This window comes from Odocoileus virginianus, chromosome 9, assembly GCF_023699985.2.
Source record: "Odocoileus virginianus isolate 20LAN1187 ecotype Illinois chromosome 9, Ovbor_1.2, whole genome shotgun sequence".
Lineage (NCBI taxonomy): Eukaryota > Metazoa > Chordata > Mammalia > Artiodactyla > Cervidae > Odocoileus > Odocoileus virginianus.
Window position 1 is genome coordinate 37,533,693 of NC_069682.1, and position 71,105 is coordinate 37,604,797.

The 71,105-nt window shown below is 49.1% G+C and overlaps 1 protein-coding gene and 1 long non-coding RNA gene across 3 annotated transcripts; one reads left to right on the top strand and one right to left on the bottom strand.

Moving 5' to 3' along the window:
• Positions 1–1,838: 1,838 nt before the first annotated feature.
• Positions 1,839–6,203, top strand: LOC110127937 (uncharacterized). The gene is made up of 3 exons (XR_002310999.2): positions 1,839–2,167; positions 2,941–3,037; positions 5,755–6,203. It is a non-coding gene; the product is annotated as an uncharacterized lncRNA (long non-coding RNA).
• An 11,635-nt stretch (positions 6,204–17,838) lies between these two features.
• On the bottom strand, positions 17,839–29,230 carry NKX2-2 (NK2 homeobox 2). 2 transcript variants are annotated; one of them, XM_020878330.2, is made up of 3 exons: positions 29,128–29,230; positions 20,190–20,873; positions 17,839–19,312 (listed from the first exon to the last, which is right to left on the bottom strand). In XM_020878330.2, the coding sequence occupies exons 2-3, from the start codon at positions 20,446–20,448 to the stop codon at positions 18,750–18,752; spliced, it is 822 nt and encodes a 273-aa protein (XP_020733989.1). In that variant the 5' UTR covers positions 20,449–20,873; positions 29,128–29,230; the 3' UTR covers positions 17,839–18,749. The 2 variants fall into 2 exon arrangements, with proteins under 2 accessions (XP_020733989.1, XP_070328339.1); XM_070472238.1 differs by lacking the exon at positions 29,128–29,230 and adding an exon at positions 28,358–28,484.
• Between the last annotated feature and the right edge of the window lie 41,875 nt (positions 29,231–71,105).

Sequence of the window (71,105 nt, forward strand, 5' to 3'; positions counted from 1 at the left end):
CACTCCAGTATTCTTGCCTGGGAAATCCCATGGACAGAGGAGCCTGGCGGGCTACAGTCCATGAGGTTGCAAAAGAGTCCGACACAACTTAGTGACTAAACAGCAACAACGACAATACATTTTAAGGTACTCCCCATCAAAATTTTAGTTTCTGGCCATCACCATGCGATTGACCCCCTTTATTCATTTTACCCTTCCCCACGTCTACCCCCCCCCCACCCTGGGAACCACTGCTCTATAGTCTGTACCTACATATTTGTTTTGTTTGGCTTGGTTTGTTTTGTTACTTTGCATTCATTTGCTTTAAAATATTTGTTTATTTATTTGGCTATGCCGAGTCTTAGTTGTGGCATGTAGGATTTAGTTCCCTGACCAGGGATTGAACCTAGGTCCCTTGCATTCAGAGCATGGAGTCTTAGCCACTGGGCCACCAGGGAAGTCCCTGTTTGTTATTTATAGTCCACATAGAGTGAAATCTGGGCTGATAGGGTGGAAAGAAGCCTGTGAAGAGAAGTAGGAACTCAGGGGCTGGGGTGCCAGCCTACGGCAGGGTCTTGAGAGAGCAGGGGTCCTCTCAGTGGTGGATGTTATGTCCATGATAAGAATTAATTCAATGATACTGCTTTCCTCCTGACACTCCGAGCTGCTACTCTGGGGGAAATAAAACATTTTAGAGGACAACGAGTGGAAATCTAGTTGATGTTTGTCGGACCCTGTGAAGGAGGTGGCAGGCAACCTCTCCCCCCACCTGCTTTCCTCCTCTATCTGCCTCTCCTTTGTCATTTGCCTCCTGCCTCATCCTCTAGGACACTGAGTCCCAGACTTCCATGTCTTGCAAACTCCAGCGTTTCCTTCTTCAGCAGGGGTTTGTGGGGTTTTCCCTGCCTGGTCTCTGCTGATCCAGAGAGTGAGGGCCCCTCACGTGGTGGTCCCAGGGCTGGGAGCCTGCCTTGGACACGGCCCCTCCCATTCTGACTCCCTGACAGCAATGCTGCAGCTGCTCTCCAGGATTTACCTGCAGGAAAACCCACTTAGCCACAGCCAGGGCTGATTAAATTCCTCCCAGAGACTCCAGACTCATGTAAAGAATGCATGTTCCTTCTGGTAGCATCACTTTGCTGCTGCTGCTAAGTTTCTTCAGTGGTGTCCGACTCTGTGCGACCCTATAGATGGCAGCTCGCCAGGCTCCCCCATCCCTGGGATTCTCCAGGCAAGAATACTGGAGTGGGTTGCTATTTCCTTCTCCAATGCGTGAAAGTGAAAAGTGAAAGTGAAGTCGCTCAGTCGTGTACGACTCTTAGCGACCCCATGGACCGTAGCCTACCAAGCTCCTCCATCCATGGGATCTTCCAGGCAAGAGTACTGGAGTGGGGTGCCATTGCCTTCTCCAGCATCACTTTAACCCACCATTATTCACAACTAGCCTCCAGAATAATTGCCTTAAAAGAAATTTTGCCTGCTTTGAAGCTTGCTTTCATTAGAAGGGCCCTTGTGTTAGCTTAGATTGGTATTGTCTGGAGTCAATCAGAACACTGAGCTGCTGATGACAGATGGATCCTTTCTGGTCCCCACGCCCCCTCCTCCATGGAAGGTGGTGGTGGTGGGGCAGATGGAGTCGTGTTTCAGGTAAGCTGGCACGAAGGTATGAAATGCACATTTGCTTCGTGTGGCCCAGAGGAGCTGTCCACCAAGAGGTGTGAAAAGTGATAGTGTTAGTTGCTCAGTCATGTCCGACTCTTTGTGACCTCATGGACTGTAGCCCACCAGTCTCCTCTGTCCATGGAATTCTCCAGGTAAGAATACTGGAGTGGGTTGCCATGTCCTTCTCCAAGGGGATCTTCCTTACTCAGGGATTGAACCCAGGTCTCCCTTGTTGCAGGCAGATTCTTTACCGTCTGAGGCACCAGGGAAGCCCACCAAGAGGCATGCGTGATGTTCATGTGATACAGTTGTAACAACTTAGGTTGGACTTTTGATTGATAGACGGTGCTGGTGGTGGGTTTTTCTGAGCATCCCTCTGTGACACTTCACATTATAAAACATAATATTTACCTTTTATTTGATACGACCTGATGAGCCACTTCTTTTGTGGCTAGTAGAGCAGGAAGACTAAGATACCAGCTCTTAGGTTTGAAACCAACATCTGCCATTTACTATGCAATTTCAGGTGAGTACTTTAAACATTCTCATGATATGGCTTTCCCATCTGTAAACTGGGCGCACTAAGTGGTACCAGCCACATAGGGATGTACATGTGTGTGTGCTATGTCGCTTCAGTCGTGTCCGAGTCTTTGAGACCCTATGGACTGTATTCTGCCAGGTTCCTCTGTCCATGGGATTCTCCGGGCAAGAATACTGGAGTGGGTTGCCATGCCCTCCTCCCAGGGGTCTTTCTGACCCCCGGATCGAACCTGCATCTCTTCTGCATTAGCAGGCAGGTTCTTTAACACTAGCACCACCTGGGAAGCCCACATACGGATGTAGGAAGGAGTAAATGAGTTAATACCTATTAACCACTTGGAACAGTGTCTGAACATAGGAAATACTAAACAAATGTGCAGTGCGATTATTAAAATTCTTTTTTTTTTCAAAGAATGATGAACAGTTGTCATCTAAAATTGACTCGTGACCTCACCACCCTTCTTTACAAACACAGTAAAAGACAGCCCCCTGCACAATGTAGAAGCTTAAATCAGCACCCATATCACTTCTTTTCTTCATCAAGAACTCACCTTGCCAAGGTGAGGATCCCTCTGAAACAACAGGATACTTCAAAATCAGGTCTTTGGATTTCAGCTGACCTGGGCAGATCATGTTGTGAATTTTGTCTCAATCTGCTTCATTTCCAAATAACAGCTCATGATGATCAAAATCACCTTTACTCTCCCTGTGGGTTTTGAGTAACTTGGATTCTTTCTTATAAAGTTTTGTTATTTCCAGGTGGAAGCTTACTTATCCCCTGTGTCCCAAGAAATTACCCTCACCCCTTGGCCACATTTCTGCTGGGAAACCGGAGACTAAAGTCTTCTCCTTGAACGTGAGTATTTGGAGCCATCCTGGAACCTGGGCAGAGTAGAAGTCAGTGGCCACCTTTGGCACATTCTTAGCTGTTTTGAGGACCAGCTGCTATATCCTTTGAAATAAATTTCCAGTCAGTAAACACAAAGATAAACACCCACAAATGAAGATACAAACAGCATATTTTAAATTTATCTATCTCATCTCATTCGTGTCCCAAAAACATTTAAAAGCTAGGGGAGAAGGGATGAGCATTCTGGGGTTGACCCAGCACCCAGCTTTCTGCTTCCTTCCAGCCCCTCTCACCACCATCACATCACTCTTGTAGCCTTTCATCTTTAGGGTAGCCTTTAATGTTTGGTTTTCAAGACCAAACTGCCACCGTGAGAGATCACAGGTGAGAGGAGGGGAAGGGATACCCAGAGCCGACGCTGGAGGTAATTTTGGAGATCACCCCAAACTCAGTCTCCAAGTGCATGAACTCTGTTCTGAGATCTCTGCATATCCATGCAAAGGGGTCCAGGGTGAATGAGAGAAATACAAAATCACCACTAGGCCAGCATCGCAGTAAAAATCTTCATAGGCAAGATCCTTCACTGGATGACAAAATCTGCTGGCAAAAGCTTGAGGAGGATATCTGCAATATTTACATACCCCTCTCCCAATAAGATGCTTGTTCATTACAAATGGAAAGATGGTAACCTGGCCATGGAGACACCAGGAGGACCCCACTTCACCCAGATGGTCATCATCAGTGATGAGACATATCGACTCCATGTCCCCCTGACCTGACATGCTGAACTGAGGGGAACCCAGCTCTGCTTCTGCTTCCCAAAGGGCACAAGTTCAGTCTCAGGAGAAGACATCAGATAAACCCAAACTGGAAGACACTCATAGGCAAATGACAAGTACTCTCTTTTTTTTAAATTAAATTCTCTAGCAGTGGCATGCAGGCTCAGTTGCCCTGTGACGTGTGGGATCTTAGTTCCTTGATGCTTCCCGGTGGCTCAGATGGTAAAGAATCTATCTACAATGCGGGAGACCCAGATTTGATACCTGGGTTGGGAAGATCCCCTGGAGAAGGAAGTGGCAACACACTCCAGTACTCTTGCCTGGGAAATCCCATGGACAGAGGAGCCTGACAGGCTACAGTCCACGGGGCCGCAAAGAGTCTGACACGACTGAGTGAGTAAGACTAACACAAAGGGCTCAAACCCACAAGCCCTGCATAACAAAGCAGATTCTTAACCAGGGACCAGCGAAGTCCCTGACCAGTACTCTTAATTAAAGTTTCAAAGTCATGAAAGACAGAGGCTGAGCAGCTGCTCAGATTGGAGATGTGACACCTACATGGAAAGTGGGATCCTGGAGTGGGTCTGGGGCCAGAAAAAGGACGTTAGTGGGAAAAGTGGCGAAATCCAAGCAAAGTCTGCAGTTGGGCGTCTGGTTCCGACGTTCATCTCCTGGTGGTGCTGCTCACGCTGTGGTCATGGGATAGGTTCGCCTCGGGGGAATCTGGGTCGGGCGCAAATAGAAACACTCCCAAACTCTCCCTGAAAGTAAGGCCTTTCCTGATGACAAAATGTGTCATCGTTTGATTGGTGGACGAATCACAGATGAGCGTATTGTCAAGTGCATCACAGCAGTGCAGGAAAGAACTTTGTATTTGACAGACGTCTTGTCACAGAATATCCCAAACCTCGACTTTGGAAAGCATTGTGGGGAACCCAGCAGTGTTTTCTTCCATTAAAGCTGTCTTCACTCGGGAAAACAAGATGAGCAAAGGCTCATCCCCAGCTTGAACACCCACTGGGGTACTGAGCTGGAGGGACACGGGCAAACGTGTGCATTTTTACTTATTGGAGTATAGTTGCTTTACAGTGCTGTGTTAGTTTCTGCTGTATAACTCCATGAATCAGCTGTAAGGATACGTGTATCCCCTCGCTCTCGAGCGTCCCTCCCATCTCGCCCCTTTGAGGTCGTCACAGAGTACTGAGCTGAGCTCCCCGTGCTATAAATATGGCAGCTTCCCATGAGCGATCTACTTCATGCATGGCAGTGTATTTATGTCAATGCTACTCTCTCAGTTTGTTCCACCCTCTCCTTGCCCTCCATGTCCACGGCCCTTTTTCTACCTCTGCATCCCTATTCCTACCCTCTAAACAGGCTCCTCTGTACCACTTTTCTATTAATAGATTGCACATATATGTGTTAATGTATGATATTTCTTTTTCTCTCTCTGACTCACTTAATTCCATATGACAGACTCTAGTTCCATCCACATCTCTACAGATGACTCAATTTTGTTCCTTTTAACGGTTGAGTAATATTCCATGGTATACATGTACCACATCTTCTTTATTCATTTATCTGTCCAGGGACATTGAGGCTGCTTCCATGAAACTATTTTGTTTTTTACAAAGTTGGTCCAGAGATTTTTGTAAGATCGCACTCTTCACCCCTAGTGATTCCTGTAGGAGAGCTGAGCACAGTCTCTTCCTCAGGTTCATAGAAAAACCAGAGCTCTCACAGACACGTGAGACCCGTTAGGTGACAAAACCAATGTAGGAAGAAGTCCGGGTCACCCGCAAGAATCCTGGATTCATTGTCAACATATCTCAGAGTTCTTTCATCAAGACAATGGCTAAAGATCTGTGTTAAGAGTGACATTAAATGAACACCTTCAATTCCCATACTGCTGCGTGGGTTTCACAACACTTTCTCATTTTATTTCAGCAGCAGCTGGAGACTGTGAAGGGCCTTTGGGACCCTGGCTCCTGCCTGGGGTTACCACCACCCTGGCTGAAGGTGGGATGAGAGCAAAGAAACCTGAAATATCCTGGTCCTACTCCTCAAAGCTGCCACTTTTGACCCTCTCTGATTTTGGTTCCACATCAAAACTCTTTATTTCCGTAGAAAGGGTACATATTGTGAAGCTTAAAAAAAAAAGTTGAATTGTGTACAAATGACATGGCATATTGTATTGTTTTACTAAGCGTAATTGACCCATCATAGCTTTTAGGATCAGACTTTATCAAAATTGCAGCAGAATGCTCTACAACGTGGATATTTAGGGTAAAAGTAGGTTTTTAGCACCTGACCCAACCATGAACAGCTTCATCCCGACCATTGCTAAACAGACATTAAAGTATTCATGTAAATTCTATTTGAATAACTTTCATGCCTTGTAAAATCTGAAGAACCTTTGAAATTGATGTGGTGTTAGAATGTTTAAAGAAATAAATTTAAGACCAGCTTTATCAGAATCCATGAAGGTTATACTGTGGCATCAATGTGCACAGTATAAATGCTGGGGGAACAAAAAGGAAAAAAACCCCAAAGAATGGAAAAATTCCTGTTGGATGTCACGTTCCCTGTTTATTATTCTGGGATCATCACGAAAGCAGCATTAGCACTGCCGCCTCCTGCTGCTCAGTCTCAGGGTTGAACTCCGCCAGGATCTCTTCCTCCAACTCAGGTCATTAGGAGTAAGGATTCCCAGGAGAAAGGTTGCCTTGTGTATTTTGCATCCTCTGCTTCTGACACTTTAGGTTACTGTTGCAGATGAATGTTTATCCCGTTTCCTCACTGGATTCATTAACCCAGCTTCCGCCTTGGTTTGAGCAACCCACCCGCATTGACCAAGTCTCCATTAGAGCTTTCACTTCCACTGGCCAGGCTGGGGGCACTTCACAACAGTGTTCATAATCTAATTGCCTGGGATCAGGGTGGTAAACTTTGCAAGGATGTTTGCATCAGGAGTGCTCTTTCAGGTTGCCTTGTTATTCCCTCCTGTGGCTGATCTCATACCTCATTTCAGCACACGACATCATGTCCCCTGAGGGAGTGACCTGGAGTCGGGAGGGGCTGACAAGTGAGCCCCGTCTGCAGCCCGTCCCCAAGCCCCTCACCCTCCCACACGTCCATCCTGCCAGGGACTGGGCTGTCCCTCACTGTCACCAGATGCACCGTCCAGGGAAGAAGGCAAGTCCTGACTAGTCTTGTCCTGGTTCCCCTGAGGTGATGAAGGGGGCAGCTGGTAGGAGAGAAGGGGTGGCTAAGAAAAGGGCTTAAATTAAGGTGCTCTTCATTTGCAGTTCCTCGTCCCTGAGACGTAGAACTGTATTCCAATCTAATTTCCTTTACAATCTAAATTCATTCTTCTGAGAAGGGTTCTACAGGATTCTGAAGCCTGTCCAAAGGGCCTTTGGTCCACACGAGGTCAGGAACCTGTGGGCGGGGGCTCCAGCCCACCCTCCAGCCAAGCAAGAATGGGGGCTTATGAGTGCCCTGTCCTGTCTCACCCCACCCCACCCCACCCCACCCCACCCCACCCAGGTATGTAGTCAGGAATCAACCAAGACTGTCCTAGTATATATCTATTTAAAACTTCTATTTTCTTTAATGGAATTTTACCTAGCCTGTAGCATTTGTGACTGAGGGCAGAAAGTATGTGAAAGGATAAACACACATCCTCACTCCCACTCCATGCCCACCCCTTCCTCACCCCTTCCCCAACCCTTGCTGCCATGGCCATTCATTTCAGAGCAAGCGGAAGGTTTCAGGAGAGCAGAGGTGTTAATTAGCATTTTATCGAGGGGTATATGTTTTTTCTCTGTACAGCTCCCTCCTAACAGAAGATCGGTGTGGTTCAGATATTCCCGGTCCTGTACGGAGCCTCTGGCCACATGTGATTAAACTTAAATTAGTAAAAATTAAATAAAATGGAAAACTCAGTTCCGCAGACTCACTAGCTTCACTCCCAGGGCTTGCCAGCCAACATTTGGCTGGTGATGACCACACTGGAGGGCCAGATGAGGGGGCACTGCCCTCGCTGCCCACGTAGGCCCCCGGACAGAGGGCCTGAATCTTCCCTGCTCACTGCCCATCCGGAGCCCAGCCCAGGTCTGTCCGTCCATTTCGTCCTCTTCTCTCCAAACTCCTTGGTCCTCCTCTGCATGTTTGGCCTTCCCCTCCTGCACCTCGCTGAAGTCCTTTGCATGAAGAGCTGTGTGCGATGGTTCCCACAGGGTGTCCAGTTCCATCGTTTTCAAATGACATGACCCTCACGGCCTCCTTGTGATGCCCTTTGGATTCAGAAGGGCAGGTCAGCCGTAATCAGGGGGGAAACAGGCCCGAGAGAATAACCAATATGTCCGAAGTTGCATGCAGACACCGCCATCTCCTGATTTTGGGTCCAGGCTCCTCACAGTCTGTATGCATCACAGTCACACAGTCCTGGTTTGAAAGACAGGGAGCCCCCCGAGGGCCGTGTGGATACAGGTGGGAAGTGTGTGGGCACCGCCCCCGGGCTGTGTGACAGGCGCAGACTGCTTCCCTCCTTGGGCCTTGGCTTCTCATCTGGAAACTCCAGGGAGGAAATTGCTACGAAATGAGGCTAAGATTTCTTCCACTCGGCCCACAGAAACTTTGGATTAACTTTTTACTCATGGATTACTTTTTACTCTTCTCTCAAATGATTCAAAGACTATTTTAAGATTTCCTGCCCTCGTATTTGGGGTGGCCCCCCATCCAGTGGGCACCATATTGATAATGGAATAATTGGATGATGGATAATAAATGGATAATGGATAATTGATAGGGGCTTTGGGCTTTCCTGATAGCTCAGTTGGTAAAGAATCTGCCTGCAATGCGGGAGACCTGGGTTCGATCCCTGGGTTGGAAAGATCCCCTGGAGAAAGGAAAGGCTACCCACTCCAGTATTCTGGCCTGGAGAATTCTATGGACTGTATAGTCCATGGGGTCACAAAGAATCGGACATGACTGAGCGACTTTTTCACTTTTCACCTGGTCACACACTTGGACTTGTCATCTAGGCCTCCCATCCAGGACTTCCTAGAGCAGCAGCTGGTCTCCCTCCCCCCAGAGCCTGCCCACCCGCCCAGTCAGAAGCTGCATTTCTCCAGTCTCAGGGGATTGGTTTTCTCAAAGTCTGCAGAACTCTCATCCACGCCTGGGATAAGGACAAATGCAGCTCAACAGAAACCTGTCTCCAGGGGACCAAGCGGACACAGGGAGCTTGTCAAACCCTCCCAGTTCCCCTCTGGGGAGGGGGTCGGGGGCTCCCTTGGGGTCTGAGTCCATCCCTGTACAGGAGTCCACGCCATCCTACATCCACATCCTACATCATCCAGCCCCAAAACGTGAGCACTTGTACAGACAGCACTTGGGGCTCTGGGATCCACTCCTGACAATCTCATTTTCAAAATGCTCTCTTTAAGACCCAGTCTCTAAGGAGTCATGCTCTGAGGCCCTGGGGGTTGTGACCACGACAAGTGAATCTGGGGACACTATCTGGTCCATGACACGCCGTCTGCACAGCCTCTTGTGAATCATGAGTGGCTTCTGCCACACGTGGACGTCCTGTGTCCTGCGCTCCTGGACCAAGAGTCACCATGAAGGCTGGAAGCCAACTGCCTCTAGGGTGTTTTGGCCCCAGAACCTGCCCCGGGGTGCCCTGCACAGCACAGGGCACCTCCCTGACCCCTCTCAGGGGGGCAGAAATGTGGGTTGAGCTCAGAGATGCTGGGAGTCAGGCTTTCTGATGGGTGAGACCAAGTCGCTGGTCTTGAGGATGGGTCCTGAGGGGGACAAGCGCCGTTGTTCTGCTCAGCTGCCCTGGGCTTGGCCTTGAGGATCCAGAGTGACTGGGCAGCTGGTATCTAGTCTCTAGGTCCCTCATTACACAGTGGACTGGCTCACAGTTTTCTTGCCATCCCAAGCTCTAGGGGTGGCACCCTAACATCTAGTTAGGATGGAAAGATGCACGAGTGGCGGTCACCCCGAGGAAGAGGCCACTGGGGTGAGTCAGAGGTCAAGGGTAGTCCCCAGAGGCCAATGCCAGTTCCAGGATGAAGGTACCCTGAGAGCTCAAGGAAGTGCAGTGCAGTGTGAAAGTGAAAGTGAAGTTGCTCAGTCATGTCTGACTCTTTGTGACCCCATGGACTATAGCCTACCAGGCTTCTCCGTCCATGGGATTTTCCAGGCAAGAGTACCAGAGTGGGTTTCCATTTCCTTCTCCAGGGGATCTTCCTGACCCAGGAACTGAACCCAGGTCTCCCAAATTGCAGGCAGATGCTTTACCCTCTGAGCAGGGTAGCGCAGTGTGGGGTCCCCTAAATTAGACCCTGAGACAAAGATTCATGTGCAAATAGTTAATAAGGGAGAGGGCCCTGGGAGGACCATCAGGAAGTGGCAGGGGAGATGGAAGGGAAGAAACCAGTTGAGCTGGTTTCTTGAGTAGACCACCACCGCGGGCAGCTGGTGACCCCAGGCCTGGCCTGCATCCCGGGCTCTAGCATCCTCCTGCTCCTCCTGCCATGTGACCTGCGGTGCTGGCACCTGCAGCAGTCCCTGGAGTCACTCCCTCCATCCAGACCCACCCGAGTGGGACCTTCAACTGTGGCATTTCAGGCTGGAAGGAGCTGGCTGTATGTACTGCTGGAGAAGGGCCGGCCATTTCTGAAAGGTGCTTTCACTGTCAGATTATCCGGTGTCTGAGACAAAAATCCGATTCCTTGGAGTTTGCCTTGTATATCTCCCCCATCCTCCCAACTTTTTAATGTTGGTATATGCCAAGGCCATTCCTTTATGTTGCAGCTTGCAGAGCTAAAGAAACATGGAGAAGTCTGGAAGTAAACACTTAAGTAAAATGCCTTTAACAGTTCTTGTAAATTTCTCAGGTTAAGGAGACCAGCGCCAGCACCAACAGAACATAACTTATTTTCTGTTTCTCACACATCAGGTAGAAGATGGATAATCATTTAAAGATACAAATATGAAAGTGAAAGTTGCTCAGTCCTGCCTGACTCTTTGTAACCACATGGACTATACAGTCCATGGAATTCTCCAGGCCAGAATACTGGAGTGGGTAGCTATTCTCTTCTCAGGGGATCTTCCCAACCCAGGGATGGAACCCAGGTCTCCCACATTGCAGGCGGATTCTTTACCAGCTGAGCCACAAGGGAAGCCCAAGAATACTGGAGTGGGGAGCCTGTCCCTTCTCCAGCGTCTTCCTGACCCAGGAATCAAACCGGGGTCTCCTGCATTACAGGCGGATTCTTTACCAACTGGGCTATCAGGCAAACCCAAAGAGAAGATCCTTCAGCAATTGAAAATCAATTTGTACCCTTCATCATTCTGGGGGGGGGGGGGGGGGCGTGTGCAGAGGGGAGCTGTGTCACCAGAACTGGGGAGATGGCAGGCCACAGGCCTGAAGCGGAGGACAGACTCAGAGGGAAGACCCCCAGCCTGTTCTTCCTCAGTTCTTGAGGCGCACTTGCTGGCCCAGGATGGCCCCAGGGAGGGAGCTGCAGTGCTGGCTTCTCTGAGGGAGTCAAGGGGCTGGGACCTGAGTGCTGGCTGCCGGCTGGAAACCCCAAACTGCTCTGTGGAGGAGCCTGCCAACCAGCTGTCTTCTGCAGAACAGGAGGGAGCCTCCGGGCGCCTCCACCTCGCCCCTTCTCTCCTGAAGTAGCACAGAGCACCTGCTAAACCTCCTTCCACCCTCTGGACCGCTTCTTTGCCAGGACACTGCCTGGTTCCTAGGGGTAGGTACTTCTTGGAGACCTAGTTTCCTCATCTCCAGGAGCACAGGTTAGGGGTGATGATCAGATAAGATGATGTAGGAAGAGCAGCGTAAGAAGCATAAGATGACGTAGGCAGCAGCGGATACTCAGTAAACGGTGGTTGCCACCACCTGCTGGTATGGGGCTGAGGGCAGAGAACTGGGTTTCCCACCGCTCCCCCTACATGGTGAAACAGCAGCAAAGGAAGGGGCAGTGCTTGCTTTCACCTAAGTCTTTCAAGAAACATCCCAGCAGGAGGGAACACTTTGGGGGTGAGGGAAATGTTCTGCGTCCTGATTGTGGGGTGGCGGTGACACCGGGATGGCGTCAGCAGCCCGGAGGAGGGAAAAAGTGCTTGGGCTGGGTGGATATATCGTTAGACTCTTCTATCATAGCTCCAGGCGCCGAGTTCAAGGGCAGAGAGTTTTAACTTCTCTGGAATCAAGGGCAGAAAGTTTTGAAGTTTCTGGAATTAAGGCTGAGCAATCTTTCCTGCCTTCTCTCAAATAAGTGGACACACCCACCCGCACGCCCCAGCCCTGGCGTAAAGGACCCCTCACCCACCCAGCTCCTGTCCACGGGTGTCCGAGCGCCACTGCCCGGACAGTCTGGACGGCGCCCGCCGCCGGTCTTTTCTTATCCAATCGCGCCACCCCGCGGACACCCTGGGCACTGCCGCCTCCCCGACTTGCCATCCCCCGCCCCCCCCCGCTGCGGGTGTGGAAGGCGGGGGGTTTCAGAAAGTAAAGGCACGCACGTATGGGAGACTCGCGCGCCTAGGACGGGAGACAGTTTCACGTCGGGCATTCCCGGGACAATCAACCAAACGCGCTGCAGCTGCGGGCCCTGAGCTCGGCGGGCGGACGTGGCCGCATTGAACCCGTCCAGCCCCCAGCCCGCTGCCCCCCGCACCCACCTTCTCAGGAGGCACCCACGGGCCGGCGTCCTTCCTACTCTCAGAGAATCTGGAGCTCCCACGGGGCCTCAGCGCCGGGGCGGGGGGGGGGGGGCTCTGAACCGGGGTGGGGGGCGCCGTCCTGCCTCCCTCGCTCGGACCCCAGCGTCCGGCGTCGGCGCGGAGTCTCCCTCTGGTGGCCGGACGGCGCGGCTGCATCGCCCACCTTGCGTCCCCCGGAGCGGCCAGCGGCTCGGAGGGCTCACAGCCCACCGTGCGCCCCCCGGAGCGGCCTGCCGCACCTAAACCGGATTGGGATCGAGGACCAGCGGCAGTGGCTGCAGCCCCCGACTCGGTGGTGAGCGACAGGTGAGGGTTTCTCCTTCCTAGGACACCATCCGCGCCCCCCCCCGCCCAGCCCCGCTCTCCAGTCCTCCATCCAAATCGGAATTCCCTTTCAGCATCGCTCTTTTATTCCCTGAACCACTTGGAGCCACCATTCGCCCGCCCTTACAGGGACCGACACGTGCGAGGGGTCGTCTCCGGGTGGTGGACCCCACTCCCTGAGACCCGTCGTGGAGCCCTCCCCGTGGCCAGCGCGCGCCTGGACCGCAGGACGGCTTTGCTGTTTATGCCCAAATATAATGCAGACTGGGGCGGGGACTGGCACGTCCTTGGAGGGAGAAGGATGGAGGGAAAATTACAATCGAGTAAACGAGTGGTCCGCAAACGCAGGTGCTCCCATCGACGCGCGGCACATGCCGAGCCCGCCGCCGATTTACACACTCTAATCCGGTTTCGGAGCCGCCGACTCCTCCCTGGGCCTGGCCGCGCCTTGGTGGAAAGGCTGTCGGGGACCTCGAGGAGGGGCGCGGCTGCCTCCCGGAGCTCTCCCGAGGCGGGGGGCGAGGCTGGGCGCGCCGGGGGGCTGGAGCGCCTCCTGGCGGCGGCGCGCGGGCCACATGGGGGTCTCCCGCCCCCTACCCCGGCCAGTGCGTCTACGGGTTCCCTGCGCGGCTGGTGGCCGGCGGGCCTGCATTTCTTGACTTGCTCGGGTGGCGGCGCCTAGGCCTTCTGTCTCTTTATTCATAGTGATGCCCCGGGAGGAAGGGGGGGAAAAATTGAGTCCTTAAAAACCAGACAGGATGGATGGGAGAGGAAAGTGTGTGTGTGCGTGTGTGTGAGAGAGAGAGAGAGAGAGAGAGAAAATTGGGGCATTGGTGAAAGCAATAAAACTGAGATCGCTTCCTTGGAGAGATAGCGGTGGCTATAATGCGCTGGGGGATCAGGGGTTTATTTGCAGATCCTGGATAAAAGATGATATATCGACACGGTTTAGAGTGTCATTGCGCCCGGCCTCTCAGGAAGCCACAAGTACATATTTCCTGAAATACCGGCCAACATAATATCTAATCCACACGCCACTTAAGCACGGGAGGGGAACTTCGGCATCTCCAAAGTTCGCGCCTCGTTGCAGAGTTCTGGGCGCCGGAGACCCCACCCGGGCTGGATCGGGTGCGCCCGGACGCCCCCTCCCCTAGTCTTTGTCTTTAGGCCAAGTATCACTTAGTGTAGGGCCTTAATAAATACGTCTGAGAACTGTCCTTATGCTCGGTAAATATTGGATTAGCTTTTCAATGACCAGGCTCTTGAAAAGGCTGGAGAAATCCACACCAGGTCTCGACTAAGCCCAACAGTCAATAGGTAAGGAAAAGACTGTTTCCTTGGCTGGGGTGGGGAGCGTGGAGATGGGGGGCTTCTACTCTTATCAAGTTAGATGATTCTACTAAACATGACAGCAGTTGTGGAAAATAGAAAAACAAAGGCGGTGGTCGCCTGAAATTTGGATGAGCTGGAATTTCCACCTGGAATCCTTGATGGATTCTATTTCTATTTCCATACAGCGCACAGCCTCAGCAAGAATTCATTTTGTCTAACACATTTTTTGTTTGGGGACTCCTTTCGAGAATTTCTGACTTGGCTCTAGTGACAAGGTATGACCCAACAGCTCTCTGACCGCCCCACTAACTTCGGAGTGCTTAGGTGAGGCAAAACTGGGCAAATTCTTTGGGAGTCCCTCTCTGCCTCCCTGTTTCCCAAAAGCAACGATGCAGGAGACATTGAGAATTAAAGAGGAAGTCCCTTTCTCCTCCAGCACGGAGGTACTGGTCATGAAAGAAGTTTCTAAACCGGTTTCCCTAGGTGGCACCGAGATGCCAGGAGGGTTGGGTGCATAATTTGAGTGACAGGGGGTTGGTCACTGAGGGGGTCCTGCAGGGTGAAAGCCGGCTCAGGCCGGCTGCAGCAGAAATCCAGGCCTAAAGGGTCCCTTGGCATCCCTGACCCTCTCCTGCAGTGCGAGGAGGGCTGGCTCCGTGCGCCCAGGCGTCAGGACGCGTCCAATTCAGGAACAAGAGACCTGGCTCTTCATCTATCCTAGAGCCGCGAAGCCGGTGGCCTCTGCGCTTCCCCCGGCGCTGGGCACCTCGGTGTCCTCCTGCGCCTGGCACGGCTCACTGGCCTCTACTCCAGGCTCCTAGACAAGAGAGGCCTAGCTGCTAGCTGCGCTCCCCGGAGCCTGCAAAGCGCGCAAGGAGCCCCGACCCGGAACGCGGACATACGCAGACCCGAGCCCCAGCTTAGAGCCAGTATTTGCTAGAGGGACCGAGGCAGAGACAGAGAGATCTCCAGCTCTGAGAGTGTCACGGGGCCTAGGCGGGGCAAGCGCCCTCTGAGGCCATCAAAGACAGGGGTGGCTGTTTCCCCCTCCTCCAACCTCCTCCCCAATAGATATAGCACGAATTTTTAATGCGTCCTCCTTTCACAGACAACAATACAGGGTTTGAAAGCCGGACACAATTTGGGTTTTGTGCGGGTCCCTCCTCGCGCTCCCTTGGCCCAGCTGGCCATATGGAATCCAGCATGGAGCCCGCGGATGACAAAGGGACCCAGTGACGGGCCCAACAAAACCCCAAGAAGACTTCTGCCTGACTCTGGGATTCACTGCCCGCGATAAGCGCGCTGAATGGTGCGGGGCGGAGGGGCGGAGGGTGGGCCCCTTCTCCCTCTTCCCCTCTGTCCCCTGCGATCCTTTCTCTGTCCCTTTTTAATATGCACGCCTCTAACATCCCCAGCTCCCAGCTCTCCCATTGTGCCGTTTTGTGCGGCCCCGCTGTAGATTGGGCGAAGATAGACTGCTGAAGCGGACCCGGCGCCGGGTGCGCTCCCAGGGCGCTGGGGTTAGGGCCACACAGGCTCTGCGGGCGCTTTTATTGACTCCGTGGGGACCCGAGGACAGAGAGAGGCGGGCGTCGGGCCCACCTCCCGGGCTCCGGGCCGCTGGAGCGCACACCCAGACACCAGGCCCGGAGCCTGGCCACCGCCCCAAATGTGCCCTCAAAGTGCACACGTGGAAGCCTGCGAGAACTTGGCCCTTCCACGCTGCCTCCTTCCTCGCTGGAGGCCTGGCAGGGGCGGCGGTGGGGGTTGCCTACGATCATTTTTGGCTCCCATAAGTTTGGGTCCTGAAACAGTCAAAACCAGCCAAGTCTTGGGGTTGTGCCTCGGGTCTCCTGACAACCCCACTCCAACAAGCTGAGAACTCTCACTTTCCCGGCGGGCGGATGGGGTTATAGGGAGGTTACTAGAGGAATGTTGAGTGGTTGGTAACTGGGCAAGCTGGGCATTGGGCACACAAGATTTGCGAATTCTCCTAGCTTTTGCAAAGAGCAAATTATAAAACTCCAAACGTTTCCACGTTAGAGTGGGGAACAAAGGTAGACTTTCCAGCACTGAGGAAGACCTGGAAGAACCCAGTCGAACCTAGAGAGGAGAAAGGACATTTCGGAGGATATTCGCAAGGCTCCAACGCCCTCAATTATCCAGGGGTGGCTGCGCAACGCGGGAAGAGCGTGTAATCACGTCCCGGGCGGGTGGCGTTGAGTGCTATTGACGCGCCGATTTGGTCACACGGATAATCATGTTTGCTTTAGATATTGAATTAAATCTGATCATCAACTAGAGGCAGCGAGTAAGTCAGCTGGGACCGGCTCCCTTTGCTCTGCCTCCTCGCCCCCCGCCCCCAGCCACGAAGGTGGAGCTCGAGGAAAAAAAAAACAACCCAGATTCAGTTTCCGCCTGGGGCTGACTTCCAATATCCCGAGGCGTCTCCCAGCGCCGGCTGGGCTCTGAGCTTCGGAGCCCCGGGTGTTTTCGGAAATCAGCGAGATAACAGGATAGGCGGCCCTATCCCTGAGTCGGCGGGGCCTCTGCGACGCTCCCCGGGTATGCACCGGCGTCCTTCAGGGAGCTCTCCCGGCGACAAGGATAGGATGGAATCGGACCTCTAACGAGGGAAGTACCGAGGCGCCCTCCCCGGGCGAACTTGGGCTGTGTGGTCACCTCCCGCTACCCTCACGGCAGCCCAGGAGGTGGGCGCACCACCCCACCCAGACCCCTACTTTCTAGCGAGCAATTCGCTCAGCTTCACGCCACAGAGCTGGTCTGGGGGTAACGCGCGCAGCCGATTGCTAGGAAGGGATGAGGCCCGGCATCCAGTCCGGGGAGACAGGCAGGAGACGCGGAGACCGGGGATGCAAAGAAGGCTTCGGTTAGCAGGGATCGCCTTCGGCTCCCGCTGCCTGGCCCTCCCCGGCCGAGAAGCCTGGCGAGGCCACCGCACACCCGTCTCCCGCGCCCCTCCTTGTAGCCGAAGCCTGGAGCGCCCTGAAACCCGTCCCGGGCCTCCGCGCCCAGGTCTGGGAGCCTCCTCTTAGGCCACCTCCCGGACGCGAACAAGGGGGTTGTGGATTGGAGAGAAGACGACCGGTCTCAACCTCAGCGACCCCCCTTCATCGCACGAGCTAAATCAAATGCAACAAAGTGAAAGTCAACGAGTGTAGAGGCATCAACAGCTCCCCAGGCTTAAGGAGCCAGTCGTAGATTTGGGCAAGCGAGTAAGGTTTACTCTTCTCGCCTTCGCGTTTTCCAAAGTCATTCTTCCTCCGGCGCCAGGACGCAGCCGCTCAGAGGCAGACCAGGGGCGAGGCCGAGAGAGGCCGGGCGACCCCGGGCGGCCGCTCTGACGCTCACAGGCCCGAGGCCCGGCGCTCCCGCCTGAGATCCGGTGTCCCAGGGCCAATGCGCGGAGTTTGACCCGCCCGCCCGGGTGGGGCCTGTTCCCGGGACCTGTGCCGCGCCCCGGATGCCCCGGCCTCCAAAGGATGCTGGGGGGCGCGCGGCCCGCGGCCTGGCCCGGCTCCTTGCCCTAGGCCTCAGGCCCGGCGCGGGGCGACAAAGTATGACAGAACGGGAGGGCCGGGCTTGGTTTTTTTTTTAAACACAGGATTTTTATTAAAATTCTTATTTAAAAAAATTGAAAGCTTTCAGCGCCCGGCGCTCTTGGGGAACCGCACGGAACCGCTGAGCTCCAAATTCCGGGGCTCAGGCCCCGGAGGACGGGGCAGGGGGGCTTCTCGCTCGCCTACATTATTTTTTCCTTTTGTCATATTTGAGAAATGTTTGCACTGAACAAAATTTAAAAATATATAAAGAAAAGAAAGCAGGAGTAACCAAACATAAGCAAACCAAAACAAACCACAAAGAAAGGAGTTGGGCCCGGAGGGGTACGGGCCCTTCCTGAAGGTCATTTTGGCAACAATCACCACTGATATTTACAACGAAAAGCGAAATCTGCCACCAGTTGTCAGAACGTTTACATGGCCATAAATAGTTAGCATTTTCTTATAAAAAAAAAAAAAGGAGAAAATCCTCTATTTTTAAAGTGTTTTCCACTTGCTTTAGAAGACGCTGACAATAATATCGCTACTCACACAAACGTATTTTACAAAATTCACAAAAGCAGGGCGCGAGGCGGGGGGGGGGGGGGGGGGGGGTGTGTGTGGTCTTTTTCTCCTTCTCGAGTGAAGACGTTAACACTGGGACCATTAGGTCCCCGGGGAAAGCAGAGAAGCGAAGCTGCGCAAACATTCTGTAAACACGGCTTAGGGTTCAGCCATCTCCAATGGTTCAAACGGAGAGAGGGGTGAGGCGGAGCTGGGTGGGTGGAACTGCCTCTCCAAGGAGGTGCAGGCCAACTCTTGGCGCCTCTCCGACGAAGCCGAGAGTCAACTCGACTCCATAATAATAATTATAATATAATAACCACCGTACGGGCCGAGAGTCCTCCGCGCCTCCGCCGCCGGGGTGGGGCCTGGGCCTGGGGCCTCGAGTCTGGGAGGGGCGGGCGCTCACCAAGTCCACTGCTGGGCCTGGACCAGGGGGTGTGCTGTCGGGTACTGGGGGGCGCCGGCCGAGCTGTACTGGGCGTTGTACTGCATGTGTTGCAGAGACTGCGCGCTGTAGGCCGAAAAGGGGATGCCCGCCTGGAAGGTGGCTGCTGCCAGGTCCTGGGCTTTGAGCGCGTGGCACGGCTTGCCGTCCCTGACCAAAACCGGCACGGCCACCCGGCGCGGTGAGGGCAGGGGCGTCACCTCCATACCTTTCTCGGCCCGGGCGCGCTTCATCTTGTAGCGGTGGTTCTGGAACCAGATCTTCACCTGCGTGGGCGTCAGGCGGATAAGGCTGGCCAGGTGCTCGCGCTCCGGCGCCGACAGGTACCGCTGCTGCCGGAAGCGCCGCTCCAGCTCGTAGGTCTGCGCTTTGGAGAAGAGCACCCGCCGCTTCCGCTTCTTGCCGGCGTCCCCCCCGCCGCCGGGGGTCTCCTTGTCATTGTCCGGTGACTCGTCGGCCGATGGCTCCGGGGATTTGGAACTCGAGTCTTGGGGCGCCGCGCCGGCCGCCAGCCCGTGCACTGGAAGAGAGGGAGGTCTGTCAGGCGCCTGTAGGCCCCCGTGCGCCCCGGATCTTCCGCGCGCCCTTTGCCCCGTGCGCCCCGCTGGCCGGCCCGGCTGCCTTCGCCCAGACCCTCGCCCCGCTCCACGCCGGATGGAACTGTCGGCGTCTCCCCACTTCCCCGGGGGAAAGAGAAGAGGCAGGAGTAGGGACTCGGGGCTGTGGTTTCTAGGGGTTCGCCCAGGATGGGTGCGTATTTGGGGGGGGGGCGGGAGGAGTGGCGCGCAGAGGAGATCACCGCGGGTTATGGGCTCCGGCCCCCTTAAGCAGTTTCCTCTCCGGAGAGACGTGGGCAGATTTTTAAAAGAAAAAACCCACAATCCCGGCATTGATCGGGTCGGCCATTTAAGGCAGGTTTTTGGGGGCTTTCGTTTCTGCTTTCCGACTTTCTGGACACCCTCCGCACCGCACAAAGCCGCCTCTATGAAACGGGGAGGGGGGTAGGGTGAGCTATTTATACCCAGGCCACCCTCTCCCCGTACCCCGAGGCAGGCTAGCCTGCTGCAGGCCGGTCACTCCCGGCAGTCGGAATGGGGGAGGGGACCCCTGCCCGAGCTGTCCGTCCCGGTTGACGTCTGTAACCGGCCCTTGGGAGGTACCCCCTTCCCCCTCTCCCTCCTAATTTCTCTTCGGAAAGAACGTGAGACCAAGTGCCCCGCCCCCCCCCAGCCCCAGCCCAGGGACGTCTGGCGAGGCGGGAAGAGAACAGGGCATCCCAAACAAGCGTTAGGCATCTTTCCGGGGGCGCAGGGTGAGGGATCCGGCTCACAGGGCCCCTTCCCCTTCCTCTCCCGGGCTGCGGTCACCAGCCGCGGCAGCCCAGCGGCGCTACTTACGCGAGTACTGAAGGCCCTCGGTGCTGGCCAGCCAGCGCGTGTAGGGGTTGTCGCTGCTGTCGTAGAAGGGGTTCTTGAGGGGCAGGCTCTGCACTGTGTCCAGGGCGCCCTGCCCCAGCGGCCCAGCCCTCTTGGCGGGCTCCGGGCCTTCGTTCTCCTCCTCCGGCCCTTCGGCCACCGAGCCCTCCTCATCGTTGGTGTCCGGCAGGTCCAAGATGTCCTTGACCGAAAACCCCGTCTTTGTGTTGGTCAGCGACATGGCCCGCACCCCGCAATTTATGCCGCAAAGTTGTAGCTTCACTTGGTCAATTCGTGGTGCTCCCAGTAGGGGCGGGGGAGGGGGTATGGGGAGAGGGGTTGGGGGAGGGGAGGGGGGATGGGCTTTAATTAGAGAGATTATTTTGTTTAAGAAAGAGAAAGAAACTCCCGGAGAGGGGAGAGGGGGGAAAAAAGCCCCAGGAGTTGCGGGTGTCTTCTCTACAGGCACGCGGAAATGGACGCGGGGTGCCGGGCGGCCTGCGCGCCAGCGCCGCGGGCCGGGCCCGAGTTTGTAACTCCAGGAGGGGTGCCAAGGCGGCGTCAGCTCCGGCGGCCGCTCGGCGCGCGGTGGCGGCTGGTGGCGAGGAAAAAATGGGCCATTGCCCGAGCGATCAGTCCATATAAGGCTGGGCTCCACTCACGAACCTGGGGAGAGGGGGGGCAAGAGGGGGAGAAAGAGAGGGAGGGAAAGAGAGACAGAGGGAGGGAGGGGGAGCGAGAGAGGGAGCGAGAGAAGAGTGGAAAAAAAAGGAGGGGGGAGACATTAAAACGCAAAGGTTGGACACGTGTGGGCGGGTCTTGGAAGTCAAGTGGATGAAGACTGTATTTGCAGATGTGAAATTGTGGGTTTTGGGGAGCTCCGCGCTCCCAGCCAACAGCCCTCTAGAGCAAGATGAGAGGTGTAACGTGTCAATTAATTGCAAAGACTGGGCGAGCCTTTTTTTTTTAACCCAGTATTTACATACAAAGGACCACCGCGTCGCTCGCGAGTCCACACACTTGAAAGGGCCGTTTTAACAAATTGCATCTTCAAAAAAAAAAAAAAAAAGCAAGGGAGGAGGAAAGAAAACAAAACAGAAGCCGGAGGAGGAGGGAAAAGAAAAAAAAAAGTCCTCCTTAACATTCACGGGTTCCTGCCTCCCCGCCCCCGCGCTCCCGCCCCCAGCAAGCCGGAAAATTGGCGATTTGTGGCGCCTTTGGAAAAGGGGGAGGGGGCGCAGGCTGAGTCGCGGAAATCTCTCCTTCCCATCGCTGGCGGTTCCCTAAACAAGATCCGGTTCAAATGGCAAGAGCCCAACTTCTGTAAGCCTCCTAGGTCAATATTTTGGTTGAGGCTTAAGGATGAGTACCAGAAATGACAAGGCAAGTAATTGATTCTAGTTAACGCCGAAAGAGCCCGAAACCCAGGAGAGGGATCGGCTCGAAGCCGGCCGGAGCCACCACCCAGCGACACCCGCACACCCCCCCTCCCACCCCGGCCCGCCACCCTTTATTTGCTAAAGACATTTCCGTCTCCCCGCCTCCCCTCTCCCCCTCCGGCTCCGTGAGGCCGGCCGAGCAGGACCGCACCGTTCACTTGGGGCTGTGCGGGCGCTCGGGGAGGGGAGGGGAGGAGCGGGGTGGTGTGGGGAGTGGAGAAGTCTTCCCCGAGCCTCGATCGGTCCCGGCCCCACCACCTCCGGGCCCGCGGGCCGCGCCCTCCGGGTGGAGGGGAGGGCAGACGGCCCCGCGCCCTCCCTGCCCCCTATTATGCCTCCCTCTGCAGCCTCCGGCGGGGGCGGAGAGAGAGGAGGGTTGGCGGGGCGCGGGCACAGGCTCCAGCGGGGGTGAGGACCCCAAAACGGCGGGAGAGGGGGTCGCAGGGCAGGAGGTGCTGCTGACTTCTCTCTGGAGTTTTCTCCGCAGAGAGTCCTTTTGGATGCCTCAGGGGCGTGTTGCGAGCAGGCTCTCAGCTTGTGTGAGGTTGGAACTGAACTTTCCCGGGAAGGCACCTTCTGCTCGGGACCGGCGAGGAAAAGTCCGCGCCGCACCCCCGCCCCTCCTTCCAGTTTTATTTTGGGGGGGGGGCCGCAGGTTTGCTACCTGATGCTTGTCCACCCTAGAGGAGCGTCTGAACTGGTTTGCCCCGGGGGGGGGGGGAACGGAGAAGGCCGCGGGGGGGTCTGGCCGCCTCCTCGCCGCGAGCGCAGGCGGGCGCCGGGCCTCCCCGCGCGCAGCTGAGGCCTCCGCGCCCGGGCCGCCCCCGAGTTGCGAGCGCCCGACGAGGGCGCCTCTCCCCGAGCCGCTCGGCGGCTTTCTGCAGCCCTCGCTGCCTCGCCCCCAGTATGTGACGTGGGTGACAATGCCCCAGGTTAGAGCGAGCCCCTCGTCGGCGCGTCCTGGGTGGTCGGACCCGGGCAAACACAAATACAAACCGATTGCTAAGCTGCGGACAATGAGCGAAATGTAGACAAATGTCCCGCTCCCGTTGGAAGCCTTTGTCCCGGCTCGGTTTTTGCATTTATTTCAGTGGCGAAATAATACATGATTGACGCTCTCTTTCAATGTGTCCTAACTGTTTGGAATAAATCTAAGGTTGTTCCTAGTTGTCATGGCATTCAACCCTTTTCAATGGACTATCTCTTCATTCATTTCTGAATCCGTCCACAATATTAAGGAAACCCCTTCATGTCGACGCTCCTCATTCCTCTCTTTTTCCTCCTACTTTTCCCTTTCTCCTTTCTCCCCCCGCTTGCCCGCCCCTCCTCCCCGGGCAAGAATTAGAAACTGATTTGAATCCTGTTCCTCGAACCCATTACTTTTCGTGCCTTTTCCCCCCTTTCTCTCTCCAGTCTGCCTTTCCCAGCCTCCCCCCCCCCCCCCCACCCCGGCCTTGCCTCCCCTCCCCCCCCACCCCCGGCCTTGCCTCCCCTCCCCCTCACTCGGGAGCTCTCTGCCCCGTCCAGTCGGAGGAGGGAAGTTGGGTCTGCAGGCGTCGGGGAGGCCCAGAGTTTGGAAACAAGGGCTCCTGGGCCTGCCCCGGCCATTGTTACTCAGCTGCTAAATAAATAACTGGCGAGGAAAGTTCCTCAACCCAAGCTTTGCAGAAAAAAATCGTCCTGGCCCCTCCTTGGCTTCCTGTGTCCCAAGGGAGGGGGCGTCTCTTGGGGACCAGGGTAAGCGCCAGGAAAGTCAGAAATGAGTCTGGGTGGACCAGGCCAATTGCTGGGTTGGGTGAGAAATGTCACTTTTGGCAAGAAGTGTGTCCCTTTGGCTTCTGTCCTGAACCATCTTTGGGAGGGGTGCCCCCAGACACCCCCCACCCCCTGCACCCAGCCTGCTCAGTCCCTCACCTGGGAACCACCTAGTTCCACTTCGCTCCTAACTTCTCCCTTCTGTCCTCAAGGTGGCCTCTCCCAGGATCCCATCAGCGCTGCCACTGTGGATCACGTCCCCTCCCTGCCCCCCCAGCCCCCCCCGCCCCCCCATCTTTATGGAGCACAGCACCTGGGAGACCACCTTCCTGGAGATTGATCCTGGAGCGGTAGCAGTGGGGAAGCGCTCTGAGAAACAGGCCCCCTCACCCCCACGCCGGGACCAGTTCATGGAGACGGGGGCCCCTCAGCCTCAACAGGCCAGAGTTCCACACCTCGGGCCTCAGGGGCCCCTTTCTGCAGCTCTTGCGGGGGGTGGGGGGGCCCACACCCCTGCCTGCACAGGCCGCTGCCTGGGTCTCTGCTCCCCCCTCCACCCTCACCCTTGGTAGTTTTTCCTGCCCCATCCGCTGCGCTGTGTCTTCCTCCTGGGACCTTGCGAATCCATTTTGCCCAGCACTCTGTTGCCCGTGCGGTTCCCGCGTCCGCTTCCAAAGCGCTGACATTTGCAATTGAAAAGGCCCAGAGAGACTGCTGGGAGGCCGGTAATTGAAGGGGAGAAACTCGGCTAGTTAGAGGAAGATCATAAAATTCAAGTCCCCCAGGAGTGGCCTGCGGACGCTGGGAGGCCGGCAGGGGAGCAGCTGGCTGCCGGGGGACAGGTCTGATGCCCAGAGTCTCTCGGATCTCATGCGGCCCGAAGAGAGAGCGGGGGGGCCAGGCACTAAACCTCACCTCTGCACAGAAAGTAGACAGGTGATTGCATCCGAAGGGTTACCCAAGGGGTCTTGCTGGGAGCAGCACAGCCTGGACTTTGTGAACCAGGGGTCTCCTGCCTGGTGGGATACGGCCCATGAAGCAGGCCAAGCCGGCGCCCCTGGCCCTTTCAGAGTCCTTAACGAATGCCCCCATCTCCCCAGCGAGTTGGCTCTGAGCGCGCTGGGTCCTCTGGTTAACCAGCTCTGCTTGGATGTGCTGGCCTCCCCATCCCGGGATTCCTGAATACCTTCTTTCCGGCTGCCCATTGCTCGCACCCAGGAGCAGACCGTGTCCTGGGTCCCCTCTTGTTTGGGTTTGGGCTCTGGGTTCTGCTGTGCTTCCGGGGAAGCTCCTGAGCTGTTCAGCCTTGGGCCTTCTGCTGTGAACTTGGGGAGAAACTGAGAGGTGCCAGGAGATTGATGGCAGCTGTCTTGGGCCAGAGGGGGACAGGGCTTAGCTCTCTGGTGTGCGACCACCACCTCCGACCCCTGCAGGGTCACCTGAGCAGCCAAAGGCCCCCACCCTGGGTCATTAGGCTCCGGCGTTGGGGCTCCAACTTGCTTACACATCTCGAGTTCTACCTCCCCTTTTCTCCTGTTGGGGACAGCTCAGAGGGTGTCACGGGCCCCATGGGGAGATAGGAGGAGCGGACGGAGAGTATCTTTCTCCCTGGAGACTGGAAGGCATCTTCTTAGGAGACTTCTCAGGCCGCTCAGCTCCGGTGCCGGAGGGATGGAGGCGCAGGCGCTGCAGAGGGCGCGTGGGGAGCTGAATCACTGCCGGAGGCCCCGGGCGGGAGGCGAATGTACACAGGCTGTGTCCCCACTCCAGGACAAGTGGTCCTCCAAGTCGGCCCAGTGTTTACCTGTTTACTTTCCCAGGTAGCTCAAACACGAGCGCCTTTTCTGAGCTGCGGAGCGCGGGGGGCCGCCCTGGTGCACCCTGGCCCCCAGAGCCTTGCGCCTGCACTGTGCGCGGCTGGACGCCCCCTGTTGGGGGAGGGGTGCGCTCTGAACAGCCGCAATCCAAGACGGGAAGGTCCTTTGGGAAAGTGAGGCGAGACCTGGTCACACCCACGCGTGGGAGCTTGGCTTGGTGTGCCTGGAGGAGTGCAGCGGGGCAGTCCCCACTCCGCGCGCTTCCCTCTCGCCGAAGGCCTCTTGGCTTGAAGGTCTCTTGGGAGGTGCTCTGCGCTCCTCCTACCCTTTTCAGGCTGGTGAGAGCTTGTTGGGTAGGTGCCTCCTCCAGAGGAGTTCAGGGCAGAAAAAGTCCGGGGTGGGGGCTACCTCGAAGTCCTACTCTAAAAAGGGAGGGCGGCCTTGAGGATCCCAAAGCCTTGAAGCTCCAGGCTGCACCCCTCGCCCTCCCCCATCCACAAAAGCCCGTCCAGTCACTGAAAATACAAGATCTTTCCCATTATTTGAAAATACTAATTTGACTTTTTTGGAATGAAAAGAGGTTGAAAGAAACTCTCTGGTACAGTACGTGGCTGATCTCTCTGGCACCCGGCACATCCCATCTCAGATAACAGCCTTCAAGTGGATTAGTTTATTGTCTGGTTAGCGCCAAGGTGCTAAGCGTTTGTCTTCATTCACTCCAGAGACAAAGCGCAGGCACCTTCCTTCCCCCCCTCGCAGGATTAGCCGCGCGGACACAAAGGTTTTGTGGGAGGGGTGAGGTTTATTTTAGCTCGGGTTGGAGACTCAGAGCGTGGTGTGCACTCGAAATCAGCGGGGACGGAAAATATCTTCCAACCTGGTTCCCAAGCCCGGCGAACAAGATGCCCACCTTTAAGATTCATTCCTCCAAAGTGGCTCGTGGCAGCTTCCACTCCAGGTGGGGGAATGGGGGCCGGGGGGGGGGGGGGGGACGCTGCAGAGAGCAGGGCTGTCAGCTCTGGTCGCCAGAGGAAAGAAGTCCAGGAGTGAGGTCCCAGGGTACCAACCCCAAGCGGGACCTTTCCCAACCAGAAAACTGAGAAGTAGGCTCATCTGCATTGGGTCCTAGCACCAATTGGCTTCACCTTCTGCCCCTGGAGAAGGAAGCAGGTCCCTGGAAGTCCCTGCAGCCTGCGGGGGTGGGGCGATGGGGGTGAAGGTAGGGGTGGGGAGTAGGGGTAGGTGTGGGGGTGTGGAGTGTGGGGGTGTGGGTGGAGGTGGGGGTGTGGGATGGGGGTGGGGTGGGAGGTTGGGGGGCACTACAGCCTTGTCAGTGAGGCCAGATCAGGACAGGTGCAAATCTCTGGCAGGAGAGACCCACAGTCATCAGACAGAGGGACCAGAAAGCAGGGACTAGTGTGAAGGAAAGGAAATCTGAGTCCACTTTGGGTTCAAGTCAAAGGTGAAGTTTTTTTTTCTTTGATCTATATTGTGTTAACTTACCACAGGAGGGGAAGAATAAGGGCACCTTCCAGGGAAGTCAGGTCATCTAGAAGATGTTGGGCAGAGAAAATTTCTAGGCCCAGAGACAGGGCTCAGATTCTATATCTGAACCCCACTCCCTACCTCTTCCTGGAGCCCCAGGAACTCTATAAAACCTCGGAGAGAGCTGATCTTGGGACCTAGAGCCTGGAGTCCCTCCTGCAATTAATCGTGGGTGCAGGGTGCAGGTATCTGCTAGAGCTGACCCCTTCCCCCCCCCCCACCCCGCCTTCTACAAGGTGAAAGACACATCACTTTCCCAATTATCTGCCTCAGAAAAAAAAAAAAAATTTCCCGAGGACATAAACTGTAATAGAAATTAGGATTTCTCTTTCTATTAATCAGCCTCATTGTGTGGGCGAAAGACCCGGCGGACATATGTTAGGACTTTGATAAATGTGCTTTAATGAGATCTTTGAAAATGCATCCAATAAAATAAAAGGCGAGAAAATCCGTTTAACTTTCATGGATGTTAAATTGAACACGAAATGTGGCTCCGGGCGCGCTGCAAAATGGAACGGGCCTTCCTCCAATATTTTCTTGAAAAACGTAGCTCTAAGCCCCCTTTAGGCCAAATGAGCCCATCTCAGCCAATCCATTGTCACCGGTTTATTGGGGGAACCAAACGCCACGTCCCCCCGGGCTCACCCCTTTGCTCTATTCGTTCGCGCTTCTCTAATGATTAAATATGTTACAATGAGATTACGCAGCGTCAGTGTTGCCTTCAGGAACGTTCTTCCAGCCAAGCTCGACCTTTCCCCCCCACCCTCCCATAAGGGTGATTTCAATGCAGGAGATTTGGGTTTCTCTAGAAAACACGACGCCGAAAGCACGTTCTTATCTGAATTTACTTCTCAACACGTGACAAAATCATTCCCACAAGACTTCGAAAAGCCAGCGGCCTCTCCAAACGGGTTAGTACTCAGCACTTGGAGCTCGGCTGAAGGTTCGGCGCCTCGTTGCCCTCGCCGGCGCGGGGACGCCTCGCTTCCAGCCAGCGCGGAGCCTGCGAGCTCGGCCTGGAACGCGGGGAACCAACTCTCGAGGGCCCTCCGGCACCAGAGAGAGGGGGTTCCTGGGGCTCTCTCATTTCACCAGTCTGAGCCCCCGAGGTCCACAGACCTCCGCTGGACGCAAAGCCCCCTCTCCATCCCCCAGCGCCACCGAGATCGAGAAGGTGCTAGAGGCGCGCCAAAGGTCCTCCTCGCAGTGTGTGTGTGTTTGGGGAGGGGGGCGCAGTGGGGGCGCCCCCTCGGAGACCAGGGCCTCAGCAGAGCCCACTGAGGCGCATTTCTGATCCTCTGGCGATCTCTACTGACACAAACGAGAACTGTCTGGCGCCTGGCGCGACCCCTCAAAGTCCTGGCTGGAGCCGCCTCCCCAAAGAACCCCCTGACCCCTACTCGGCCCCCCAGCCCTGGTCCTTCCTGCCGGTGACTCCCGCCCCTCACTCTCTTCCTCCTCACCCCCCACCCCACCTCGTGGTCCAGTTCCACCCGAAGAGCACCTCTTTCTCCGAGAGGCGCCATCTCCAAATTGCCTGGGGGACATCGCCTCCGCCAGCAGCCCCGGTCCGGCGCGCACGGGGGAGACTTACCCGAGAAGGTAAGGCAGAGGCGCGCCGTTCCCGGCTGGGGCTGGGGCGGCCCAGGAACCTCTCGAGCCGGCGATGGGGAGGGGCCCGAGGCGCGCGGCGCACCCGCTCCGCCTCCCACTCTCGGCGCTGTGGCGACAGCCCCGGCGAATCTCCAGGCGCGCCTTTATCTAGTCCTCCACCACCTACCCGGGACCCCCCTCCTCGGCGCCCCTCCCCCGTCGCGCCCTCCCGGGCGGGGCTCCGAGCCCCGCCGCGCCGCTCCTCCCCGAGTTCCCCGGCGCCCGCACCTGCGGGCCTCCGGAGGTCTCGCTCCCCGGCGGGCTGGAAAGTGCGCCGCGGCCGGAGCACCTGGCCTCGGCGGCAGGTAAAACTTTTCCTTCCCGGGGGGCGCGGCGGACGGGGCTCGGTCCCTCCCGGAGCGCCCCCCTCGTGACCCACGGAGCCGGCGGAGGACCCGAGACGCCCGGCACTTGGCCACCTGCTGCTTCCCGACACCCCCCACCGCCGAGCCGGGGCGAGAAGCGCGAGAGGGGGCCGCTCAGGCAGTCGCGCGTGGAACCCCAGACCCCTCTCACTCCCGGGCCCACGCGGCAGGGTCCCGGCCCCGAGGCGTTCGGGTCCCCGGCGGCGGCGGAGGCCCGCGCGGGCTGCTGGCGCGACAGCCGGGGTGGGCGGTGGGGGGACGACGCGGGGCTCCGGTACGGCTTCTCGCGCAGCAGCGCACCCCGAGATCCCGACCACCCCGGACCACGCGCTAGCGGAAGGCTCACCTGGAGCTGCGCCCGGAGCCCCGGCCCGCGAGCACGCGGATCCCCGGCCGCTCTTTATCCCGAGCCGCGGGCGGCTGCAGAGCGGCGGGCGCACGGGCACTGGCGCGGCGAGCGCTCCCCCTCCCGGCTCCGGCTCCCGGCCCGGCGGCCCCACCCTCCGGCTCCGGCCCCGCGGCCGCCGCGCAGCCCCGGCGGAGGGGGCCGCTCCCCCGCGCCGCGCGCTCTGTTTGTTTTCCTTGCCCGACTGACGTGAGTCAAAATATTGGCCATATGTTCAGCGGTAATAAATCGGGTATGAGCGCAAACACACTTGGGCTTCGATGGCCCTTTCAGCTGCCACATGGCCAGCTTGGAAGGAGGGGGGTTGCCACCTTGCTGCGACCCCCCATCCACAAACAGGCGGGTGGTCCCTCTCCGGAGCCGCCCCTCGGAGCCGGAGACCTGAGACCCCAGGCCTCGCCTCTCCCTCGCCCTTCCTCCGTCCCCAGCGTGGTCTCGGACCCCTCAGCTCCCGGCGAACCCGGGCTGCTGCCTAACAAGGTCGCCATCTATAAATTGCTCGGTCGCTAAGACGCCATAAAACCGTAGGGCCAGATGTGGCACGTTATTTATGTGTGAAACCGCGTTTACACTAGATAGCCGATCCAAGGCCGATAGCACGGCTCGGCGGGAGGTCACAGACCTCTAGCCCCAGGCTCCTGGCTCCTCCCCCCAGCGCACTCCCCGCTCCAGATTGAGGGGTGTAGGTCTTTCTGGGAGAGGGGTTCAGCCCTGCGGCCCGGGAAGAAAGTGATTGCAATGCATTGGTGCCAAGGTGCCACCTGTCCAGGGTTAGACGCCGCCTCTGGAGTTGATTTCTGTAGCTTTTCAGCTCCTTTTTTTTTTTTTCATCTGGCCCGGGGAAGCTGTTTTATTTTCCAGACGGTTGATACCTCCTGTGGGACTTTAGTCTGAACAGGAGAGGTGGTGTTTGAAAGCTGAAGATGTGCGGGGCCCTGCAGGTCGGTGGAATTTGGGGGTGGGGGTGGGGTCTCCTGACCCCCTAGGCAGGATGTTTTTGGAGAGGAGGCAAAGATGGAAGTGGAACAGTCTACTGACTGAAGGAGCGCCTGAGATGAGTCCTGCCTCAAGCCTGACTGTGGACTGCAGTGTCACATGTCAGCCACCTTATTTAAATTAAATGGCAGCCGAAGCACTCAGACAGAGGCAATTCTGCATTGGACATGAAATCAGAGTGGCCCTGTGTGATTCCGGAAAGGGAGGTCAATAAAGTGCGGTAATAGAAAACAATTGTTTCGTTTTTCTCCTCCAGAAGGTGGCCTCGGGACTGCACATCCCCAAACTGGTCACCTCACACTTTACTCACATGAATTCATTCAGAGTCATCATCTCTCCTGTGCCATTACTTCGCTATTTCTTGAAGGGAACCAAATTCTCCCTGTGGTTAATAAGCACTGTGCTGGGCCCCCTACCTTCCTTTTCATCTTCAAAACGCCTGGGGTTCCATGAATGACATCCTCCATCTGGCCAAGGAAAATCAGAGATGAAAAATGTTGCCCTACTGCAGGGAAAAACATAAGCATTTGACTTCACTATTACAAGTTACCCTGGGTCCGCGTTCACTGGATAACTGTCCTTAGTGGCAGTTAAGGGTAGAAAAATGATGCTGTTGACAGGAGTGGGAGAGAAGGGGAGAAGCAAGATGGGGTGAAGGAGCGGGAGGAACCCATGCAACAGGTGCAAAGAAGAGCTATGAAATGAACCTCTTAACCTTCAGTACTGAGCACCACAAAGCCTCTCCACACTGGCTCTTCTGGGCCTTACAGTGAGCTCCCAGAATCCTTAGTTACCGCAGAGAACTCTGGGGCTTCACTCAAGCCTGCAGGAGTTGTTAATCTTGGAAAATTACTGCTCCATTTCTTTTTGATTTTTTTTCTTGGATTTTCAGTCTTTATGGTTCAGAACAAAATCTAGAGTGTATTTTTGGGTTTATGTCACCTCCCAGTGTAAACTCTGTGATCCTGGTAAATCACTTCTTTGGGTGAAAATACTGCTTCACACCTGAAACTGGATGAGAGGGTTTGAAGACAGACCTTCATGTCTGTAGTCTTCACAGGAAGGGCATCTTTGTCTAACAAGAGGCTTGTGTGTTTTTTCCCTGTCCTTTCCCTGATAACTGCTATGTAGTGAACAGGGACACAGACAATGAGCTTGGAAAGCCAGTGTTTGGTGGGCTCACTTGGAAAACTGAGAGACATGAAGCAAAGGGTACATCACATCAGCCTTTATATGATTCCCTTTTGGGGAAAAACTCATTAAAAATAGCACATGCACTGGGGCGTGAACTAGGCAATTGATAATAAAAATCCATGACAAAGGAAATGCAGTGGGGAGCAGGGTTGAAATAAAATTCAACTGTTGAGGTAAACCCATGCATTCTCTCCTTGGGCTTAACTAGCAACCCAGTGCTGGATTTGGCACACTCAATTGTCCTCAGCCCTAAACAGATTTCATGCAGTGTGTTTTCTTAGTTCCATTGTGTTTTTATGTTGTTACTACTTCAGAGACATTCCTGTTCTACCCACAGACTCAGAATTCATGAACTTATTCACAGGAAAAAACCTTCATCTACAGTGTTCCCCAAAGGCATCATCAGCTGCAAGATGATGCTCTGGGGATGAGCAGTTCCTGGTGCTTACAAGTAAAAATCAACCAAAGCAAAAACCTTATAGTGCTTTGAACCCAGCCAGGAAGGATATAATTGCATTGTCTTGAGAAGAACTACACAGTAGCTCCCTCAGAGAGAGTTCCTTGTCCCTTACGGCTGCTTCGTCTGCTAGGAAGTCTAGACAGTCTAGGAAGGCAGGTGTCTTGTTTGTACCTTATGTCGGCATCCTGCCTGGTGAGCAGAGTAGCTCCATGAAGGTGAGAGCTGAGATGGACTCGGAGGACAGTCCATGTCCACCACCCCTGACATTGGGGGGCTGTCAGGAAGCTTGGTGCATCTGCAGATACCATCATTGTGCAAAATCAGGTATGCAGGAGACTACAGACGGATCTTCAGCCAGAGAAAGCGTCAACTGAGTTCATCTGATATGAAATCCCAGTCCACTTTATCTGAAAGCAGACCCACTTCTTTCTCTCAAGAACATCCCGCTGTAGAGCCAGAAGTCATGGTCTGATGAGGTTCTTGGGCCATCAGAGGCTGAAAATGAAACCAACTCCCCCTCATGTCCTACACAGAACCAAGCGTGAGCAAACACAGTGGATACAGACCATTGTGTTAAAGCATTGGAAGCAGCCACGATGTTGGATACCATGTGTCAGATCCTCAAAAAGTAAGAGTCAAATTTGTCTAGATAGAAGCTAAGCTAGTGGTTGCCTAAGGCTGGGGTGGGGCAGCATGAGGAGACTGGGGAGTGATGGATAAGGGGTGGGTTCTTGGGGGGAGTGGTAATGAAAATGTTCAATGAATGATGGGGGTGTTGGTCAGACAATTCAGTGAATATAACTAAAAACCATTGGATTGTCCACATTAAATTGGCTGAATTGTGTGGTATGTGAAACTACATCTCAAAAAAGTCATTCAAAAAATGAAATGTGTCTCCTTTTCCATTGGGGCAAGAAGGTAGGAGAGAATGGAATCTGCGCAAGACCAGTGATCCTCAGAGTTGTTCTTTTTTAACTTTCCCAACTTTTATTCTGAGTGTTCTCACACAGACACACACACACACACATACACACACACATTGAAAGAATAACAGAGTGAACCTTTGTATACCCTCTACTTGGATTCAACACTAATTTACATTTTACCACTTAAGCTCATCACTCTATATAAATGCATTTTCTTCTTGTAGAACTAGTTGGAATGAAGGTTATAGATACCATGATACTTCTCCCTAGACATTTCAGTATACATCTTGTAAGAAAAGACATTCTTCAACATAATCACAATATCATTACTGGGCTTTAGAAAATTAGCAATGATTCCATAATTTATCTGATATTTATTCCTTATTCAAATTTCACCTAAAACAAAGTGTATTTTTATAGCCAGTTCATTTTATGCCCCCCAGAACCAGGACCTATTTAAGGTTCACATGCTGCATTTGATATTTATAATTTTAGTTTTTTATATTCTCATTCTTTTAATTTACAACAATCTTCATTGTTGCCCTTCTTTCCTTCCATTCCACTTTTGACTTTTGAGAACCCAGATGACTTGTAGAATCCCCCTCCCCCATCCTGGATTTGCCAGACTATTTTCTCCTGGTGTCCCTTCCTTTGTTCCTCTGTCCCTTGAACAGCCACAAACTGGATGTTAGATCTAGAGTCTGGATTGCTGCTGCTGCTGCTGCTGCTAGGTCACTTCAGTGGTGTCAGACTCTTGTGCGACCCCATCCCTGGGATTCTCCAGGCAAGAACACTGGAGTGGGTTGCCATTTCCTTCTCCAACGCATAGAAGTGAAAAGTGAAAGTGAAGTCGCTCAGTCATACCAGGCTCCTCTGACCATGGGATTTTCCAGGCAAGAGTACTGGAGTGGGGTGCCATTGCCTTCTCCGAGTCTGGATTAGGTCCATGATTCACATTTATGGTTGGGGATGCCGTGTGGGTGGTATGTCACATTGCATCTCATTACGAAGCAAATCATGTCCCTATATTAGTGAAACTGAGTTTGATCACTTGGTTAAGGAGGTGATCACTATATTGTCCCATGTGAATTAGCAAGTGATTAGTAAGTAATCAATGGTGAGTGATACTTTGTCATTGTTTCAAAACTCCTTGTCACTGTGTAAACATTCCCCATAATCCTCAACAGCTTTTCATCCAGTGGTTTTTACCGTCTGTTGCGTGAGCTCTATTTCTCCTTCTCTGTGTACTTGTTCACATTTTTCTGTAAAGAAGAGTTTCCTTTCCCCCATTATGGACTCTTGGAGTTAACATTTTAATATGTTATAAGCAATTAGCACTATTTTTTTGATGCTCAAGTTATCCAGATTGTACAGTGCAGAGTGATGCACTAGAAGAATCTTGAGGGAAAAGTCAGAGAAAACATTGAGAAACTTGGAGGAGATTATGAACCTTTGGGCAACCCAAGTTATCATGGAAGACATCTGTGTGTATTTCTGACTAACAATGAATGGTTCATCACCAATAAAAAAAAGCTCTAATTCTACATTTCCAGGAAGTCCAAATGTGTCACAGAGTAAAAGCAACTAATATATTGAATGTACCTCAATTAAATGTATCGCCATTAAAACACGACAAAAGGAAGGAGATTGATTTTTAAGGAATTCCTCATGGGGTTATAGAGGCTGGCAGAGTGGGCTGGCTGATGTTGATCTAGGAAGAGCTGATGCTGAAGTTCAAGTCTAAAGACTGTCAGGCTGGAGAAGTCCTTCTTGTTTAATGTGGGGAGACACAGCTTTCATTCTGTTCAGACCATCAACTGATTAGATGAGGCCCACCCATGCTATGGAGAGCAATTTGTTTTACCCAGATTCTTCTGTTCTAGTGTTCATCTTATTCAAAAGGACCCTCCCAGAAACTTCCAGAATGATGTTTGGCCACATATCTGGATTTCATGGCCTGGTCAGGTGGACACATAAAATCACCCATCATATCCTCTGATTAACTGATGTTGGCAGCTGCTCCCCAAGATCCAGGAGTGTTTGTGAAAAATCTTGAGCTCAGTTTCTGAGCAGCTGCAGCCACATGATGCCACACAATGCTGTGTCCTCCTCTACAAATCTTGCCCTGTTTCCTAGCAACAACCTGGCCGCTCACTGTGGCATGCCTGGTAAATGTTATTGTTGTTCAGACGCTAAGTCATGTCTGACTCTTTGCGACCCCATGGACTGCAGCATGCCATGCTTCCCTGTTCTTCACCGTCTCCTGGAGCTTGCTCAAACTCATGTCCATTGAATCAGTGATGCCATCCAATCATCTCATCCTCTGTCATCCCCTTCTCCTCCTGCCCTCAATTTTTCCCAGCATCAGGGTCTTTTCCAGTGAGTTGGCCCTTTGCATCAGGTGACCAAAGTATCGGAGCTTCAGCTTCAGCATCAGTCCTTCCAATGCATATTCAGGACTGATTTCCTTCAGGATTGACTAGTTTGACCTCCTTGCCGTCCAAAGGGACTATCAAGAGTTTTCTCTAGCACCACGGTTCAAAAGCATCAATTCTTTGGTGCTCCTGGTAAATACTCGTTGTTATAACTTGGACTTTTGAACTGGACATCAGATGCGCTTCTGATAAGAGAAATACATGTGACCAGTATACACCTGTTTGAAGCCCATAAAATTATCCAGTTGTTTGTAGGGTGGGAGGAAGATCCAGGAACTTGATTTGAATTTGGAGGGCCTGTGAGGACTGACTACACAGGTCTCTAATTCTATCATCATCCTAGAATAAACCTAGCCTTTCCATGTACTTTGAAACAATGTTGATCTCTGTATCGATCTTCTGATCAAATTAGGAGGCCAGGGGGCATTTTTAAGACCACCTGATTGCCTGCTTTCCCAATAAGGATATTGGATGCCAAGAGCCATGCAAATTTGGAGAAAGCTATTCTTAAGAGTGGGTTAATCCTTAAAAGAGAATGATGAGAACTATGAGGTAGAAATCTACTGTAATTTTGGGTCATTGTGAATAGTTAACTATTTAATGTCTGGCTAGTGTAGGGGTTTGGATCCTAACAGCATATATTTTATTGAACATTTGCTATGTCCCTGGCAGTGTGCTAAGGTCCTTTATGTGTATTGTTTGATTTAATTCTTAAACTAACCATGTCAGTTAGGGAGCACCACTTTTTACCTTAGTTTTAAATATAAGGAAACCGATGTTTAAGGAGGCTGGAAACACACAGATCCTGGAGTCAGAGTGCCTGGCCTGAGTCTCCCCTCTTTCTTATGACCTCCACAGATTACTCAGCCTATTGGAGCCTCATCTCCTGGCCATGTAAAATGGAGCTCATAATAGAAGTATTCTGAGTTTGTCGTGAGGATGAGCTGAGACCCTGTGAGTATAAAGACGATCTGCTAGTGCCCGGTGTGTTGGTAGACGCCTGGTACCTTCTTGCTTCCGTTACCATCATTATAATTTGCTCTGGTTATAGAATATTTGAGATCCAGGTCTATCTGACCCCAGAGGCCATGTTCTTGACCATCAGGTCATGACACACATTTTGTCACCAAGTGACAGCTGTGGAAACTCCATAGAGCATTTTCTTACCCAAAAGGGGAGTTTCCTATTTCTTTTCTTCCTCATTCCCTTTTCATTTATTTTTCCCCCTCTTTTATGTTTTCTTTCTCTTTGATTCTTGGCCCATTCTATTGGTGGCATTCGGGACTAAATAAACAACGGACACCCATGGGTTCAATTGCTTTCCAGTAAAAGGTGAGAAACACTTGGCTGGATGAAGCACAAGCTGGAATCTAGATTGCCAGGAGAAATGTCAATAACCTCAGATATGCAGATGACACCACCCTTATGGCAGAAAGTGAAGAAGAGCTAAAGAGCCTCTTGATGAAAGTGAAAGAGGGGAGTGAAAAAGTTTGCTTAAAGCTCAACATTCAGAAAACTAAGATCATGGCATCTGGTCCCATCACTTCATGGCAAATAGATGGGGAAACAGCAGCTGACTTTATTTTTCTGGACTCCAAAATCACTACAGTTGGTGATTGCAGCCATGAAATTAAAAGATGCTTACTCCTTGGAAGGAAAGTTATGACCAACATAGACAGCATATTAAAAAGCAACAAAGGTCTGTCTGGTTAAGACTATGGTTTTTCCAGTAGTCATGTATGGATGTGAGAGTTGGACTATAAAGAAAGCTGAGTGCTGAAGAATTGATGCTTTTGAACTGTGGTGTTGGAGAAGACTGTTGAGAGTCCCTTGGACTGCAAGGAGATCCAACCAGTCCATCCTAAAGGAAATAAGTCCTGGGTGTTCATTGAAAGGACTGATGTTGAAGCTGAAACTCCAATATTTTGGCCACCTGATAAGAAGAGCTGACTCATTTGTAAAGACCCTGATTCTGGGGAAGATTGAAGGCAGGAGGAGAAGGGGACGACAGAGGATGAGATGGTTGGATGGCATCATCCACTCAATGGACGTGAGTTTGAGTAAACTCTGGGAGTTGGTGATGGACAGAGAGGCCTGGCATGCTGCAGTTCATGGGATCACAAAGAGTCAGACACGAATGAGGGACTGAACTGAACTGAACTGAACTGAACTGAAAAGGTTGTAACAAAGACTCTGAAAGTTTAACATGGAAAATCATGTCACTTTCAAATAACCTTGATTTAGGGAGGTATTGCATTTTAAATATGAGTTAAGTCTAATTCTTTGGTTTCTGGTTGGAGGGTTTGTCTCCTGGGATCTCTCTCTTTTGGATGGGAAGCCACTAGACAGTGGAAGATCTGGATTGAGTCCTGTGGTTAGGAGGGGCCAGGCTGGTAGGTAAGGTGGTTGGCCCTCATCACAGTGGGTGCTCTTTGGGTTAACTCTTTGTACATGCTAAGTCACTTCAGTTGTATCTGACTCTTTGCGACCCTATGGATTGTAGTCCACCAGGCTCCTATGTCCATGGGATTCTCCAGGCAAGAATACTGGTGTGGGTAGCCAGATCCTTCGCCAGGGGATCTTCCCGACTCAGGGATCAAACCTACATCTCTTATATCTCTTGCATTGACAGGTGGGTTCTTTAGCACTAACACCACCTGGGGAACCCAGGTTAACTCTTCATTTCCCTACAAATGCCCTCATGCTCTGCTTTCTCCTGTATCCCTCCCAGGGGTTCTGAGAGGTCTCTACTATGGAAGGAAAGGTTAAGGGAGGGCACATTGCTTGGGCATATAAAACAGAGAGAAAAACCTACTGGCTTTGGTTTCCCTAGAAGGCATCTGGCCTCACTGCAGTATTGGGAGCAAACCACCTGGAACAGGACACATAGAATGACTGAATTGGCATTTCCTCAAATTATTCTGGATTCACGGTCACCGGCTCCCTGACGTGTTAACATGGTAGGAATAGAAGAAAGAAGATGGAAAATCATGCTAGGTGACACCTTCCCCATCCTGAGCATCTTTCCATAGGTGACGGGCAATCCGTTGGCTGAATCACAAGTTTCCTTTTGAGCCCTCTAGGGTTTTCTTGGAGAAGTTAATGCTTATCTGACCCTGGTGAGTTTCGCTCTTTGGGTGATCTTTTGGGGACAAAAAGTATCATGGCTGATATCACCATAAAGTAAGCGATAAGGTCTGAGCAATTACAGCCGTGGAGGGAGAACAAATTACATTCAGACCCAATCACAACATTGTCATCTAGATCACAGCTGTCAAATTTTAACCGGTGCTGATGTTGCTGTTGAGGAAAGAAGCAACTCATCATAAATCTATGATTCTTTGACAGTTTTCAATTTCAATGGGCAGCATCATGGGAGTGAATTTGATAAAGGACTTGGCAATGAGGGAAAAGTTTTCCTCTTTTCTCTTGTCAACTTGAAGATCATCTGAGAATTTATAAATCTTGTTGGGCTTAAGGTTTAAAATTGTTTGCATATGCTCTTTTTACATCGTGAGGTTTTCACTTCAGAGGAAATGACATGACCATGCTGCCCTTTGGAGGGGGCAGAAACTTCATTTCTTTTAAAGTTATTCAATCAGCTAATCAATCAATCCATCAATTAACAAGCTCCTTGTTTTTACTTAGACTGTGTGATTTCTTCGTGCATTAGTTAGCTAGGGCTGCAGGAACAAGTACAGCAAACTGAGAGACTTGAACAGTAGACATTTGTTGTCTCACAGTCTGGAGACCAGAAGACTAAAATCAAGGTGTCGGCAGAACTGGTTCCAAGTGAGACCCAAGAGGCAACGACCTGACCTTGGCCTCCCTCCTTCGCTTGTGAGTGGACGTCTTCTCCTTGTGTCTCTTCTCATTGTGTTCCCTCTGTGTGTGTCTGTCCCTGTTTCCCTATTTCCCCCCTCTTATAAGAACACCAGTCACATTGGATTAGGACCCCCCCTAATGACCTCATTTTAGCTTGATTACCTCTGTGAAGACCCTATGGGACTCAAATATGGTCACATTTTGAAGTGCCAGGGGCTAGGATTTCACCATGTATATATATATATATTATTTTGGGAAAAGCCAGGATTTAACTGACACTTTGGATGGGTTTAGGGTGGGATTGCTGAGGCTCTCGAATTCCCAAAGCTCCAAACATTGCTCAAGTGATGCCAGAGTTTAGATCTAGCACCTGCCTCTGAGTATAAGGAGTGTGGAGTTGGGTGTGGTGGGCATTCAAAGCATATGACTTGGAAATGGATGAAAGTAAATATGTGAAATAGCAATCCTATTGGGAAAATGGGCATGTATGTGCTGGTAGATTTTATTTGATTTCTGCCTACTTGCACTGTGTCATTTTTTTTTCTCATCCTTACAATTTTTTAAAATATCACAGCACCTAACTGTGCGTCTCTGATAGACATTTAATTCTCACTGAATTAATGGGAGATTTTAGACATTTCTAATAACTGCCAGTGAAAATTAAGATGTAATTACAATACCTTGATCTTTATATGACTTATGACTTTTAGGAGCTCACAGCTTACCAAGCACAACCTCGTTACTCTAATCCTCTTACCATCACTTGGACTTGACTTGCAGGTCTCACTGTTTCCATCTTGGGGGAGGAAGATCTGAGGAAGAGACTCAGAGGACCTGCTGTTGGACACCATGAAGCCCTTCCCTGTCTCTTTGTTATCTCCATTGTTTTGGAGAGTTCTCTGTTGAGCTAGATTGTCTTCCAAAGCAGTCCTGCTCTGTTTTAGCATCCCGTGTGTACATGGGCTGGTGTCTGGGGCAGGAGCAGTTCTGGATGAATTCAGAAGAAAAACGACAAGACTCCTATTATAATGCACTGTTTATTATTGGATCAATGTGATCGATGTCCACCTGTCAGATCTGTAACATTATCTGGGAACCAGCAGATGGAGCTGTTACAGATAGCATTCAGAGGTCTGTTTATTCTCCTGAGCACGTGCTTCCATCCTGGGGGAAATACCACTTCATTGTCCGAGCAGTGGGGTTGTTTGTACCCAGATGTTGAACACGCCTTTCTCTGGGCCCACGTCTGCAGAACCGGAAGGTCATTTAGGTGGGGAGGGGCAAGGTTTTTGTGTGGAAAAGGCCTGATGGCGGTCTTTTACCTCCTGCAGGCCTCTGAGTGGCAGGAATGGACACCTGCTGAGTGCAAGGAGAGTGTTAAACACACTGGTTTCTGAGAACTCCACACAGAAGCATTTAAGCCTGGCAGACTAGGGGGAAGAGAGAGGCTTTGGGCGATGATGCCTGTTTCATAAACACAGCATCAATATTGATAGACCCCAAGGGATGCATATGTAGAACGTCCCTCGGGTTGTACAGGGACAGTGTGTCCAGGAGAACATGCAGTTCTGTCCATCCAGTCGGACACGACAGACGCTGCTTCTTCGTGTCATGCAGGGTGGGGTAGGTTACTCTTTCCGTCTTTGGCTTTTGAGGATACTCAGGAAACTTAACCTAGATCCACGTTCTCTTTTATAATGGAGGGTTTCCTTTTCTAGGAGGAGGGCCACGGGGAACTTGGAAGCGATTTTCAAGTAGTATATGAAAGACCACCCACAGGAAGAATGGGGCTCTTGCTCTGTGACCCTGGTGAGGCCAGAAGGAGAGAAAACCTGTTTGGGGCCAGCATGAAGGACACGGGGTGATGAGTTGTTCCAGCAGCAAAGGCTGATAAATATTGAAACGTGTCCCCATGGCCTTTTTCTTAAGGGCAGTTAATGAATACTGGTTTGGCAAGCGATCTCAGATGCTGTAAGTGTGAGAGGAGGGAGAAAATGAACACGCTGTGAGATGGTTTATGAATTATGAGTCTTTAAAACCTATGAGGTGATTTTCCTAAGGAAAGATGATGTGAAGCTCAACAAAACGAACTACTTTTTGAAATGTTCAGAACTTTAAAAACAAAGGCATCTTTTTTCCTTTTTTAACCCAGACTAGAAGCAATTAGTGGGATTTGGGACCAAATGTTTATTTTTTTCTAACTTACGTCCCTTTAAGAGTAAACTTTTAAATCACAATACATGCTTGAGGAATGAGGTGTTTATAGTTACAATGCTTTTGATTTAATATAGAACTAATATGATTTTTTTGTTTTGTTTTAATGTAATTGGAAGTCTTCTAGAATGTATTTGTCCAAGTTCTTCCAAAGTGATTTTAGTATTCTAAAGGTAATTGAGCATTTTAAGGTGTAGTCTAAGATCTTACAATTTCTGGAGTTTCTGTGCAGTTTTAGAGATGAAAAGAGTAGGTGGTTAGACTGTGTTCTGATCTAGGGAACACCCTGGGCCTCCCTCCTTGGAATGGGAGAAGTGGATTCTTCATCTCGCCAACAGAGCAGGCCATCCCTCTGATGGATGGTCACCTTTATCTGAGAGATGGCAGCCAAAAACCCACCTGGGGTTCTGGTTGGTTCAGCTCTGCTCAGTTAAGTTCCGCTGGAGCCATGACCCTCATTTCTGATATCACTTCCCAGAGGATCTTGAAAGGACAATGCATTTTTCTATTTAGATTTTAAAATTTATTATGATGTTTTCTCTAATAAATGGAAGTAAAGTACTTTGAAGAAGGATGACTTTTCTAGTTTGCAAAAAAACCCCATATAGATAACACTGGATGTATGTTTACACACATATAATGTACATATATTCACATATAGTCTATCTGTATAATATTTCATGTCTCATATCATATAATGTGCATTTCACTGCATTTTTCACTTACCAGTATATCTTGAAGATTTTTGCATATCTTTCCCTCTGATTTTTTCTGGGTTGTCTTTTTATTTTATTTTATTGAATATAGCTGTTTTACAAGATCCTGTTAAGTTCATATGTACAGCACAGTGATGCATTATACACACATATATATTTCTTCTCAGATTTTTTTCAGGTTATTAGAAAATATTGAGTAGAGTTCTGTGCTGTAGGGTCCTTGTCGGTGGTCATTTTACATACAGTAGTGTGTGTATTAATCCCAGTCTCCTAATTTATCCCTTCCCCACTTCATAACTGTCAGTTTGTTTTCTATGTCTGCTGGTTTAGTTCTGTTTTCTAAATAAGCTGATTTGTATCTTTTTTTTAAGATTTCACATGTAAGTGATATCATATTATATTTGTCTTTCTTTGTCTAGCTTACTTCAACACCTTCATTCTTCTTAATGACTGCATAATATTCCACAATATAAATGCATCCTAATTTATTTAACTTATCTCCTAAATGAGGGACATTAAGTTGTTTCCAGATTTTCACTATATTAAATACTGCACAAGGAAATCTTTGAATGTGAATACTCTCCTATTACTTTCAACCTTTGAAGTAATAGGAGAGTATTCATTCAAAATAGTGTTCTAGAAGAATAATTTCCATGGTAAAAGTCTTACTTTAACATTTTAAAGCATACTGCCAATCTAAGGCATTTGTTTATAGGCATCCAGCTGCCAGTCAAAAATCTAGTTCCTGGAGAAAGTGTGTCTTAAGAGAGATGAATAATTAAATCTTCAAGTGTCTGAACATCTCTTCATAGCATTTGAAAAGAACTCTCCTCCTCCCTTTTTATAACACTTACACTCTCTTCACTGCCTGGACCAGCATTTATTAACCACAGGGAAAGCCCTGGGTGCATTGCAAGTGAAAAGGGTAGTTGTTATCTGCTTTCTACACCTCTGGGCACTTGACCAGTGACAGCCAATCCTTCTGTATTTTCGCTGGTTGTGTATAAGACAGCAAGAACTTTCACTGCCCCTTCTAAGTCATTTCTTAAATGCTCCCCATAGGAAGATTATCTGAAGACGGTGATAGTGGGCCAAGTTTCTACCCGGCTTAAGTCGGTGAGGAGAGTGTTCTCCGATCGTGGGGAATCCTGGACCAAGAGAGCGCAGGAGGGACATGACCCTGGGGAACCGAGAGAGGTTGGGCACTGAGAAGACAGGACCCGGCTCATGCATGAGTTGCTGGTAATAGTGAAGAACCCAAGGGAGAGGTGTTTGTTGGAAAGCAGAGGGCTTAGAAGATGGTATTGTAGGAGCAATCAGATTGAATCGAAGGCACCAGAAAAAAAATGACAAGAGGTAAAGGCAGTGACAATACCAGGAGACAGGATGATGGCAATTCTGTAATTAGGTGTGATCTGAGATCAATATGGTCTGTTTGGTTTGAGTTCCCTTATCCTTAACTCAAAAGCTGCTCCAGTATAATTTATTGGCAGGCTTTTTACCTGGGCACGGATATCATTTGTCGCATGCAGTATGGGGTGTGTGTGTGTGTGTGTGTGTGTGTGTGTGAGTCCTCGCACATACATACATTTTTCTGAAGAGTTGTTTTAATGCAAGATTTGTGAATAAGTCTGGATTCTCAAAACACAGCGGTGCCCAAACAGAGAAGAGAAATTGCCTGAATGCCAGCTCCCAGGTGCCGTGCCGGTTGTTTGCACCAGGGGCCAGGTTTCCAAAAATCCAAAGATGTACATAAGTAGAACACCTTGCCAGTTACACAGTTAGAAACAGGTAAGGGAGGCTCCTCTTTCTCCTTGTGTTAAAATGTTGGTAACATTAATTTTTTTTGATATGAAAACTACACATCTATTGTGGAGTGCAGGGCAAAATTAATGTGATGTTTTACTAAGCTGTCTGGGAAATTTTGAGCCTGCTGCTGGTTGCCTCAAACTATATTAACCAAATAAGCCCAAAGGTTTATTTTTGGGTGGGGGATTAAAAAAAAGTTTATTTTTATGTACTTTAATCTGTTTTTCATCATTTTTTTTCCCCATCTGAAATGGTCTGGTGGGACATCTAGACTTCCTTTCCTTAAAAATGACACAGTCTATGGAATGCCTATCTTTGCCATTTAAAAACAAAGACCCAGGCAGGTTTTATGGAATTTCATACTTCCTCCCTGCACAGCATCTGCTGGCTCAGACACATTTCTTTAAAGAAAATCGGGAGAAGAGAGCCAGCTTGAGAACCTTGCAGACCAGTTGAGTCTTGAATGGTTTCTACAGTTGGCCAGATGTTCACCCTCACCCCTTCTGGTTGCCTAGGTGGGAATGTCCATGAAGGCACCAAACCTAAAGGAAAGGGTATTTTGCCTGGGTCTGGGACTTTCTGGGCACGGAGCTCCTTTCACCAGGAGAGGACACAGCCAGCCCTCGGCCAGCTCTGAACTCACCTGGATGGAGTTATTTCAGGTAGCAATGTGGTGTTTGTCCCAGGCACAAGTACAGATAGGCTGCTCGCCATCTCCCCAAATGGCACATGATGGCACAGGGTGCCTGGCAGCAAACTCCACTCCCCAACCACTCCGAAGGCAGTTGGGACGATGGAAGCCCAACAGGAGCTGACTAACTCCCCTCCCCCTCCTCACTCAGCAAGCTCAGCAGCCACAGAGCACACACACCTGGATGCAGCAGATGGTGCCTCGCGCTATTGTTATTTTGCAGCCGGGCTGAATGGCAAGCTGAACTGGCAGGGCCAGCCTGGAGACTACTGCGGTTAAACAGGACATGGTGTCCCCTCGAAGGGGCACCACCATGTTGGTGGAATCGAGGATGGCTCCTCGTAGAGGAAGTGAGGACAGCTGAGATCTTTCAGAAGCACTTTTTATATAATGACCACGAATGGGTGATAGCCAGGGCATTGCCTGCAGGTCGATACTGTTCATACCTCCTGTTAACAGCTTCCTGGAGGACTGATGGATACTGCTCACGGGATCTTGGACCTCTGTTGCTTACAGCAGCCAGAGTTGCCATCTGCATGCAGGAACATTATAGATATATAAAAACATATATAGTTGTTGTTTAGTCACTCAGTCATGTCCGACTCTTTGCAACCCCATGGACTGTAGCCTACCAGGCTCCCAGACAAGAATACTGGAGTGGGTTGCCATTTCTTTTTCTAGGGGATCTTCCCGACCCAGGGATTGAACCCACATCTCCTGCTGGGCAGGCGAATTCTTAACCACTGAGCTACCTGGAAAGCCCATATATATGTATATATATGTTGTTATTCAGTTGCTAAGTCATGTCTGACTCTTTGCCATCCCATGGACTGCAGCCCACCAGGCTTCCCCATCCTGCATATATATATATACATATATAGAGAGTTGACAAAACTTCTCGGCCAAACCAGTACTTAATTTGCCACTTCCAAACTATGACTACTCTGAAAAATTATTTAGATGAAACAGGTCTGATTGACAAGCACACAGCCTGTGTGTGAGAACTTCCGAGGCAAGGTGACTAGAAGATCCTGGATGGTTGTACTCATCCTTAACATGCAAAGACAGCCACGTGTTGAAAGCTAATACTCTAGCAAGGCTGAAATCTATTATTATTTCAGAGTATTAGCATTGTTTGGGGTAGAATAACTTAACCGTAATGACACTTTGAGAAATCAATATGACACAAGAGTCAGTGTGCATTTTCTTAAAGATGAACTGGCTGATGGTTTGAGCAAGGTTTTAACAGAAGGAATAAGCAAATTTCAAAAGTAAATGAATCAGAAACTGATAAGCAAGGAATACATTTGTAGCACATAAATGATTTTGGCTTAGCTTGTGATTATCACCATATTGTTCTAGAAATAAATGTTATGCTCTTTTCCTTTGTGTTCAGATTATTCCACATGTCCTACAGTTTCTCACATGCGATGTATTTTTAAGAAACTTGTCACTCATCAGCAAGAAAATCAGATGTCCTTTTCTTAAAAGCCGCTCAATTTAGTATGCTCAACAAGGTAGTATGAAAAGTTGAAGATGTAGAGAGAAAAGGATGGATTTTTTAGGATGAAAGAAAAAAATGTTATCTTCCCTAAGATTCCCAACTCTTTTTCTCAAGGTGAAAATAGCTTGATTTTTTGTTGTTAATTATAAGAAAATTAAATACTTGTTGAAAGTAATTTAACCCATAAAGTAAACGGCTAACTGTTAACAATTTGGTACATGTATGTCTCAATTTTAACTGCACAAATATGAGTCACTATGTATAAGTAAAATAAATGGGGTTGTTCACTATTTACTGTTCTATAAACTGCTTTTCCATCTGACTAGATCTCTAGGATGCCTTTCCATGTCAGTAAATACAGATCTGGCATTAAAAATGATGTTCCCTCATTTATTTCACTAGTTCCCTGCTGGCAGATATTTAGTTAGTTCCAATTTCCTACTTTTATAATCAACATTTCTGCCATTATTTTGTATCTACTTTAGTGTATATATTTCCAATTATGTTCTTAGGATAAATTACCATGGGAGTTTTGCTGGTTTTTTTTCCTAAGGAGTTTTAAAATACTTATGTTTTCAGGTATAAATTCTAAGCCTCTCTTAACCATATGGTGAAGCTGGATTCAGGGCTGAATTTCTTCTGTCATCAGTGGTCATGTAGGCAGAATTCTAAAGTGGCCCCCAAGATGCCAGTCCCCCTGCTGAATGCCCTTGTATGATTCCTGCCACTGAGTGTAGGGCAGAATATAGTGAGACCTCTCTCCTGTGGATGGGTTATTATTCAGTTGATTTTGAGTTTTTCATGGGGAAGATTATGGGTGGACCTAACCTAATCAGGCCAGTATCGTTGCCAGAAAGGAAACCAACAGCCGTGATGGGAACTGTCCAGGGGCCAAATGGCAAATGGTCAGGAACCTTGAGTGGCTTCTAGGAGTTGCATTGGGTCCCTGGCCAGAGACATCAGTCCTACAACCACAAGGAACTAAATTCTTCCAGTGCATGTAGAAGACTATGAGCCTTGAATGAGAATTTCAGCTCCAGGTTCACGTTTGACTTCAGTCTGGCGAGTCTTTGAGCAGAGGGACCCAGCCAACCCGTACTTGGCTTAACTTTGTCTCACTTAAGTAGCTACATTTGTGGTAATTTATTACACAGAATTTAAAAAGCTAGCATCACAGCAAATAGAGGCAGGGCATCACCATTGTGTTCTGGAGTTTTCCTGTGTCTGTCACACCTGGGGACGTGAAACCTCCCCAAGAACCCACCCTTTGCACAGATGTGGTGGGCCAGGCTGGTTCACGTGGGCACTTCTGCTTTCCCTGGACGTTGCCTGGGACTTCCAGGAGCTATTTAACCAGCAGCTGCTCTGAGCTGGAAGGTCCAAGACTTGTCACTCACATGTCCCGTGCCCTGGAGAGTGTGCTGGGACACTGGCCTGACCTTCAGTGTCTCAGGAACTTTCCCCCTGGTCTTTTCAACAGCCAGGTGAACTTCCTGCATGGTAGCTTAGGGTCCTAAGAGTGTTCCAAGAAGCAGGAAGTAGAATTCTCCCCCCTCTTGAGGATCAGACTTGAATCTATCACATTCTGGGGGTCAGTGTGGTCACAGAGCCTACTCACACTCTGGGGGTTGGGGATCCAGTCCCACCTCCCAGGGGTCGGAGTTTCAAAGAAGGTGTGGCCCAGATGGAATGTCCCATGATTCCAACTGCTGAGTGGCAAAACCCCATGAGTGTAGTTGCAATTTTCTATTTCTATTGCCTACACAGCCTTTCCAAAGAACATGTCCAGTTTGTATAATTCTTTTATTCTTCCCATGATGTTTGTCTTGATTGTATTTACTGAAATGCCATAATCTAAAAAGAAAATTTGGGCTTGTATTTTATGTGTCTTTTAAATTTTATTTTTCTGATAATTCATTGTTATTGTATTTTACAAAAATATTGGTCTGAAGCTGATTGGAAGTTAAAAGAAACCCCTGGCAGTCCCCGTCAGATAGTTTGAGCACTGCTGTTTCAGGAGATTGAGTTCTGGGGGCCATGTGTGATGTAACTGGGTGGAATTGCAGATGAAGCCAGTGGAGCTGGGTGGTAGGGCTGGGATCCAGGCTGAGCTCTTTGGAACCCGGGTGTCCATTCAGTGAAGGAATAACTTTTCCTTCTCCCAGACAGGAGACTCATGGGCAAACCTGCTGGGCAGTTCTCCCCCAGACGGATAGCGGTTCACTGAGAAGTCATGAGCCCAGCCAGAAGGGGAGTCATTTCTGACAGATAAGAGACTCCTGATGTGTGTGGATCCCCCTAGCTCTTCATCATCAGGACATCAACAAAAAGCATATCTAGAGTTAATGTAGAGGCTTACTTTGGGGACTTCCCTGGTGATCCAGTTATTACGACTCCATGCTCCCAATGCAGGAGGCCCAGGTTCAACCCCTGGTCAGGGGACTAGATCCCACTTGCTACAACTAAGAGTTTGCATGCCACAACCAAAGATCTTGCATATCGCAACTAAGACCTGGTGCAGCCAGAAAAAAAAAAAAAAAAAAGAAGAAAGAAAGAAAATTCCATCCTAGGAGGGGCAGAAAATACAATTAGGTTGTGTACGTGCATGCTAAGTCGTTCAGTCATGTCCAGCTGTTTGTGATCCCCTGGAGGAGGGCATGGCAACCCACTCCAGTATACTTGGGAAATCCCATGGATAGAGGAGCCTGGTGGGCTACAGTCCATGGGGATTGCAAAGAGTCGGACACGATTGAGTGACTAACACTTTCAAATTGTGTTGACCAATACGAAAGGCACTAGCCACATGGCGCTATTTAAAATAAACTTAATTATAATTGAGTAAAATAAAAATTCTGTTTCTTATTGTACCAGTCACCCTGCAGTGGTCTGTGGCCATAAGTGCCTAGTGGCTGTCGTACTGGACAACACAGATGCAGGATGGCGCTGTCAACACAGGGAGTTCTGTTGAGCGGCCCCGGAAGGACCCCATCACAGAAGAAGTGCCCCCACATCTTTGCTTTGTTTAGATTCGAGGGTTGAAATAATGGTGATAAATAGTTGAAAATTTGAGGAGGATAGATTTAGCTTCGTATTAGGAAACACTTCTGAACAAAAACAGCTGTTCAGAGGTGCCTTGTAGGCAATGAGTCCCTTGTTACCAGGAGAATTCAACTCTTGGTGAAGTGCTTTGGTTGTCTTTTCTTCTCTGAAGGATTCTCCATGCTGTGAAAGGTATTCTTTATCAAATGTGTTTTTCTTTCTTTTTTTTTTTTTCTGGTCTAGCTGCTAAGTGTTGCACTTTCCTTACATGATCACATTCATCATTTCAACAATTCTGCCAGCCAGGTAATATTATCTGTCCCCTTCTTACAGATGAGGAAGCAGAATCAGCCAGGTAAGTTGCCCAAGTTCTGGGAAGCACAATGGATCAATGAATTTTGTGGAGTCTGATCCCAAGCTTTTAATAGACTCCCTTTAATCTTTTTTTAAATAGATGGTTAAAAAAGTCTTTATCTATTTATTTGGCTGGTGCAGTCTGCTTTGTGTCCTGTGGGATCTTTTGTTGTGGTGCACGGATTGTCTAGTTGTGCCACACGAACTTAGTTACCCTGCGGTGTGTGGGGTCTTCGCTCCCAACCAGGGATAGAACCCATGTCCCCTGAATTGCAAGGCACATTCCTAACCACCAGACCACCAGGGAAGTTCCTGCTGTGTAATCTTGAAACTAGCAGATGCCCACTAAATACTGTTGATTGAACCAACTGCACCAAATATATTAGTTCCTGAGAAACAAACAATATTCTTGAGTGGTTTACGTAATATGATCCCAACTGAGTGAAAACAAATTATGTATAGAACAAAGGAATACTAGTGACAAAATATTAATGACAAATATGACAACATATTAATGTAATAGTCAATAGTTCTTGGTAGGATTAGAGTTCATTTTTCCTTTTTGAAAAAGTACAGTAGACACTGCTATTTACTCAACAAAGCAAACTTTACTTAAAAATTTCAGATGGGCACTAAGAGAATTTAGTGACCACATAGAGGTGTAATTAACTGTGTGTGTGTGCTTGCTGTCACTTCAGTCGTGTCCAACTCTCCTCTGTCCATGGGATTCTCCAGACAAGAATAGTGGAGTGGGTTGCTGTGCCCTTCTCCCAGGGGACCTTCTCCACCCAGGGATCGAATCCGTGTCTTCTGTGGCTCTTTGCATTGGCAGGCGGGTTCTTTACCACTAGCACCACCTGGGAAGCCCCCCAGTTAACTGGCTGGATGACAAACCACCTTGAACATAGCAACTTAGGCAGCAAGTTTTTTCTCATGCTTCTGAGGGTGGGCTGGGTAGTTTCTTGGCTGGTCTCCCTGGGCTCATGTCTGCAGCTGCATTCGGCAGGAGATGAATGAAAATTTCCCACAGCTCTCATTCAGAGCTCTTGTGCAGAACCCAGCTCACATCATGGACTCCTTCTGTGCCTTCAGCTCTGGGAGCCTTGCTTCTTGGTGAGATTGGCATCAGGAGACCCTTTGAAAGAGGAGAGTGGGCAATATCCAGAGTAGGCAGGGTTCCCATCTTAGGGCATCCAGACAGAGCCTATGGGGTTGGATTGGCCCTCTAGTTAGGGACCACTCTGTGTTTGGAGGACTTGCTTTGGTTCAAGCTTATTACAGAGTGGGTGTCCACTGAGCTCAGAGCCTTCAGGGCCACTTGCTGGTCATGAAATTAATACCTTATGGTTGCCAACCATTTTGTCAATTTTTGCCCTGAGCATTTGCAAAGCCTCTTACTTTGGCCCAAAGTTCCAGAGCTGAAGACATAGGGAATTTTCTTATGGAGGTCACCTCACAATGAAAACAATTAATGTTTCTTCAGTGGCCTCCTTTTCTGTCTATTGTTGCATAAATAACTAAAGTGTGTTGACAATCATGACCTCTTCCATATCTCGAACCTTTGGATTGTGAACTCATTCATCTTGCCTCATGGTTGCAAAGTGGCTGCTGCTCCCCTCTGCAGGGCTCACATTTTCTTTCCAGGCAGGGAGAAAGGTGGACTCACCAAGGGGCAAAGAAATTGTATTTATCAGGAAGGTACAACTTTCCTGAAGGCCTCATCTGGTAGACCTCTCACTGGCCAGCATCAGAGCCAAGTCCTCTGACCCCGCCAGCTGCAAAGCAGCTGGGAGGAGAGGATCCTGGGTGGGCTGGCCCACAATCTGCATGTCCCCTATAGTCAGTTACCTTCTCAAGGTGGTCTATATCCATCTAACAGACACCCTCTGCACACCACTGTCTCCCAGACAATCACAACCAGAGACAGAGCTCTGTCTGATATTAGGGAAGCTTGTGGGGCTGCTCCAAGCCAGCCTGCATCTACCACTTGCTTCCCAGACCCTGCTTCTGAAAATTACCCTCATTGTCTTTAATTGTCTCTTAAAGACAGAGGACATTTTGGATATAATTCTTTGCCTGTAGGCTTCCCTCCTGGCTCAGCTGATAGAGAATCTGCCTGCAATGCTGGAGACCTAGGTTTGATCCCTGGGTTGGGAAGATCCCCTGGAGAAGGGAACGGCTGCCCACTCCAGTATTCTGGCCTGGAGAATTCCATGGACTGTGCAAGTCCAGGGGGTCGCAAAGAGTCAGACACGACTGAGTGACTTTCACTTATTTACCAACAGGCACAACGTGGCTTTGCATTTAGTTTGTGCTTGATTTGTATTTGTTGATTTTTAGAAATAATTGGATTTCTTTCCTCTCTTGTCTGAAGATCATTTCAGGCTGTTCCAGGGCTGGTCTTTGGGAAGAGGCAACAGGACAGCGGTTGCTGGAACACAGGGACATTTGCCTTTTCTTCAACGTGGCCAAGACAGTAGCATCACCTTGATGGAAATTCCTTCCAGAGGCTGATGCTTTGTGCTCACATCTTTCTCTCTCCATCTCTCGCTGGGTCTCTGTCGGCAGGTGGGCGCAGATGTACTCAGTAGCTGACTTGGTGACAGAATGAAGTAAAAAACAAACAAACAAAAAAAAAACACAAGCTCTGCCTTTCACCTGATGCCCTCTGCATTTGCAGGGCTGTTTAAATAGCCGGGGTTATTAGTGTGTGTTTGTCCCTTTCTCTCTCATTCTGCTTAATCATTGTCAGGAGGGTCAGAGAATGGTCTGGATGTTGACAAAAGCCTGGAATAACTAACTTAGGGCTAAACTTCTAACCAGGATTGGGAGGAGGGACAGCTGCTTCCCCAGGGTGCTCGTGGATCCTAATGAACCCTCGGCAACCCTAAGAGCTGCTTGGCATCGGTGGGCCCCCGGCCGCTCTGCTGGGGCAGTTTTGTACCACAAATTGATTTGTATGTTCCCATTGTAACCATTCTGAAGCCTCAATTTCCGAGGTCTTCCATGGCACACTATAATTTCAGGATTGACAATGATGCTGACAAGAGTGAAAAGAAAACATATTTAAGGAAACAGGAATTTCTCTCAACCTTTATTTTGACATTCAGCAGTAGATGATGGATGTTTTAAATTACTTCTGATAAGAAGCTATCAGTAGGAGCTATTTTGTTTCACAGATACCTGGCAGGTCAAAAACATACTCAAATTGAACAAATATTCTCAAATTAAGTACGGAGAATAGGGAGGCCAAGTAACTCGTGCCACCGAAAGGAAGGGAATTCAAAGGAACAGTTACTACTGCAGTGAGCCAAACTGAACAGGGACAGACAACTGGGGTGGCCATAGTGAAACCAGGCTCTGGCTGGTTTAATCTAGAAAGAGCTGGAGCTTCTTAGGAGGAAGCGGAGACCCAGCACCCAGGCTGTCAGGAGAGCTGGTTGGTTAGGCTGCATGAACAAGCCATTTTAAGGACCCTTCAGTTTCACATGGACTTTCCTGGTGGCTCAGATGGTAAAGCGTCTGCCCATAACTTGGGAGATCCGGGTTCAATCCCTGCATTGGGAAGATCTCCTGGAGAAGGAAATGGCAACCCACTCCAGTATTCTTGCCTGGAAAATCCCATGGACGGAGGAGCCTATTAGGCTATAGTCCATGAGGTTGCAAAGAGTCGGACACGACTGAGCGACTTCACTTTGTTTCACATGTTTTTCCCTAGTCACTAAATCTCTCTGAGGCCTTAGTTTCCCTATTTGTAAAATGTGATGGTAATATCCTCATCAAAGAGTGAAGGAGGTGTGCACTTGAAACGGCTTCAACAACTGTGATGTTTTGCTTTGGTTAAGTACTATCTGCTCTAATAGTAAAACGGCGGTTAGGTGTACCTCCTTTGCAAACCATTGTCAAGCTATTAGAAGTTGTAAGTTTTGTATATACACAAAATACAGGTATATGGTATATGCATTATTTTAAATAATTGTCATTGTATACACATTTATTGAGCACCTACTGTGTACCGGGCACTGAGCTTGGTGCAGGAGAAGAAAACCAATGAGGAAAAGTTCCCATAATGCTTCTTCATAACATCATGACCCATGTTGCCTGTTACTGTTCATAAATAATGTTGAGGACTATGTATATTTTAAATGCAAAGAATTTATTTTATTGTTATATTTTATGTAAAGTATACAAAGTATTCCTATTATTGCTGTCTGCTAGTCTCTTGTGTAGTAATTCATGTTCAGTTCAGTTCAGTTCAGTTCAGTCACTCAGTCGTGTCCAACTCTTTGCGACCCCATGAATCGTAGCAAGCCAGGCCTCCCTGTCCATCACCAACTCTCTGAGTTTACTCAAACTCATGTCCATTGAGTTGGTGATGCCATCCAACCATCTCATCCTCTGTCATCCCCTTCTCATCCTGCCCCCAATCCCTCCCAGCATCAGGGTCTTCTCCAATGAGTCAACTCTTCACATGAGGTGGCCAAAGTACTGGAGTTTCAGCTTCAGCATCAGTCCTTCCAATGAACACCCAGGACTGATCTCCTTCAGGATGGACTGGTTAGATCTCCTTGCAGTCCAAGGGACTCTCAAGAGTCTTCTCCAACACCATAGTTCAAAAGCATCAATTTTTTGGTGCTCAGCTTTCTTCACAGTCCAACTCATGTACATGGGACTGAAGGTTCAAGTGGTAAAGTAAGTCTTTTTGTGAATTCACAGGGCATTCACAGGCATCCAGGAAGCAGATTCTAAAATGAAGATTTGAGTGCAAGATGTTTATATTGGAGAATGAATGTGTGAGCACACGGGAATGACCAGGGGTCGGTGGGGGGTTACCTCTGTGTGTGTGTGTGTGTGTGTGTGTGTGTGTGCATGTGTGTGTTCCAGGTATGTTTGGGAAGGGGAACTCTATAGCCATGCAGATGGGGCTTGGTGGACACCTTATACATTTGGCTTTTCAGCTATTAATAAATTGACCATATTTATACATATTTATACTGAAAGTGAAAGTCGCTCAGTCATGTCCGACTCTTTGCGACCCCATGGACCATACAGTCCATGGAATTCTCTAGGCCAGAATACTGGAGTGGGTAGCCGTTCCCTTCTCCAGGGGATCTTCCCAACCCAGGGATCGAACCCAGGTCTCCTGCATTGCAGGCAGATTCTTTACCAGCTGAGCCACAAGGGCAGCCTATATTTATACCCCACTGCTGATAAAGCTGAAGCACTTTGGCTGGACACTAACATGTAACTGCAAAATATTCAGTGGGCTTTGAGTATAAAAACCCTAATGTAGATCAGGAATAAACTCTGATTATGGTAAGCTGATCCCATTTGCCTGAGAATGACTAAGAATCAAGCAGGTGACCTCGCTTGGGCCAGTGAGATGTGGGCAGGGCTGGGTGCTTTGCAGGGAAATTTTCCTTTCTCTTAAAAAAAGAAGAAAAAACCCTGTTTATTACTGAAGGAACAAACATTGGAAATGACCTATCTTTTGTTACATGAGATCATGTATTTTCTTTATTGTTGGAGCTGAGTTGGACTTTCTGTGACTTGAGAGCATCCTAACATAGACATGTTCTTTGAGCACCCACAATGTGTCAAGCAGAATGAGAAGCATGTTTGGAGCATAACTTCATTTAACTTAACACATTTACTCTAGAGGGAAATATTGTTGTCTTTACTCATGAGGACTTTAAGGTCCATGAAGGTGAAGTAAGTTGTTGAAGTCACAGAAAATTACCAAGCTAGGTCATTGAGCCTGGATTTTCCAACTCTAGAGCTTGGGTTCTTAAATCATGGCTGTACTCTTCTCTGAATGGACAAAAGTCGTCATAATAGGACAGATTTCCTTATTTTAAAAGTTTGAATAAAGGGTCTGATACATAAAACCGTCATATGACGAATTAAAAAGCAACTGGCCTCATCAGGGAACTGTTGCAACATGTAAATACACGAATGGATGATAGACAAAGGTTTAAGAGCCTTAATATAGAAACAGATTTTACAAGTAAAAGATTTGTAAGAATTTTCAACAGAAAAAAGAAAATTGAAAAAATTTTATATTTCCAGTGGGCAAAAGGAGAAATACATTTGACCAATGAATAAAAGAAGTAACCTTAATCAAAAACATAAAGAAACAGGGACCAATGTGCATATACAATTGGTAATGAGGAAAGAAAAGTGTGTTAATAGCTAGTGCTGGCAAGGAAATGGTGAATTTAGCGTTCTCATAAGCTGCTGTATATAAAAATTGGTATCTTGACGCTTGTCTTAAATGAAAATTTTTTTCCTTTCATTCAGTGATTTCAACTTCTAGGAACTTACTCTAATGAGAGACGTGCCCAATACTTTATGCTCAAAGATGTGCAAACCACAATTATAGTATAAAGATTGGATACAATCTACATGTTCAACGATGGAAGAGCAGAATACACGGTGGCTCAGCGGGCTGGTCCATTGTGTCACTTGGGAGTGATTCCACATCCCACAGGGAGGGAAGCTGTTGGGGCTGAAGCTCAGGCTCCATGGGTCCCTCAGTTTTGCATCCTCTATCCTTCAGAATGCATCTTTGGTCATGCTGTTGTTGCCTCCTGAGGCAAGAAGTTGCACAGCTTCAGCTTCATGTGTTTCGTGTCAGGAAAACGGAGGAGTCAGGGGCTGTGTTTGCACCAGGAGAGCAGCATTTCCCCAGCCAGCCCTGGCTGACTCCCATTTCCACCCCACAGGCCAGAACTGTGCTTGGCTAATATTTCAGCGAGGGTCACCATCCCTTTTGTCCCATGATGGACTCCTGCCCAGAGGAGCCTCTTCTGAGTTCTGTTTTATTGAACCATGTATGTGTTCCTAGGGGAGCACACACTTCCATCATAGTAACTTTGTCACGTAGTCTGATACCTAGTAGGACATGCCTTCCACATCATTCCTTAGGAGAAATCATGTCTCCTCTGGCATTTGAGTATTCAAGAGCCATCTTAAAGTTCCTTCTTTTTCTTTCAGAATATGATGGTAATGATACTAACTTAGGGGTTAATTTGGCCAATATCACACAATAGAGTGTTCTCAAGGTGGTCATTGGACCTGTTCTAATTTACTTTGAATCACGTGCTTTGGATCTTTGACCTATTTCTGTTTTACCAGTTATAAATAGCACTTGAACAATCACCCTTGTACATAAATCTTGCAAAAATCTCTGATGATTTTCCCACTCTCAATGCCTACATGTTATTTCTAAAAAGTTGGTGGGTCAAAGTGTATGCCAATTTTTAAGGCTTTTTTACACATATTGTCGAACTTCCCTCCAGAAAGGCTTAAACCATGATTAGTTGCTAGTGGTAAAGAGCACACTTGCCAATGCAGGAGATGCGGGTTCGATCCCTGGGTGGGGAAGATCCCCTGGAGGAGGAGATGGCAACCCTCTCCAGTACCCTTGCCTGGAGAATCCCATGGACAGAGGAGCCTGGTGGGCTACAGTCCATGGGGTCGCACAGAGGGGGACACGACTGAAGTGGCTGAGCATGAGCACAGTAGGATTTAAAGTGTTTCTGCCAGCCTGGTATGTTATTTTCATCTTAATTTATTGTTAATGCACTGAATCACACGTGCTTACTATATTTTATTGTCCTTATCATATAAAATTAGTATTTTGGGGGATGAGAGAATGGCCTCAGAGGGAGGGGATATATGTGTACTTGTAGTTGATTCACCTCGTTTCACAGCAGAAACCAATGCAACATCGTAAAGCTATTATCCTCCCACTAAAAATAAATTTAAAAATCAATTATATGAAAAAAGCTAGAAAAAAAAAAAAGAATCTGGAAACTCTTTGTGTACTGAAAGAGAAAGACTTCCAGTTCATAGCATTAAGTAAAAAAAAAACAAAAAATACCACAAGAAAAAATTTTTGTTTTGTGGGGGGAAAAAAAAACAAACACAGAAAAGAATACTGTCCCATCTTGTTTGTCTACTGGATATTTAATAATTCTAGTGAGTTGATGAGAGAGAAGCCTTGGGCTTTTGGAGGGTCCATAGCAAAGACGCACTCGGGAAGTGAAGGGCCAAGTGTCCACGGGCTGAATGAGACAAGACAGTGATGGGGCACTGTGGTCCAGCCACATTCTTACAGGTGGCATTTGCTGAGCTCTGCTGATTTTCAAGGCCTGAGATGCCCTCTGAGACTGGAGCTGTGTGTCATCCTGAGGGAAAAGATTCATACTTGGAATTCAGATGCCATGATGAGTACTGTTAAAAAGACCTTTTAGGGGCTGGCTACCACTTCTGTTAATTCTTAAAAAAACAATTACTCTTAACTGTGGTAAAATGCATGGAACATAAAATTCACCATCTAACATTATAAATTTTATATTCACATTGGTGTATACCTCTCACCCCCACCCTCCTCCAGATCCTTTTCATTATTCTACTGTGTAGAATAATGTACTCTGTACCTAAACAACAAATTCCCTTTTCTCACACCCCCTCCAAGCCCTGGTATCCATCATTCTACTTTCTGACTCTGAGTTTGCCTGTTTTAGGCACCTCAAGTTAGCGCAGTCATACAGTATTTGTCTTTTGGGATGGGCTTATTTCACTCAGCAGAATGTCCTCCAGGTTCATCCCTGCTACAGCCTGTGTCAGAGTTTCCCTTTTTTTTTTTTTTAAGGCTTAATAATATTCCTGTTTACTCTTCGCGTTCCCTTTGGGGACTCAGAGGCCTTGCAAGTTGGTGGAGATGACTGGGGTGTGTGTGACACCCAACCCCAGACAGAACTTATAGGAAATCTCATGGCCTGAGGATCCCAACCTGCCCCACGGCAGCATCACACTCTGTTGGAGCTTTCTCAGTCCTCTCCACACCTGCGCCTCTTGGGTCCCCAAGGGAGACCAGGGCTCCTCTCTTAAGTCATCGGGATGGATTGGGGGCTGAGAGGTGCCCTTGGGTGTCCCCTGAACCCTTTCAGAAGCCAAACATGTGTGGTTTTTCTGTAAACAGGGCCACTGGCTTTTTTGGGGGTGGTGGTGATGCGGTTCGTTACAGTACTGAGATGATAAAGAGAGGAGCAAAGGGCAGCCATAAAGGAAAATATCTATTATGAAGTGGGGATTCCTTTTCTTTTTTAAATGTAGAGATTGAGTACATTTTTTTTTAATCCACATACACCTCTTTAGATAAATAAACCCCCTGAAATGGAATGGCCATTCTCTCACAAATTCTTAGTCCTGAAAAGGGTTTAAAAAAAAATAAGAGTATTTTTCCTGCTTCCTCCTCCCATGAAGCTGAATGAGTTTATTTATCCAGCTCTCACCTTAGGTGTGAACTTTAAATTAAACACTTACAGCATTATCAATTAATGTAAGAGAAAACCATCCAACAAGGGGAGTGAGCCGGCTTGAAACCCCTGGGGGGAGAATTGAATGCAGATAAAAGGGGTTCAACAACATGATCTTCCTGTCCTGGACTCCAGGGAGATTTTCCTTGAACTGGTTCACGTAGTCAAAAGCCATTCATTCTTTTCTGAAGGACGGTGGAGATAATTTTAATCATAATGGAGACTATATGCGTGCAAGTCTTTAGAAGGATGAACAGAGAGAGTTGGCGTGGCAAAGGATTTGTAGCTGGCCGGCTTTAGAGCCTGCATTAACAGGCAGAATCTACCCTCACCGATGCCCTGAATGACTAAGAAAAGTGACGTGAGGCTCTATGAGAGGCCACGGATGTTAAGCATGTTAACATTTCCATTATGTCTAAAAGCAGAAAATGGAACAAATAATGCAGGTTGGGTTTTCTCCCCCCCCTCATCTAATGTATGCCAGAATGTCACAGGAACTCATTGTCTGCAATGAATACAAAAATATGGGCAATTCAGGCCAAACAATGCAAACGCCTGTGATTCCATAAAAGCATCTCACTCGCATTAAGTTCATCTGGCTTGGTTTTACCCTTATTTATTCCTCCCCAATAAGGCTGTTTCTTGACTAGTGTGATCTTGAAAGTTTAAGCTGTGCCCGGAATGGCTTCTCCTCTCCCTTCTGGCTTTCTCAGTGTCTATATTCTAAAATCGAGAGAATGCGGAATGCAATAAAATTGAACCATCATATTTGCTTTTCTCGCCTCTTCTCTCAGGCCAAATGCTGTCTGGTTTTGACACTCACATCCTAATCATTTTCACAGGATGCAGAGGCAGGGGTTGCAGCCGTGAGCCTGAACAGTGGTCCGTTGGCTCTTTGATACCAAGCACTTGCTTAGATGCTCTGCCGATGGCCCAGTGCCGGGCAGACACGCAGCCCTACCTGAGCCTTAGAGGGAGTCTGGGTGGTCTTTTCTGTCTCCCAGGGTTCCTGCTCTTAGAGGAAGGGATTTCAAGATGGAGTCACTTAGGACTCAAGTGATTTTGAACTTGAACTGAGATTTGCAGCCTGCTGCGAGGATGGGTGTGAAGTGGCGGCTCTCCCAAGGTTCACGGGGATGAGGGCAGGGGACAGAAGTGAAAGGAGAGGACATCTGGGCTTGGGGGAGAGTTGGTCATGTTAGTTCCTGCCCTGCTTTAGAATCGACGGGCAGAGAGTACGGGAAAAAAATCACAGAAACCCTCTTCTCCTCTGGTTCATGCATCCCTGGTCCCTGGAGACCCAAGTTAGTGCCAACTAGATGGCTTCTGGCTTTAGACACGGTACCCAAGACCTCACAAAGGTCTTCTCTCTGCCTCAAAGAATCAAAACCTTTGGGCCGATCCATACATAGACCTGCAGAAAACTGCATGGTTTCAACCCCAAAGAACAAGTCACCCTCTGTTCAGAGTGTTCCCCTGTTTCTCACCCCTGCAGCCTTTCTTTTCACTTGGCTGGTCCTTCCTGCTCTTGACTCATTAAGCAAGTGGCATCCAGAGCTGCCCTCTGCCTTCTCTCTGGGGACATGGTGGTGCTCACAGATTTCCTGAGGCCTCAAACTCGAGGGAGCAAGGTGGGCTGAAGGCTGGAGGCCCAGTGGGTTCCAGCAGGAAGTGAGCAAAGTGGTGGAGGGGTGAGATCTAGGAAGGAGGGGGGACACTGACTCAAGGAGTTCTCAGGCAGCCCAGAAGATGCTTTTCTAGAAGCCCAGCCTTGCTGTAGCTGCTCCCCTCCCAGAGTCCTTTCTACTCCCCCAAACACAGTGACAAGCTCTCATTCCAATAGCAAGATCCCAGGGCTTGGCCTCAGTCCTGGCTCTGGGTTCCTCCTCCACTGCCTCCCAGATCTGACATGGACACTCTCCGCTTCCTTTCTGCCATAACTTGGCCTTTTGCTATCACCTGCGGCCTTGACCCAAGAACCTTCTCCATCCCCCAAGCCCATCTCGAATGCCACCTCCCTCAGGGACCAGTCCTTCCCCCGGGGGAAACGTGATGTCTTCCTGCCCCCTCAGCCCGGTCGCCCCCTCCTCAGGCATTAGGATGTCCACCTCATGGTTTTCCAAGATCTCTTGAGGGTGTATAAACATTCTGTCCTCATCTTTGTATCTGCCACACCAGTGCCTCTCAGGCCTGAAGGTCCTCGGCCCACTGTCTGAAGTTGTCAAACTGCATTACAGGCAGCGTGGAAGTTATACAAACCCTCGATGTCATAGCCCAGCGTCCTTTCTCAATAAGCTCCCAACATCTTTGCTAAAGAAAGGGAGCATGTGCCTGTGACTGAATCCCAGATCTGGCCAGTTATTTTGTAGTTTCTTCCCTCACTTCTGCACATTTGCTCTGTAACGAGCTACCCAACCAACCTGACACAGGGGGTTTTGGAATCAGTGCTTCATACTTGGTTTTGGATCCAGCTATTTCCAGTCTAATTCCCCTTTGATTCCTAAACAGTCAAATCCAAGAATGAGTCCCTCCTTTAGACCAGGACGCTTCACCACTGAAGATACTCAAAAGCTCACATTCCAAGCTTTGAAAGGTTCTGGATAACTTCAGGAGTGGATCTAATGTAAGGTTTACTAAATGGACTGCTTTGCAAGGGGAGACCCTCTTTGTGATAGGATGGGACAGCTTTTTAGGGATGGGGGGCCTAGAGAGCTTACCTCCAGATATATGTTATCTGTCTTTCTTCATTTCACCCATGAGAAAACCCAGATCCATGTTGGTGAAATGACTTGCTCAAGGTCTCAGAAGACGTCAGGAAGAACTACACCCATAAACCTAGTTTAATTATTTGGGGTCTCGAGCTCATCCTCCCTGCCCGTGTTTATAAATAATTTTGTTAATAAGATTCATCTCATCAGGACCGAGTTCTCACACTCTGCCGAGCTGTGTAGGGGGCCCAGGTTGAGAGCTCCATGTGGGAATGGGTGGGGTGCATGCGCCAAGCTGACCGCCTCCCTTACCAAGTGAACCGCCTGCACCCAAGTCCTGATCTCTGGAGCTGCTTGGGGACCCAAAGGAAGACAGGTGCAGAAGGTGAACTCACAGGCTCAATTCTATCTACCTGCTAGGTCAGCCACGGCCAGGCAGATGGTGTGTGCTGGGTGCCAGATGCTTGTAGTTTTATTAAGATTTTTGGGTCACATTTATTATAACTTTTTTACAACACAATTCACTCTTTTTAGTGTACAGTTCAATGAATGTCTGAACATTTGTTATGCAACCACCACCAAAATCAAGATACGGAGCAGTCCTGTTGCTGCTGCTGCTGCTAAGTCACTTCAGTCGTGTCCCACTCTATGTGACCCCATAGACGGCAGCCCAGCAGGCTCCCCCGTCCCTGGGATTCTCCAGGCAAGAACACTGGAGTGGGTTGCCATTTCCTTTTCCAACGTGTGAAAGTGAAAAGTGAAAGTGAAGTCGTTCAGTCATGCCGACTCTTAGCGACCCCATGGACCACAGCCTACCAGGCTCCTCCATCCATGGGATTTTCCAGGCAAGAGTACTGGAGTGGGGTGCCATTGCCTTCTCCGATGGAGCAGTCGTATCACCCCCCAAAATTCCCTCATGACAATTTCCAGTGAAACACCAACCACCCCAGCCCCTGGAGACCTCTGATCTGCAGGTGGCTTTTCCAGAATGTCACAGAAATGGAATCATACAGTACAGAGCTGGAGGAGTCTCTCACTTAGCCCCAGGCATCTGAGATTCACTTAGGTTGCTGAGTGCATGGCTAACGTATTTTTTAATTGCTGAGTCATTTTCCACAGTGTGGTTGGATCAGTTTGTTCCTAACACCTACAAAACACTTGGGTTGTTCCCTGATAATTATGAGTAAAAACTACAGTGAACATTTGTGTGTAGGTTTTCGTGTGAACATAATTTTTCATTTCTCACCTGTAAATACTAAAAGGGAAACCCAGATCATATGATAAGTTTTTGTTTAATGTGATAAGAAGCTGCCAAGCTGTTTATGAATGAAATTCCAGGTGTTCTGGGTCCTCACCAGCTCTGTGTATATATGCATGCTCAGTCACATCTGACTTTTGTGACCCCATGGACTGTAGCCTGCCAGGCTCCTCTGTCCAAAGGATTCTCCAGGCAAGAAGACTGCAGTCGGTTACTATTTCCTTCTCTAGGGGATCTTCCTGACCCAGGGATGGAATCCAAGTCTCTTGCTTGGCAGGAGGTTTGTTTACCATCTGAACCTCCAGGGAAGCCCTCACCAGCACTAGGAATTACAGATTTTATTAACTTCACATCTTGTAATGGAAGTGTAGTGGGATCTCACCATGGGTTTACTCTGCATTTTTCTCATGACTAATGACGCTGAGCCCCTGTTTTGGAGGGGTTATTGGCTGTTGGCATGTTCTGTTTGGTAAATGTCTGTTCAAATTTACTCCCCATTTAAAAACCTTGAGGTGTTTGTTTTGATGTCACTTCTTTGGCATTTTCAAGAGAATTGGAAATTGAGATTTTTTTAACATGAAATCTTTTGATTTTTAAAAATAGGACCCAATTTAAGAGATTTACAGAGATTATGTGGCATCTCCCAGGTAACAGTACTGGGTTTTCAACGCCACATCTGACTCAAAATCTAATGTCCCTGCCCCTATACCAGGGAAATGCCATAGTAAAGTGAGGGGCTGGGACTTCCCCAGTGATCCAGTGGTTAAGACTTCACCTTCCAATGCAGCAGGTGGGGGTTCGATCCCTGTAGGTGAATTAAGATCCCACATGCCTCTTGGCCAAAAAACCAAAACATAGACCAGATTGTAACAAATTCAAGTAAGTCTTTAAAAATGGTCTGCATAGGCCTTCCCTGGTGGTGCAGTGGATAAGAAATCCATCCACCTGCCGATGCAAGGGATGCTGGTCCAATCCCTGCTCAGGAAGGTTCCACGTGCCATGGACCAACTAAGCCTGTGCCCCACAATGACGGAATCTGCATGTTGCAGCTACAGAAGCCCAAGGACCCTAGAGCCTGTGTTCTGTAGGAATAGAAGCAACTGCATTGAGGAGCCCTTGAGACGTAACTTGTGAATTGCCCCCACTCATCGAAACTAGAGAAAGCCTGCACGAAAGCAATGAAAACCCAGCAAAGCCAAAAATAGATAAATGAGTAAAAATGATCCACATACAAAAAAATCTTAAGGAAAATGGGGGCAACAACCTGGGGAGAAAACCCCACTGGTGGCCCTCTTTTGTTAATTTCCTTCAGGTCATACTGAGAACTCCAAACTCACTTGCTGAGTGGGTGACACGTTCTTCCTCTTATCAGGATTTACCCAGCAATGAGTCTTGGGAATGTCACACACCAGCAGACTCAAGTTCATAGAGACAGACAGTAGAGTGGGGGTTACCAGGAGCTGAGGGGAGGGGCCTGGAGAGTTAGCTTGATGGGGACAGAGCCTCAGGTATGCAAGATGAAAGGAGGCCATGGATGGTGGGGATGGCTGCATAACAATATGAAAGTGCTTAGTACCATTGAACTGCACTAAAAATGATTAAGACGGTAAATTTATGTTCTGTGTATTTTACCACAATTCAAAAAAATAACGTAAGATAACAGCAACAAAATGAAATAGACTATGAAGGGGGGAAATGCTGATGCTTTTCATGGTTTTCACACAATTTCATACACTATATAAAATGACTCCTAAGACCATCTCTGTGTCTTTGCGGCTTAAGGCAGATGAACCCCATTTGGAGACAGTTTCTTTAGGGTTTTCCGTGGCCCTTGCCAGCAACCCAAGTTTCTTGAGAGCTTTTATGCTCATGACATTTTTGCATTTGGAACTAGGGGTGGGCACACAGCTGTGATGCGCTCTCATTCTTCAGTAAATGCAAGTCTGCTCTCTTGTGAATGTCAGAGAATTCCACATAGACGTGGTTGAAAAATAGACGGTGGCTTAAGGAACGGAGTCGAAACAAAGCACTTGGATCACCTATTCAGCGGGAAGGTGGGCCCAACAGTGGCAACAATGATTTTCATGGATGTGGGTCAAGGCTGTCGTCAGTGGAAGCGTCAGACTTCACCAGGACCCGAGGCCCCGGTGGGGTCCCAGCCCCCAGCATTCTGAGGGCCCCGCCTGAAATCCACTTTCTCATTATCAAGGAAACCACGTGGGTCCCTGGTCGTCCTTAAGAATCAGTGTTCAAGGTTGCAAGGATGCTCTGTGATTGTGAAGCCCTTTCAGGCCCACCCTGCCCACGTGATCATGGGACCATCACTGGGCCTTGCGTGCTCAAGGTGAACAGCCGCTGTTCCTTGCTGGGAAGTATTCACATCTTTGGGACCAAAGCCTGTTTCTTTGTCTATAATGAGGGGGAAGCCCAAAGTCATCTGGATGGACCGTCTTCTTTTTTTTTTAACTTTTTATTTTATGTTGGAGTAGAGTTGATTAACAATATTGTATTCATTTTAGGTGTACAGCAAAATGATTCAGTTATACATATACATGTATCTATTCTTTTTCAAACTCTTTTCCCATTTAGGTCTTTATATAATATTGAGGAGAGTTCCTCGTGCTGTATAGAAGGTCCGTGTTGGTTACCCATTTTAAACACAGTAATGTGTACATGTCAATCCCTAACTCCCAATCTATCCCTTTCCCCACACTTCTCCCCTGGTAACCATAAATCCATTCTCTAAGTCTGTGAGTCTGTTTCTGTTTTGTAAAGAAATTCCTTTGTATCATTTCTTTATAGATTCCTCATATAAGCAATATCAAATGATAAGGATAGACCATCATAAAAGAGAGGACCCTTCCAAACTTCTCCTAGTAAGGCTTGGGAAGTGACCAGAGTCTAAGCATTTAAACTTTAAGCCAAACAAGCAAGTGATAAAGGCCCTCTCTTCCTACCCACCGACCTTGCTGTATTGGGGAACTCTTGCAGGACCTGGGATGGGATTAATCTGCTTGGGGTGTGGTAGCCTTTCTACCTTTAAACTCCTGGAGGCTCTTGCCGTAGGATGCCTCTTCCTCAAATTCAGTCACTCCTGTGCAACTGATGAAATTTCTGCTATTTTCACAAATCACCCATTTTTATTTTTAAAATCACCTACTTTGTATTTTTCATTAATAGACTTTAATTTCTTATTGACTTCGCTATAGCCAGTGGTTCTCAAACTGTGTACCTGTCACCTGCGGGTCTTGTTAAGACACAGATTTCTGACACCCCCTTCCCCTCACCCGCAGGGTTCTGGAGATTGAAAATTTGCATTTATAACAAGTTTCCAGGTGATACTGAGGCTGTGGGTGTGCTCAGGCAGGCCATGTGTGTCTGTGGGGTGGGGGGCAGGGTGCTACACATAGACTACTGTTTTGAACAATAGGATCCTGAAAATCACCGATCGAATTTTTGGCAGTTGAGCTGCTTTTCTAATGCACATTAAAATAAGGATAGAACTGCTAAGACAAACTTCTTCTAGGAACCTGAGAAATGATTTTATGTGCCCCTGGGTGTCCCTGACGAAGTGGTACGGACACTGGATTGGATCCTGGACACTTGGAGTGGAAGATCCAGTGCTGGGGTGCCTTGGAGAAGCTCTGCTTTCTCTAAGTCTTAGTTTCCTTATTTTGCACAAAGGGAAAAATCGCAGACCTTTCCCCTTTAAATCCCAAACAGAGAGATGGATCTGGTCCGCTACAAGGGTTGTGAATGGGGGTGGAGACAGTCACTAAAATACCCAAGCCAAGTGGGTAACAGGATGGATTGCAGACTATCCATTGCTTCAGACCCTCCATTGCTTCTGAAAGGCCAAACTCTGTGGGGAGTTGCAAAAGTATATTTGGAAGAGGGGCTTCATAATGAAGAAAGCGGGAAATGATGTTGTGAGTTGCTGGGGACTGAACTATGGGAAGGACAGAGTGTGAGTTGATGGCATCCAGAAGGAGGAGTTTAGATTTGAAACAATTCCAGCTGGAAGTTGGTCCTGGAAGCAGGAGTGTGATACGTTGTGATGTGTAGGCCATGGTCTTGGGCAAGAGCCCACGGGATACGATCGGGGATAATGCAGTGGAGGAAAGACAGGGTCTGAGGACCAGAAACAGCACATAGATTTCCAGCTGACTGCATCTTACCTTGCATCTTGTTGGACTCTGACCTCCTGTCCCCACTCTGAGGCATTTTAGCCACCGTCAGTGTTTAGATAAGTTACTTCCCCCTGAGTTCACTGGAGCAAAACACCGGCTTGGGAGGCAGGCACTGCCGAGGCCCCTGGTCTGGGCTGGGCAACACCTGAGGCATGGGTACCAGTCTGGCTCTCTGCTTGGACAGCGGGAAGGACTGCAAGGACCTGGGAGGGTCCTGGGAATGTGTGTGGGTCAGGCCAGGGCTCTGGGGGTCTTCCCCTCTCCCCATCAGAGTGCCCCTGTGGAAATGGGAGGCATGATTACCTTTCAGCCACTGTTCACCCCTGGATGTGTTTGCTGTATCAGGTTGTGACATCTGTTTTTCTAAAAGACAAGATTGCTCTCACTGATCATCAAGGAAAAACCAGAACTAGTCATTATTTTCTTGATTTTTTTCTTTAGTCCTAAAATGAATATTTAAAGCATGAGAACAAATTTTAACTTTCAAGATATTATGTTAGTACTGCTTTTCAGATATGAACTCAACCTCGAACTTTTCAAACCAAAGTCAAGTCCCTGACATTTTGCTTTCTGTTCATCATTCTTCATTTTAAACGTAAACAAAAACTCCAAGTGGTAACGTGGATGAGGAGCTTTGCTTTTTTGCCTTTCTAAGCACTATGCTGAGATAGTGATGGCTTATCTAGAATCTACTGTTGACATATGAATATGTGGTACCCCAGGCGCTGCAGGCTGGAATGTGCCTTCAGGCGTGGTGAGCTCCAGTTGCTCTGAGCTGAACAACTCCTGTGTCAGAACAGCTGCAACTGAAGCTACGGGGAATGGGGTCAACACTGTAACGGAGAATTCTCTGGATCAGCTTCTGAGGACAATGCAATGTTTATTAGCTGATAAGTAGTAAAAATGGGCCAATTAAAAGCTTACAGAGCTTTCGAGAGAAGTCACTTCAGTCGAATCCAACTCTTTTTCACCCTATGGACTGTAGTCCACCAGGCTCCTCTGTCCATGGGATTCTCCAGGCAAGAATACTGGAGTGGGTTGCCATGCCCTCCTCCAGGGGATTGTCCCAACCCAGGGATCGAACCCACATCTCTTATGTCTCCTGCATTGGCAGGCATTTTCTTTACCTGTAGTGCCACCTGGGAAGCCCAAAAGCTTGTAGACACATTGTTGCTGTTGTTCCTTGTTTAGTCACTCAGTCGTGTCGGACTCTTTGCGACCCCATGGACTACAGCATGCCAGGCTTCCCTGTCCTTCATCATCTCCTGGAGTATGCTCAAACTCATGTTCATTGAGTCGGTGATGCCATCCAACCATCTCATCCTCTGTCATCCCCTTCTCCTCCTGCCCTCAATCTTGCCCAGCATCAGGATCTTTTTCAATAAGTAGGCTCTTATCATCATGTGGCCAAAGTATGGGACCTTCAGCTTCAACATCAGTCCTTCCAGTGTATATTCAGGGTTGATTTCCTTTAGGATTGACTGGTTTGATCTCCTTCCTCTCCAAGGTACTCTCAGGAGTCTTCTGCTACTGCTGCTGCTGCTAAGTCACTTCAGTTGTGTCCGACTCTGTGTGACCCCATAGACGGAAGCCCACCAGGCTCCCCTGTCCCTGGGATTCTCCAGGCAAGAACACTGGCATGGGTTGCCATTTCCTTCTCCAATGCATGAAAGTGAAAAGTGAAGGTGAAGTCGCTCAGTCGTGTCCGACCCTTAGCGAGCCCATGGACTGCAGCCTACCAGGCTCCTCCATCCATGGGATTTTCCAGGCAAGAGTACTGGAGTGGGGTGCCATTGCCTTCTCTGCAGGAGTCTTCTACAGCACCACAATTAGAAAGCATCAATTCTTCAGCACTCAGCCTGCTTTATGGTCCAACTCTCACATCCATATGTGACCACTGGAAAAACCATAGCTTTGACTAGATGGACCTTTGTTGGCAAAGTGAAGCCTCTGCTTTTTAACACATAGGTAATTAAAACTCTTCAATAACAACAGTTGTTTGTTTAATAGATACATTTTGTTGTCAGAGAGGAGTCATCTATTCTGGATGCTATTTAGAGCTGCTAGACTGTGGTGATGATGCAAAGCAGAGGGCCCTTAGTCAGTCTCAGTGCTTTGAAGTTTTCCACAGACAAGGCCCCCAGCCCTGCCATTGGTGTATCACTGACTCTGATACATGGCTGTTGTGTGGATCAAGTCAACTCTGAAGGACTTCAAGGTAGCTGTAATTTGTTCTCTAGAAGACAGAGACATTCCAGATACTTCTAAAAGAATTCAGAAGCATTTCCTCAAGGGCTGCCCGTGAATCACAAAATCCTACTATTAGGAAGATAGATGCTCCTAAAAAAATAATATTTGGGAAACTTGATCTACCAGGTAACAACAGTTATCACCAAACTACAGTAATTTATCAGTGTGATTCAGTAGGACATAGACCAATAGAACAGAGTCCAGAAACAGACCCCCTGATGTAGAAACTGGAGATAGGCCAGATCTCTGGGAAGAGATAATCCCAGATAATCTCTGGGATTATTCAACTAATGGTGCTGTACCAATTGTTTGTCCATATAACAAAAAAAAAAAAAAAAAAAAAAAATGAAGAAGAAGAAGAAAGAAAAGAAATTTGATCCCTTTCTCAGAACCTACTCGAACTTAAAAATGAAAAGTTAAACACTTTTTTTTTCCCATTTATTTTTATTAGTTGGAGGCTAATTACTTTACATCATTGCAGTGGTTTTTGTCATACATTGAAATGAATTATGATAGAGGAGAACATAGGCAAAACACTCTCCGACATAAATCACAGCAGGATCCTCTATGACCCACATCCCAGAATTTCAGAAATAAAAGCAAAAATAAACAAATGGGACCTAATGAAACTTAAAAGCTTTTGCACAACAAAGGACACTATAAGCAAGGTGAAAAGACAGCCCTCAGATTGGGAGAAAATAATAGCAAACGAAGCAACAGACAAAGGATTAATCTCAAAAATATACAAGCAACTCCTCCAGCTCAACTCCAGAAAAATAAATGACCCAATCAAAAAATGGGCCAAAGAACTCAACAGACATTTCTCCAAGGAAGACATACAGATGGCTAACAAACACATGAAAAGATGCTCAACATCACTCATTATCAGAGAAATGCAAATCAAAACCACAATGAGGTACCATTACACGCCAGTCAGGATGGCTGCTATCCAAAAGTCTACAAGCAATAAATGCTGGAGAGGGTGTGGAGAAAAGGGAACCCTCTTACACTGTTGGTGGGAATGCAAATTAGTACAGCCACTATGGAAAACAGTGTGGAGATTTCTTAAAAAGCTGGAAATAGAACTGCCGTATGACCCAGCAATCCCACTTCTGGGCATACACACCAAGGAAACCAGATCTGAAAGAGACACATGCACCCCAATGTCCATCGCAGCACTGTTTATAATAGCCAGGACATGGAAGCAACCCAGATGCCCATCAGCAGACGAATGGATGAGGAAGCTGTGGTACATATACACCATGGAATATTACTCAGCCATTAAAAAGAATTCATTTGAATCAGTTCTAATGAGATGGATGAAACTGGAGCCCATTATACAGAGCGAAGTAAGCCAGAAAGATAAAGACCATTACAGTATACTAACACATATATATGGACTTTAGAAAGATGGTAACGATAACCCTATATGCAAAACAGAAAAAGAGACTCAGATGTATGGAACAGACTTGTGGACTCTGGGAGAAGGCGAGGGTGGGATGTTTCAGGAGAACAGCATTGAAACATGTTTATTATCTAGGGTGAAACAGATCACCAGCCTAGGTTGGGTGCATGAGACAAGTGCTCGGGCCTGGTGCACTGGGAAGACCCAGAGGGATCGGGTGGAGAGGGAGGTGGGAGGGGGGACTGGGATGGGGAGTACATGTAAATCCATGGCTAATTCATATCAATGTATAACAAAAACTACCGTAAGGATGTAAAGTAATTAGCCTCCAACTAATAAAAAAAAAAAAAAAAAAAAAAGAAATGAATTAGCCATGGATTTACATGTATTCCCCATCCCGGTCCCCCCTCCCACCTCCCTCTCCACCCGATCCCTCTGGGTCTTCCCAGTGCACCAGGCCCGAGCACTTGTCTCATGCACCCAACCTGGGCTGGTGATCTGTTTCACCGTAGATAATATACATGTTTCGATGCTGTTCTCTTGAAACATCCTACCCTCGCCTTCTCCCAGAGTCCACAAGTCTGTTCTGTACATCTGAGTCTCTTTTTCTGTTTTGCA

Coding starts and splice junctions, on each gene's coding strand:
- NKX2-2 (XM_020878330.2), bottom strand. CDS start 20,448: ATGTCGCTGACCAACACAAAGACGGGGTTTTCGGTCAAGGACATCTTG. Junction 19,313..20,189: donor CGAGGGCCTTCAGTACTCGC/GTAAGTAGCGCC, acceptor CCTCTCTTCCAG/TGCACGGGCTGGCGGCCGGC.